This window comes from Ranitomeya variabilis, chromosome 6, assembly GCF_051348905.1.
Source record: "Ranitomeya variabilis isolate aRanVar5 chromosome 6, aRanVar5.hap1, whole genome shotgun sequence".
Lineage (NCBI taxonomy): Eukaryota > Metazoa > Chordata > Amphibia > Anura > Dendrobatidae > Ranitomeya > Ranitomeya variabilis.
Window position 1 is genome coordinate 564,516,474 of NC_135237.1, and position 72,089 is coordinate 564,588,562.

Genomic DNA, 72,089 nt, shown 5'->3' on the forward strand with positions numbered 1-72,089 from the left:
CTATGCTGCAGTCTTTCTTTTTTTTCTCTCTCCTTATAATCTTTGAATGGCTTTGTGTTCACCTGTTAATAATGGATCTTCAGAGTGTAACTGCAGGTTTGAATAATCTCACCACGAAAGTACAAAATTTGCAAGATTTTATTATTCATGCTCCGGTATCTGAGCCGAGAATTCCTTTGCCGGAATTCTTCTCAGGGAATAGATCTAGCTTTCAGAATTTTAGAAATAATTGTAAGCTATTTTTGTCCCTGAAATCTCGTTCTGCTGGAGACTCTGCACAGCAGGTTGGGATTGTGATTTCCTTGCTCCGCGGCGACCCTCAAGACTGGGCTTTTGCATTGGCACCAGGGGATCCTGCGTTGCGCAATGTGGATGCGTTTTTTTTGGCCTTGGGCTTGCTTTATGAGGAACCTCATTTGGAACTTCAGGCAGAAAAAACTTTGATGTCCCTATCGCAGGGGCAAGATGAAGCTGAAATTTACTGCCAAAGATTCCGTAAATGGTCTGTGCTTACTCAGTGGAATGAGTGTGCCTTGGCGGCTACTTTCAGAGAGGGTCTCTCTGATGCCATTAAGGATGTTATGGTGGGGTTCCCTGTGCCTGCGGGTCTGAATGAGTCCATGACAATGGCCATTCAGATCGATAGGCGTCTGCGGGAGCGCAAACCTGTGCACCATCTGGCGGTGTCCACTGAGAAGACGCCAGAAAGCATGCAGTGTGATAGAATTCTGTCCAGAAGCGAGCGGCAGAATTTTAGACGGAAAAATGGGTTGTGTTTCTATTGTGGGGATTCTACTCATGTTATATCAGCGTGCTCTAAGCGTACTAAAAAGCTTGATAAATCCGTTTCCATTGGCACTTTACAGTCTAAATTTATTTTGTCTGTGACCCTGATTTGCTCTTTGTCATCTATTACTACTGACGCCTATATCGACTCTGGCGCCGCTTTGAGTCTTATGGATTGGTCCTTTGCCAATCGTTGTGGGTATGATTTAGAGCCTTTGGAAACTCTTATTCCTCTGAAGGGGATTGACTCCACCCCATTGGCTAATAATAAACCACAATACTGGACACAAGTGACTATGTGTATTAATCCGGATCACCAGGAGACTATTCGTTTTCTAGTGCTGTATAATCTACATGAGGATTTGGTGCTGGGATTGCCATGGCTGCAGTCTCACAACCCAGTCCTTGACTGGAGAGCTATGTCTGTGTTGAGCTGGGGATGTAAGGGGACTCATGGGGACGTACCTTTGGTGTCCATTTCATCATCTATTCCCTCTGAAATCCCTGAGTTCCTGTCTGATTATCGTGACGTCTTTGAAGAATCCAAGCTTGGTTCGTTACCTCCGCACCGTGAGTGCGATTGTGCTATAGATTTAATTCCGGGTAGTAAATACCCAAAGGGTCGTTTATTTAATCTGTCTGTGCCTGAACATGCTGCTATGCGAGAATATATAAAGGAGTCCTTGGAAAAGGGACATATTCGTCCATCGTCATCTCCCTTAGGAGCCGGTTTTTTCTTTGTGTCAAAAAAAGACGGCTCTTTGAGACCATGTATTGATTATCGGCTTTTGAATAAAATCATGGTTAAATATCAATACCCATTGCCGTTGCTGACTGATTTGTTTGCTCGCATAAAGGGGGCCAAGTGGTTCTCTAAGATTGATCTCCGTGGGGCGTATAATTTGGTGCGGATCAGGCAGGGGGATGAGTGGAAAACCGCATTTAATACGCCCGAGGGCCACTTTGAGTATTTAGTGATGCCTTTTGGTCTTTCAAATGCTCCGTCAGTTTTCCAGTCCTTTATGCATGATATTTTTCGCGATTATTTGGATAAATTTATGATTGTGTATCTGGATGATATTCTGATTTTTTCGGATGACTGGGACTCTCATGTCCAGCAAGTCAGGAGGGTTTTCCAAGTTTTGCGGTCTAATTCTTTGTGTGTGAAGGGTTCTAAGTGTGTTTTTGGGGTTCAGAGAATTTCCTTTTTGGGATATATTTTTTCTCCCTCTTCCATTGAGATGGATCCTGTCAAGGTTCAAGCTATTTGTGATTGGACGCAGCCCTCTTCTCTTAAAAGTCTTCAGAAATTTTTGGGCTTTGCCAACTTTTATCGTCGATTTATTTCTGGTTTTTCGGATGTCGTTAAGCCATTGACCGATTTGACTAGACAGGGTGCTGATGTTGCTAATTGGTCCCCTGATGCTGTGGAGGCCTTTCAGGAGCTTAAGCGCCGTTTTTCTTCTGCCCCTGTGTTGCGTCAGCCTGATGTGACTCTTCCTTTTCAGGTTGAGGTCGACGCTTCTGAGATCGGAGCTGGGGCAGTGTTGTCGCAGAAAAGTTCTGACTGCGCCGTGATGAGGCCTTGTGCCTTCTTTTCCCGTAAATTTTCGCCCGCTGAGCGGAATTATGATGTTGGGAATCGGGAGCTTTTGGCCATGAAGTGGGCGTTTGAGGAGTGGCGCCATTGGCTCGAGGGGGCCAGACATCAGGTGGTGGTATTGACTGACCACAAAAATTTGATTTATCTTGAGACCGCCAGGCGCCTGAATCCTAGACAGGCGCGCTGGTCATTATTTTTTTCTCGGTTTAATTTTGTGGTATCGTACCTACCGGGTTCTAAGAATGTTAAGGCGGATGCCCTTTCTAGGAGTTTTGAGCCTGATTCACCTGGCAACTCTGACCCCACAGGTATTCTTAAGGAGGGAGTTATCTTGTCAGCTGTTTCTCCAGACCTGCGGCGGGCCTTGCAGGAGTTTCAGGCGGATAGACCGGATCGTTGTCCGCCTGATAGGCTGTTTGTTCCTGATGATTGGACCAGTAAAGTCATCTCTGAGGTGCATTCTTCTGCGTTGGCAGGTCATCCTGGAATTTTTGGTACCAGGGATTTGGTGGCAAGATCCTTCTGGTGGCCTTCCCTGTCACGAGATGTGCGAGGCTTTGTGCAGTCTTGTGACGTTTGTGCTCGGGCCAAGCCTTGTTGTTCTCGGGCTAGTGGATTATTGTTGCCCTTGCCTATTCCTAAGAGGCCTTGGACACACATCTCGATGGATTTTATTTCAGATCTGCCTGTTTCTCAGAAGATGTCTGTCATCTGGGTGGTGTGTGACCGTTTTTCTAAGATGGTTCATTTGGTTCCCCTGCCCAAATTGCCTTCTTCTTCCGAGTTGGTGCCCCTGTTTTTTCAAAATGTTGTTCGTTTGCATGGTATTCCTGAGAATATCGTTTCTGACAGAGGAACCCAATTTGTGTCTAGATTTTGGCGGGCATTTTGTGCTAGGATGGGCATAGATTTGTCTTTTTCGTCTGCTTTTCACCCTCAGACTAATGGCCAGACCGAGCGGACTAATCAGACCCTGGAGACATATCTGAGGTGTTTTGTGTCTGCTGACCAGGATGATTGGGTTGCTTTTTTGCCATTGGCGGAGTTCGCCCTCAATAATCGGGCCAGCTCTGCCACCTTGGTTTCCCCGTTTTTCTGTAATTCGGGGTTCCATCCTCGATTTTCCTCCGGTCAGATGGAATCCTCGGATTGTCCTGGAGTGGATGCGGTGGTGGAGAGATTGCATCATATCTGGGGGCAGGTGATGGACAATTTAAAGTTGTCCCAGGAGAAGACTCAGCTTTTTGCCAACCGTCACCGTCGTGTTGGTCCTCGGCTTTGTGTTGGAGATTTGGTGTGGTTGTCTTCTCGTTTTGTCCCTATGAGGGTCTCATCTCCTAAGTTTAAGCCTCGGTTCATCGGTCCGTATAAAATATTGGAGATTCTTAACCCTGTTTCCTTCCGTTTGGACCTCCCTGCATCCTTTTCTATTCATAACGTTTTTCATCGGTCGTTATTGCGCAGGTATGAGGCACCGGTTGTGCCTTCCGTTGAGCCTCCTGCTCCGGTGTTGGTTGAGGGTGAGTTGGAGTACGTTGTGGAAAAAATCCTAGACTCCCGTGTTTCCAGACGGAGACTCCAGTATCTGGTCAAGTGGAAGGGATACGGCCAGGAGGATAATTCTTGGGTCACTGCATCTGATGTTCATGCCTCTGATCTGGTTCGTGCCTTTCATAGGGCCCATCCTGATCGCCCTGGTGGTTCTGGTGAGGGTTCGGTGCCCCCTCCTTGAGGGGGGGGTACTGTTGTGAATTTGGATTCTGGGCTCCCCCGGTGGCTACTGGTGGAATTGAACTTGTGACATCATCTTCCCTGTTCACCTGTTCTGATTAGATCTGGGTGTCGCTATATAACCTGGCTTCTCTGTTAGATGCTTGCCGGTCAACAATGTTATCAGAAACCTCTCTGTGCTTGTTCCTGCTCCCAGACATCTACTAGATAAGTTGGACATTCGTCCATGTTTTGTTTTTTTATTTTGGTTCCAGTTCACAGCTGCAGTTTCGTTACTGTGTCTGGAAAGCTCTTGTTGATCAGGAATTGCCACTCTGGTATTATGAGTTAATGCCAGAGTCCTAAAGTAATTTCTGGATGTGTTTTGTTAGGGTTTTCTACTGACCATGAAAGTATGCTTTCTGTCTTCTGCTATCTAGAAAGCGGACCTCAAATTTGCTAAAACTATTTTCCTGCTGCGTTTGTTGTTTCATCTCATATCACCGCCAATATATGTGGGGGGCTTCTGTCTCCTTTTGGGCATTTCTCTAGAGGTGAGTCAGGTCTTATATTTCCCTCTGCTAGCATTATTTAGTTCTCCGGCCGGCGCTGGGCATATAGGGATAAAAAGTAGGACATGCTACCTGGCTACTTCTAGATGATGCGGTAGGTTTAGTTCATGGTCAGTACAGGTACATCTTCCAAGAGCTTGTTCCTATAGAGGCTTATGCTAGTTCTCTGGCCATGGAGATCATGACAGTTATGGCACATATCACAGTATACCCTATGATCCATAATGACCAAGTTACCACCCTTATCAGATGCCTTAATTACCAACTGATCATTCTTTTTAAGGGTTTCTAATGCTTCTCTTTCTCCTACAGTAAGATTATGCTCAATATTGGGGTCATATCTCTTAATTTTTCTTAGGTCCCTCTCTGCTAGTTGTAAGAATATATCAATATTGTTGGTTTCACCTAATGGTGGCATCTTGATACTCCTATTCTTCAACTTTGTGAAAGGGCCTTTCCCTGTATCCACCCCCTGTTCATTTTCCCTGAGGAGTCCTACCAAGGCTTGGAAGCTCTCTAGATCTTCCTCCTGGAGACCCTGTTGGAAACATTCCTCCTTGTTGTTATGAAGGAAGAACTTTTTCCATTTTAATTTCCTACAGAATAGGTTCAGGTCTTTAACCCATTCAAAACAATTGTAGGTGTTGGTCGGCACAAAGTTAAGGCCCCTTTTTAAAACGCCATATTCATCTCTCGTAAGGGTATGGGTGGACAGGTTGACAATTTGTCCCCTATCTAATTGGACTTGGGTCTCAGGAAGTAACCCGTTTTCATTCCTTGCTCTAAAAAAGAGGATGAAGATAAACCAGAGGAAATAGGTCCTGAATTCTCCCTTGTGGTGGGGAATGAGGTTTTTGATGGTCCACTTCCCCTACCACCATTTCTGCCTGAACCCCTCCCCCTTTTTCCACGTCCTCCTCATGGGTGTTGCCATCTGTGCTGTCTGAATGGCTGCCCGCCACTCGTGAATGTTCCTCTTCCTGATGTTTCTGTTCTCTCGGTATCTGAGGTATCAACGTCCGATGAGGACACCTCAGCCCTATCTCTCTGAAAATTAAATGCCTGATTGTCTGCAAAGTTTTTGAGGTCCTTTTGAAATTGTATCTGTTTTCTTTCTTTTAGTAGGGCCTGATACTTCTCCACGGAGGTCTGTAGGAGCCCCTCCCTTCGATTAAAGTCTGGATCAGATTTCAACTTCAGTACCTTTTCTATTAATCCATTCAGATTAATAGTGGCTTTGTCAAGTAGTTTTTTCTCTTCAGCAAGTAATAGCTGCATAAACCGTATTGATGAGTCAATTGACTCCTTGAGCCAAAGGTCTAGAAGTTCTGGTGATGCTGTTCTCGGGGAGGGGGTAATATTTATCCTCAGACCTCTGGGAATTATTCTGTTTTTAATATAATTTTCCAGAGTTCTGATCTCCCACCATGCTTTCAAAAATACTTTGTAGCCTATATATACCTATTTTGTTTTTAAGACACAGTGTACAGGACTCCCTAGACGCAGGTGTGGTCTATGTTTAGTCCATAGGGGACCTTTAGTTCACGATTGTGTGGGTAGAGGGGCCCTACCTTTGGTTAGGGCTGTACAGGGTCCCTAGGGAGAGCTGACGTGGAGCAGGGGCGCCATAACGTTATCCCATAGGGTGCCAACCCCCGCTGAAAGGCAGACCTCAACCTAGTTATTATACAGGGTATTCCAAGTTCCCCTCACTAGTTTTTCACAGTGTTTGTGTTGGTGTTTGGGGCAGCCACAGGTTGGTGGCTTTTTAAAGAGATATATTTAATACATTTTTGTTTTTTTGAGTAATTTATGCTGTAAAAGTAGCTTACAGACTTTCGAACTACGGGTTGGCTTTTCCCGGAGCAGCCTGCCTTACGTGGAGGTGTACTTACTTTGTAAAGTAATTTTGCATTGAGAGACCCCCTCTAACTCCTTCATGACATATGATGTACACGTACGTCACACTGGGCTGCAGGGATACGGAGCTTCATACAAGGAGTTTGCCGCCTTTGTTACACATGTAACAGTCAGAGTCTCCGATCACCACTGTTTAACCCCCAAGATGTCAGCGTCAGTCTCTGCCAGCGGCATCTAAAGAGTTTGTAAATCCTGGAAAGAGAAAAAATTAAAATATCAAATTTTTTTTTTCTTCTATCACAGCCAAGAAGAGCCAAGAAAACGTGATCAACATGTAAATAAAAAACTACAAAAACGAATTAATGGAAAAATAAAAAAGTTGTTGGTCTCAGAAAATAATAAAATAAATCATTTTTTAAATTAATTTTCTAAACCCAGTAACATATATCTAAAAAAAAGTTATAACTTTTGTATTGCCGTAATCGTATTGACCGGGAGAATCATGATGTCAGGCCATTTTTTTCTCTCGGAATGAACGTCGTAAAAATAAAGCCAAAAAAGAAAAGGCGGAATAGCATTTTTTCATCATTTCACCTGTATGTAATTTTTGGCATTATATTTTAACAAGAATTGTGACATTCCAAATTATAACTTCTGCAAAAAACAGATCATTGCACTGCTGTGTCGCTGGTAAAGTAGGGAAGGAAAGGAGGGGAAAAGAAAGAGCCAATAAATAAGACTTTTATGGGAATAGGTGGAATCAGGATTGCTGCTGTCACGCTGCTGCAATGCAGGTAGGTGCAGGCTCCATGAGATGGCCGTAGAGTGGAAGCAGGACTGCACCTATACAGAGCTGGCCTGCAGTGCAGCAGTGAGGCTACCACAGGTAGCAGCAGAATAGTCAAACAAGCCGGGTCAAATCCTAGACTGTAGCGCAGTACCAAAGGAATAAGCAAACTCACGGTCAGAGACAAGCCAGGTAGTCAGTAACGGTCAGGAGCGGATAAGACAAAAAACAACAGACAGAAACAGGTCAGGACACAAGCCAAGTCAAAACCAGGGAGTCTACACGCTAAAGGGAAACACTGAGTTAAGACAGGAATAGGGGAAAACAGAGACACGAGTTCATACCGCAAACGCAGCAGGACAAATCAGAGCAATCAGAGTCAGCTACAGCAGCCCTAGGCAAAAACTATAACTGACATCGCCTGCAGGAAACAGCAGAGAAAAATAGCAAACCTGAGACCAGACTGAGGCTGAGAAAGTTAACCCCTGGCATGACCAAACTGGAAAAAGAGGAAGACAACCCAGGTCTCGATCATGACAGCTGCTATCCATAGTGCTGAACATCCCCAGCAGCAAGAAGAAGAAGGAGTAATTTACATGAGATCATCCCCCCCTCAACAGATGGAGCCTATATCCTAGATTGCAATACATTTCTTCCCCAAAAACAACATTTACATCAAATTCTAATACTAATTTTCTGTGTGATTTCTGTAAAACCATTCGGAGGCTTTTTCACCCATGATGGAGACCATGTCACAAGGGAAACTAAAAAGTAAGTGACTCGGGGAACAAAACACTGAAATGTTTGGCCAAGAAACTCCTCAGGTCTCCGTCCCATTGAGAACCTGGTATCGATCCTCAAAAAACAACAACTGTGATAAACTCCGAGCTCTGATGAGTCAAGAACAGGCGGCCATCAGTCAGGATCTGCCCAGAAGCCGATATCTAGAATAAAGGGCAGCGCTGGGAATATTGAGGCTTGACAGAAACTTCATGTATTTGTTACTAAACGGCTAAAAACTTGGGGAATGTTTATAATTGTATCATAGAAACAGCAAAAAAAGAGCGAAGCAGCAAAATGTGTGAAAAACAAGATTTGTCAGTCTCAATACTTTTGGCCATGACTGAAAATCACAGAGAGCACCCCCGCCGATCTCACACAGACGTTAAACCAGTTGTTTCTTCCGTACATATTTACTTTATGCAAAGTTGTTCATCAGAAAACCAATTACTTAATGTCTGTTCATTGTTTATTTTTCATCTTTATCGCAAAGACGGGTAAACATTCCCTGCCGAGAATAATTCAGAGAGCTCGAAAATCAATGGGATTCCTGGATTGTGGGTTTATTATAATGAACATTGTGAAGGAAATGGAAACTTACTGAGACTGACAAAAACGTATTTATACATATAAACGGTATATATATCAGCAGTATTATACATAATAGTAGTTATATTCTTGTACATAGGGGCAGTATTATAGTAGCTATATTCTTGTACATAGGGGCAGTATTATAGTAGTTATATTCTTGTACATAGGGGCAGTATTATAGTAGTTATATTCTTGTACATAGGGGCAGTATTATAGTAGTTATATTCCTGTACATAGGAGCAGTATTATAGTAGTTATATTCTTGTACATAGGGGCAGTATTATAGTAGTTATATTCTTGTACATAGGAGCAGTATTATAGTAGTTATATTCTTGTACATAGGGGCAGTATTATAGTAGTTATATTCTTGTACATAGGAGCAGTATTATAGTAGTTATATTCTTGTACATAGGAGCAGTATTATAGTAGTTATATTCTTGTACATAGGAGCAGTATTATAGTAGTTATATTCTTGCACATAGGGGCAGTATTATAGTAGTTATATTCTTGTACATAGGGGCAGTATTATAGTAGTTATATTCTTGTACATAGGAGCAGTATTATAGTAGTTATATTCTTGTACATAGGAGCAGTATTGTAGTTGTTATATTCTTGTACATAGGAGCAGTATTATAGTAGTTATATTCTTGTACATAGGAGCAGTATTATAGTAGTTATATTCTTGCACATAGGGGCAGTATTATAGTAGTTATATTCTTGTACATAGGGGCAGTATTATAGTAGTTATATTCTTGTACATAGGGGCAATATTATAGTAGTTATATTCTTGTACACAGGGGCAGTATTATAGTAGTTATATTCTTGTACATAGGGGCAGTATTATAGTAGTTATATTCTTGTACATAGGAGCAGTATTATAGTAGTTATATTCTTGTACATAGGAGCAGTATTATAGTAGTTATATTCTTGTACATAGGAGCAGTATTGTAGTTGTTATATTCTTGTACATAGGAGCAGTATTATAGTAGTTATATTCTTGTACATAGGAGCAGTATTATAGTAGTTATATTCTTGTACATAGGAGCAGTATTATAGTAGTTATATTCTTGCACATAGGGGCAGTATTATAGTAGTTATATTCTTGTACATAGGGGCAGTATTATAGTAGTTATATTCTTGTACATAGGTGCAGTATTATAGTAGTTATATTCTTGTACATAGGGGCAGTATTATAGTAGTTATATTCTTGTACATAGGGGCAGTATTATAGTAGTTATATTCTTGTACATAGGGGCAGTATTATAGTAGTTATATTCTTGTACATAGGAGCAGTATTATAGTAGTTATATTCTTGCACATAGGAGCAGTATTATAGTAGTTATATTCTTGTACATAGGAGCAGTATTATAGTAGTTATATTTTTGTACATAGGGGCAGTATTATAGTAGTTGTATTCTTGTACATAGGAGCAGTATTATAGTAGTTATATTTTTGTACATAGGGGCAGTATTATAGTAGTTATATTCTTGTACATAGGAGCAGTATTATAGTAGTTATATTCTTGTACATAGGAGCAGTATTATAGTAGTTATATTCTTGTACATAGGGGCAGTATTATAGTAGTTATATTCTTGTACATAGGGGCAGTATTATAGTAGTTATATTCTTGTACATAAGAGCAGTATTATAGTAGTTATATTCTTGTATATGGGGCAGTATTATAGTAGTTATATTCTTGTACATAGGAGCAGTATTATAGTAGTTATATTCTTGTATATGGGGCAGTATTATAGTAGTTATATTCTTGTACATAGGGGCAGTATTATAGTAGTTATATTCTTGTACATAGGAGCAGTATTATAGTAGTTATATTCTTGTACATAGGAGCAGTATTATAGTAGTTATATTCTTGTACATAGGAGCAGTATTATAGTAGTTATATTCTTGTACATAGGAGCAGTATTATAGTAGTTATATTCTTGCACATAGGGGCAGTATTATAGTAGTTATATTCTTGTACATAGGGGCAGTATTATAGTAGTTATATTCTTGTACATAGGTGCAGTATTATAGTAGTTATATTCTTGTACATAGGGGCAGTATTATAGTAGTTATATTCTTGTACATAGGGGCAGTATTATAGTAGTTATATTCTTGTACATAGGGGCAGTATTATAGTAGTTATATTCTTGTACATAGGAGCAGTATTATAGTAGTTATATTCTTGTACATAGGGGCAGTATTATAGTAGTTATATTCTTGTACATAGGGGCAGTATTATAGTAGTTATATTCTTGTACATAGGGGCAGTATTATAGTAGTTATATTCTTGTACATAGGAGCAGTATTATAGTAGTTATATTCTTGCACATAGGAGCAGTATTATAGTAGTTATATTCTTGTACATAGGAGCAGTATTATAGTAGTTATATTTTTGTACATAGGGGCAGTATTATAGTAGTTGTATTCTTGTACATAGGAGCAGTATTATAGTAGTTATATTTTTGTACATAGGGGCAGTATTATAGTAGTTATATTCTTGTACATAGGAGCAGTATTATAGTAGTTATATTCTTGTACATAGGAGCAGTATTATAGTAGTTATATTCTTGTACATAGGGGCAGTATTATAGTAGTTATATTCTTGTACATAGGGGCAGTATTATAGTAGTTATATTCTTGTACATAAGAGCAGTATTATAGTAGTTATATTCTTGTATATGGGGCAGTATTATAGTAGTTATATTCTTGTACATAGGAGCAGTATTATAGTAGTTATATTCTTGTATATGGGGCAGTATTATAGTAGTTATATTCTTGTACATAGGGGCAGTATTATAGTAGTTATATTCTTGTACATAGGAGCAGTATTATAGTAGTTATATTCTTGTATATGGGGCAGTATTATAGTAGTTATATTCTTGTACATAGGGGCAGTATTATAGTAGTTATATTCTTGTACATAGGGGCAGTATTATAGTAGTTATATTCTTGTACATAGGGGCAGTATTATAGTAGTTATATTCTTGTACATAGGAGCAGTATTATAGTAGTTATATTCTTGCACATAGGAGCAGTATTATAGTAGTTATATTCTTGTACATAGGAGCAGTATTATAGTAGTTATATTTTTGTACATAGGGGCAGTATTATAGTAGTTGTATTCTTGTACATAGGAGCAGTATTATAGTACTTATATTCTTGTACATAGGAGCAGTATTATAGTAGTTATATTCTTGTACATAGGGGGCAGTATTATAGTAGTTATATTCTTGTACATAGGGGCAGTATTATAGTAGTTATATTTTTGTACATAGGGGCAGTATTATAGTAGTTATATTCTTGTACATAGGAGCAGTATTATAGTAGTTATATTCTTGTACATAGGAGCAGTATTATAGTAGTTATATTCTTGTACATAGGGGCAGTATTATAGTAGTTATATTCTTGTACATAGGGGCAGTATTATAGTAGTTATATTCTTGTACATAAGAGCAGTATTATAGTAGTTATATTCTTGTATATGGGGCAGTATTATAGTAGTTATATTCTTGTACATAGGAGCAGTATTATAGTAGTTATATTCTTGTATATGGGGCAGTATTATAGTAGTTATATTCTTGTACATAGGGGCAGTATTATAGTAGTTATATTCTTGTACATAGGAGCAGTATTATAGTAGTTATATTCTTGTATATGGGGCAGTATTATAGTAGTTATATTCTTGTACATAGGGGCAGTATTATAGTAGTTATATTCTTGTACATAGGGGTAGTATTATAGTAGTTATATTCTTGTACATAGGGGCAGTATTATAGTAGTTATATTCTTGTACATAGGAGCAGTATTATAGTAGTTATATTCTTGCACATAGGAGCAGTATTATAGTAGTTATATTCTTGTACATAGGAGCAGTATTATAGTAGTTATATTCTTGTACATAGGGGGCAGTATTATAGTCAGGGCCGTATTTGCCACTAGGCACTTGAGGGCACGTGCCTAGGGCGGGGACAGGCGGGGGGGGCGGCACCTGAACAAGTGTATTTTTTTTTTTTCGTTTTTTTTTTTTTTTGAATACTAGTTCTGTGGGTCCCTTCCTGAAGACAGGGGGCGGCAGAGCGGCAGCCAGAACACGTGGTGCTGGTGCCGACTCTCCCTACTCCCCCTGCTGAGACACAGTGACCTCACTGTCCCCCTGCTCACAGCCTCACTGGTGGTGCCGGCCGGAATGTGACTGCTGAGGTGGAGCGGCGGCGCCCTGTGTGCCGACCCTGGGTCCTGTCCTGGACTCACACATTACTGGCCAGGAGCTGGAGGACTCGCAGACAGTAGCGAGCGGGGTACATACACAGTAAGTAGTGTACTGTCTCTGTGACTGTCTCTGTAACGATCTCCCTCCTGGCTCCTGCCCGCGCGCTGCCTGCTGCACGGCTGTCTGTGACTCACCTCACGGTGCTCACTTCTTCCCTCACATTCCTCCTCAGCCTCATTTCTTCCTGTAGTGCCTGAGGCTCGAAAAGCCGTGCAAACACAGCAGCCCTGAATGGATGATATGTGTTTGATCTTTCCTCCCGGCAGACGGACTCAGAGAGTGAGTGGTGGGGGTGGGGTATAATACACCCTCACTCACTATCTGGGTCCTGGGAGCAAACATTGCCAGTGCTGGTGTGCAGAGCTGTGTGTGTGTGTGTGTGTGTGTGTGTGTGTGTGTGTGTGTGTGTGTGTGTAGCTCTGTGTGCGGAGCTCTGTGTGCGCAGAGCTGTCTGTGCGGAGCTCTGTGTGCGCGGAGCTGTCTGTGCGGAGCTCTGTGTGCGGAGCTCTGTGTGCGCGAAGCTGTCTGTGCGGAGCTCTGTGTGCGGAGCTCTGTGTGCGCGGAGCTGTCTGTGCGGAGCTCTGTGTGCGCAGAGCTGTCTGTGCGGAGCTCTGTGTGTGCGGAGCTCTGTGTGCGGAGCTCTGTGTGCGCAGAGCTGTCTGTGCGGAGCTCTGTGTGCACGGAGCTGTCTGTGCGGAGCTCTGTGTGCGCGAAGCTGTCTGTGCGGAGCTCTGTGTGCGTGAAGCTGTCTGTGCGGAGCTCTGTGTGCGGAGCTCTGTGTGCGCAGAGCTGTCTGTGCGGAGCTCTGTGTGCGCAGAGCTGTCTGTGTGTGCGGAGCTCTGTGTGCGTGGAGCTGTATGTGTGTGTCTGTGTGTGCGGAGCTCTGTGTGCGCAGAGCTGTGTGTGTGCGGAGCTCTGTGTGTGCGGAGCTCTGTGTGCGCGGAGCTGTATGTGTGTGTCTGTGTGCGGAGCTCTGTGTGTGCGGAGCTGTATGTGTGTCTGTGTGGTGCTGTATGTGTGTGTGTGTGCGGAGCTATGTGTGTGCGGAGCTCTGTGTGCGCAGAGCTGTATGTGTGTGTCTGTGTGTGCGGAGCTCTGTGTGTGCGGAGCTGTATGTGTGTCTGTGCGGTGCTGTATGTGTGTGTGTGTGCGGAGCTATGTGTGTGCGGAGCTCTGTGTGCGCGGAGCTGTATGTGTGTGTCTGTGTGTGCGGAGCTGTATGTATGTGTGTCTGCGGTGCTGTATGTGTGTGTGTGCGGAGCTGTATGTATGTGTGTGTCTGCGGTGCTGTATGTATGTGTGTGTGGTGCTGTATGTGTGTGTGCGGGCAGCAGAGCTGTATGTGTGTGTGTGCGGGCAGCAGAGCTTTATGTGTGTGTGGGCTGGCAGCGGAGCTGGCTGTGTGTCTGTGCGGTGCTGTATGTATTTGGGGCTGTATGTGTGTGTGCAAGCAGCGGAGCTGTATGTGTGTGTGGGGCTGTGTGTGTGTGGGGCTGTATGTATGTGTGTGTCTGTGTGGAGCTGTACGTGTGTACGGAGCTGTCAGTGCCAGTGTGTCGCCCCATCCCGGACCAACTTTTTACTATTGATGCTGCCTATGCAGCGTCAATAATAAAAAGATATAATGGTAAAAATAAGTAAAAAATTTAAAAATTGTGCTATTCTCACCTTCCGCCGTCCACCGATGCGCACGATGCTGCCGCCAGCTTCCGTTCCCAGTGATGCATTGCAAAATTACCCAGATGACTTGGCGGTCTCCGCTAAGTCATCTGGGTAATTTCGCAATGCATCACTGGGAACAGAAGCTGGCGGCAGCATCACGCGCATCGGGACAGCTTCGGTGGACGCCGGAGGGTGAGTATGTAACTTTTTTATTTTAATTATTTTTTTAACAGGGATATGGTGCCTATACTGCTATATATTACGTGGGCTGTTATATTCTACGTGGGCTGTGTTATATACTGCGTGGGCTGTGCTATACACTGCGTGGGCTGTGTTATATATTACATGGGCTGTGTTATATATTACGTGGGCTGTGTTAGATACTGTGTGGGCTGTGCTATATACTACGTGGCTCTTATATACTATGTGGCTGTGTTATATACTATATAATACAGCACTGAGGGGGTATAGAGCTGGAGTAACAGATCTAACAGATCTACTCCCTCATTTGCATATGTATGCAAACTGATTTCAGATGAATGGACTGAACATGTAAAAATATTGCTGGAATTGTCTTTGAAAGAGCTACATGGGCATATACATAGATTTGGACCCCTTACTGATTCCCTATGGGACTTGCGAACATGTGCAGCACTTGCGGTTTTACACTTACGATGAGACAAAAAAACACTGCTAGCAGCGTTTTTTTCCGTTGCTGCAAGTACCGCATTTATCGGATCGCGGCAAAACTGCAAGTGCGGCACATGTCCGCAAGTCCCACAGGGAATGAATGAGACCGAACGCAGTGTTGCCGTAAGTGATGCGTTACGTGGCAGATGCAGAAAAACTGCCCGATCGGCCATGAATGGTAAAAATCGCTGATGTGAAAGTAGCCCAAGTCACTGCCGACATTGTCTGCATTAGTCATACTGACCAGTGGGGGAGGCAGCACGAAAAGTGCCTAGGGCAGCAGAAACTCTAAATACGGCCCTGATTATAGTAGTTATATTCTTGTACATAGGGGCAGTATTATAATAGTTATATTCTTGTATATAGGAGCAGTATTATAGTAGTTATATTCTTGTACATAGGGGCAGTATTATAGTAGTTATATTCTTGTACATAGGGGCAGTATTATAGTAGTTATATTCTTGTACATAGGAGACAGTATTATAGTAGTTATATTGTTGTACATAGGAGCAGTATTATAGTAGTTATATTCTTGTACATAGGAGCAGTATTATAGTAGTAATATTCTTGTACATAGGGGCAGTATTATAGTAGTTATATTCTTGTATATAAGAGCAGTATTATAGTAGTTATATTCTTGTACATAGGGGCAGTATTATAGCAGTTATATTCTTGTACATAGGGGCAGTATTATAGTAGTTATATTCTTGTATATAGGAGCAGTATTATAGTAGTTATATTCTTGTACATAGGGGCAGTATTATAGTAGTTATATTCTTGTACATAAGAGCAGTATTATAGTAGTTATATTCTTGTATATGGGGCAGTATTATAGTAGTTATATTCTTGTACATAGGAGCAGTATTACAGTAGTTATATTCTTGTATATGGGGCAGTATTATAGTAGTTATATTCTTGTACATAGGGGCAGTATTATAGTAGTTATATTCTTGTACATAGGAGCAGTATTATAGTAGTTATATTCTTGTACATAGGAGCAGTATTATAGTAGTTATATTCTTGTACAAAGGGGCAGTATTATAGTAGTTATATTCTTGTACATAGGGGCAGTATTACAGTAGTTATATTCTTGTACATAGGAGCAGTATTACAGTAGTTATATTCTTGTACATAGAGGCAGTATTATAGTAGTTATATTCTTGTACATAGGGGGCAGTATTATAGTAGTTATATTCTTGTACATAGGGGCAGTATTATAGTAGTTATATTCTTGTACATAGGTGTAGTATTATAGTAGTTATATTCTTGTACATAGGGGCAGTATTATAGAAGTTATATTCTTGTACATAGGAGCAGTATTATAGTAGTTATATTCTTGTATATAGGAGCAGTATTATAGTAGTTATATTCTTGTACATAGGGGCAGTATTATAGTAGTTATATTTTTGTACATAGGAGCAGTATTATAGTAGTTATATTCTTGTACATAGGGGCAGTATTATAGTAGTTATTTTCCTGTACATAGGAGCAGTATTATAGTAGTTATATTCTTGTATATAGGAGCAGTATTATAGTAGTTATATTCTTGTACATAGGGGCAGTATTATAGTAGTTATATTTTTGTACATAGGGGCAGTATTATAGTAGTTATATTCTTGTACATAGGAGCAGTATTATAGTAGTTATATTCTTGTACATAGGAGCAGTATTATAGTAGTTATATTCTTGTACATAGGGGCAGTATTATAGTAGTTATATTCTTGTACATAGGGGCAGTATTATACTAGTTATATTCTTGTACACAATGGCGGTATTATAGTGCTTATGTTATTGTACAGTGGCAGTATAAAAGTAATTATATTCTTTATCTTAGCTGGCTTATTTCTTGCTATGATTTTTTATCTATAGTGCTATATAGGATTGTGGGTGTATTCTTTCGTCACCTGTTATACTTTCTCAGTGTTATCATTATTTTTCTGCTCCGTCTCATAGCCGTTATAAGACAATATAATTGAAATTCTAGCTACATACTGCACAAAATGCCAGCGCCAGATGTAAAAGGATTATTATATTGTATGTTATTAAGGGCAATGCTGAGAAAATCTGCCTCAACTATAAAATGATCATTGTATTAAAGGATTCAATTAAATAAACATTATTACTGTATAACAAGGGTCTAGGAATCGGATCGCTCTGATTTCTTATTCCAGGCAATGATGCAGATAATGATAGAGCAACAGAACGTTCCGAATACTAAGATGTAAAATTCCACCATACAAAAAAAGCAAAATGTGGGAGTCTGCGGCAAATTCATGTTCACTAATTTTTTTAGATTGTTAGTGACACGGGGTAAAGGTGACCATGCGGATTCACTGTCATTTCATTCTGTCGTTTAATTAAAATTCTATTACAAAACTATCCAAACTAGAGAACCAAAACCATCGCTTGGAAGGTAATGACGATCCTTGTGAAAATCCACAAAATAGTGCAAAATAGGTCGCTGGAAGGTAGAATGTCGCCTCACTAGATGTTTGCTACCTGGTAAATCATTATGAATTATACAGACCCCAAATCAGACCCTCAAAAATAATATACACCCTAAAATCTGATTTTCTAGATAAACAGTAGTCCAGACCAACAAAAGCTAATGGAGACCTCAAGTTAGACCACTTAGACTAGTAAAGACAACAAACCTGACCCATAATCTAATACAGACCCCTATCCAGACCCCTAATCTAATACAGACCCCAATCCAGACCCCTAATCTAATACAGACCCCAATCCAGACCCCTAATCTAATACAGACCCCAATCCAGACCCCTAATCTAATTCAGCCTTTAGTTTAGGAGTTACTATTCTAATTCAGTCCCCAAACCAGACACCTAAATTAATACCGACCACAGTTCAGACCTCTAAACTAATAAATACTCAAAACCAGACCCCTAATCTAACACCTACCATGACTTTAGACTGCTAAACTAATACATACTGCAAAACCAGCCCCCTTTATTAATACAGATCCTAAATTAGACCTCCTAAAAAAACCATACCCAAATTCAGACCACTAATCTAACGTAGACTCTAAAACTAATACAAACCCCAAACAATCCTCAAGAACTGACTGCCAAAATAAACGCTGACCCCCAAACTAGACCAATAAAACTAATACAGTCCCCAATCCAGACCCCTAATGTAAAACAGTCGATAAAATTAATAGATGCTAAACTTGACCCCTAAACTAATGTAGACTCCAAACCAGTCACCCAAATACTATGTTCCTCCTATGTAACTCAAACCAGAAACCAAAGCAGACCTCATTATGACCCATAAACCAATGTGGACTCTAGTCAAGAGACCCCCCTTGCCATTTGCGTTCCTCTTCACCCCCTGGTGCAGCCACAGATGTCCGGACACCAGCCCCGGATCAGGATGTTGTCTGCAGTGGTATCGGGGTATCACTACTACTAATGCACCATCATCCCTGGGTCATGTACTCCCATCAATGCCATCGCTTGCAGTTTCAGAGCCAAAGGCTCATTTGTGTAATGATTACGCGCCTTCGGGGACTTGGACATTTCCATATATCAATACAAATGGGATCATCCATTCCAAATATTCTGAACCAAGGTCCAGCTTACATTTTCACTCCATTATGAGTCAGGCTCTTAGAGTAATATCCAGTCAGCAAAACACATCTGAATTTCTGGCAAATTATAAATAAGGAGTAAACAAAATCGCAACATTACCCTATAATAAGACTAATGTTCTGCAGAAAAATGGAGGCACGTCCCTTCTATCCGATCTGAGGAGCAAACGCGCCCAAGTAATCACCTAAAACAGTCAAATTGAAACATGATCTGTTTATTTTGCAAATGCAAAATATGCACACACACTTTTTAACTAATACCAACATTAACATATAGACACACAAATCTTACACTGCATTATACTATTTAACAATGATATTGCAACAATAAGGGAAAGCCATGGAGTTATGGAGATTTGCAAATGATCAAAACATGGGAACACAATTTTCAGAACATCTCAATATCTCAAAGTCTGGAGGCTGAGCCACGTGCAGAAATCCGAGTTCTTCCAAGAAGGTTCTACCACTGCGTGCCGAATCATCAAGATCCACTGCGGGCAGCTCCTGTGTAATCGCCGACCACTGACGTCCCCGATGTGCTTGATGGAGACAAATCTGGAGATGCTGAAGCCTTGAGAGCATATTTAGTCTACAGTAGCATGTGTAGGCACACGGTCTGGCATTGGGTTGGAAAACAGCTCCAGGGAGACTTTTCTAGTATTACTCGTTCCATGACCAAATAAATGTAACTAGGAGCTGTTAGTGGGGTCTGGCTACCATGCATTATGCCACCCCACCTCATGAACCTGGGAGTAGGACTGATGTGACGACATTCGCTTTTTGTCCACGTGGGAACCAGAACAATTTCCAGCTATCATTGCATCCAGGATAAACCTCCATTCCAGCTTCCAGTCTTTACTTGGTGCCAACTCTATGAAGAAGCCTTCACGAGGGTACACCCCCTCCCCCATGATTATGGTGTATGGGTGGCATAATGTACAGTAGCTGGACCCCTGTAGTTTTTATTCCAGGTACATTAACAGCTCAGTGTTACATTGATTTGGTCTTGGAATCAGTGGTTCGGCCATTTCTTCAAGTGTCCCAGGAGCCATTTTTAAACTCTTCCACTTTTTCATGAGTAGTGGTGCCCAAAAATGGCTGTCAGTGAGGAGACAACTTGTAATCAGCTTATTGTCAACGGACACTCCCATCAATCCTGAGAATGAAAAGTTGCAGCGCTGTTCTGTGTATGGTGGGGTTCCCACCTGTGGGACCTTCACTGATTCGGAGAATTAATTGGCCTCAGCGTTTACTGTAGCATTTATAGTCATATAGTTGTGCTGGAGTTAGGTGTCCACCATTCTTAAACTGATGGCATATCCTTGTCACAATCTGGGTAAGTATAAAATCAAATGTGTCACTTTTATTGAAGACAAAAAGCTGAAAATTGTGGCACAGACCAGATTTGCACAGAAATGTGAAGCTTTTATCAGTTTTATGCCATTCTCGCCACCAAAAGTTGGTGAGGCTTAATTGAGAAGGCATCATGGTTAGCAGCACATTCACCATCTCTGCTACCCACCTGGTTGAGGTGTGCCCCTCTATTTCAGCTAAGGATCAGTCCTAGGCCCCCTCCTCTTCTCTTTGTATACCGCCCCTATTGGACAAACAATCAGTAGATTTGGGTTCCAGTAACATCTCTACGCTGATGACACCCAATTATACACTTCTTCTCCTGTTATCACGCCGACCTTCTTAGAAAACACCAGTGATTGTCTTACCGCTGTCTCTAATATCATGTCCTCCCTCTATCTTAAACTGAACCTGTCTAAAACTGAACTCCTCGTGTTCTCTCCCTCTACTAACCTACCTATGCCAGACATTGCCATTTCCGTGTGTGGTTCCACCATTACTCCCAAGCAACATGTCCGCTGCCTTGGGGTCATACTTGATTCCGAGCTTTCATTCACCCCCACATCTGATCACTGGCTCGCTCTTCTTATCTGCATCTCAAAAACATTTCTAGAATTCGCCCTTTTCTTACTTTTGACACTGCAAAAACTCTTACTGTTTCACTCATTCATTCTCGTCTGGACTATTGTAACTCTCTCTTAGTCGGCCTCCCTCTTACCAAACTCTCCCCGCTCCAATCTGTCCTGAATGCTGCAGCCAGGATCATATTCCTCACCAACCGTTACACCGATGTCTCTACCTTGTGCCAGTCATTACACTGGCTACCCATCCACTCCAGAATCCAGTGCAAAACTATTACCCTCATCCACAAAGCACTCCATGGCTCAGCACCACCCTACATCTCCTCTCTGGTCTCAGTCTACCACCCTACTCATGCTCTCCATTCTGCTAATGACCTGAGGTTAGCATAATCAGAACCTCCCACTCCCGTCTCCAAGACTTCACATGTGCTTCGCCAATTCTTTGGAATGCACTACCCAGGTTAACAAGATTAATCCCCAATCCCCACAGTTTTAAGCGTGCCCTAAAAATGCATTTGTGCAGACTGGCCTACCGCCGCAACGCATTAACCTAACTATCCCTGTGTGGCCCATTCAAAAAAAAAAAAACATAATCAGGTTCCTCACATCATGTTCTCATACACTTTATGCAGTTAATAGCCTCTGTGTCTGTACTGCTACATACTTAGGCTGTTAACTGGTTCATGCAGCTTTACATGAACACCCGAGCCTTACACTATGGCTGGTCCAAATAACTAAAGCAATTGTTACCATCCACCTCTCGTGTCTCCCCTTTTCCTCATAGTTTGTAAGCTTGTGAGCAGCAGGGCCCTCATTCCTCCTGGTATCTGTTTTGAACTGTGTTTTTGTTACGCTGTAATGTCTATTGTCTGTACAAGTCCCCTCTATAATTTGTAAAGCGCTGCGGAATATGTTGGCGCTATATAAATAAAATTATTATTATTATTCAGCACCATAGGTGCTGTGTGCTGAGCAATAATTTCAGGGAAGAACCCCTTTTTGTTAAAAGGGGGTCCAGATACACAACTACTTTTGGAGGTGGGTAGGAGCATAACTTCAAGGCAAATCATTGTTACCAACACTCCAGTCTGCTTGGACGTTTGTACATTTTCAGGACACGATCCCGGCAAACTTCTACCTATCCCAGTCCAAAACTTGGTCAGGGTTAACATAAAAAATCCAAAAAGTGGGCAGCCATGAGCAGTTATGGCCTCCCATTGAGAAAGATACACGTGAAACGCGCGTCGGGGCCGTGCTGGCTGGCTAACGTTGATCCTCCCTCATCATGGGTAAGTCATACCAATACTCTTTGTCTTGTTCCACTCTACACTTAAGGTTATTGTACTCTCCAGTACATGTGATATTTTGAGCTTAATTATAAAGGTGCATAGCACATTGTGTGTTGCTTCATTTGCTGGATCAACCCTTTTGCCCTCCATCATTATTCTTCCTTATTTTGACATATTTAAATATTGATGGTATTTATGTTTTGCGTATTGTTTCAATAAATGTTTTTTTTAATTCATTGGTGGTTTGTGGCTACTCCATTTTTCCATTATCAGTATTATGCTTGGAGTACTCCACCGCTTGATTATGCGATGTTGGTCTATTGTGCGGGAGGAAGCTATACCCTAGTCCTTTACCTCAATAATGTTTCTTTGCCTTATGAATTTTTTCTCATTGTAAATGTAGGTATGGGAGAGATTGCGGTTGCATTACGACCTTGAAGCCTGTGGCGGCACATAAGATACCTGGTAGTGGTCCAGTGGCATAATTGTCATTTGTCATTTCGATCAATGTTAGAGTTACCCAAGTATGAGAGTCACTTTCTGTAGCTGTTCCCCATGGATCTATGAGGGTCCTGTACCCCCAATATTGACAATATTGAGAGTGTTAACCAAACTGCATTAATATTTACACCATATAATGTACAAAGCCTCTTCAGGCGAGGGTTTCCATCACGCGATTGCCGGATCCCGGGAAGGCAAGGCATGTGTCCCTAGAGTTGTCTCAACCTCAGGTAAATTTCTCAGTTCATCTTTGGGAAATAACATTCCGCACACGGAGAGCGGCACCAACTCCCCGCCAGGAATACATTGCCATCTCGCTGGCTCTTAGTCAATATTATGTGAGTTTTCACCAGTGTTTGCCGACTGATAAAGAGAGAATGGATTTATAATGAGGAACAGCACGGTATGAACAAATGACGGAATTACTACGACTGCTCCACGACTCATTAAAAGGTGAATTTGTAATTGAAATTGCTTCTCCAGCTCTCAGCCTGGAGAATGATTACTGCCCCACACACAACTGCAGGACACGAGCCTTAACTCTTCCTCTCATGGACTTTATCTAATATTTCCTCCAGAGAAATAAGAGGGAAATGCAAAAAAAATAATGATCTGCTGCATTTCATGGATATCGGACAAGAAGAGAGTAGACTGAGGATCCAGGGGAATGGAGAAGAAACAGGCAACAGATGAGCCCCGAGCAATGCTGCTGAATATGGTCATAAAAATAGTAGACTGGATGATTTCCAGGCATTACTTCAGCAGAAAGGGTGTATATAATTTTGGAAGACATCTGTTTTATTGCACAAATGTATAAATAATATAGAAAAATGAAGCAAATTTACAAATTGACTTGATTGAAAGGTTTATTCATTTTGTATCTTTTGATTAGAATCTTGACTCCCACCTTCAGGACGGTGAAGGATAGTGTACCAACAGCCACAGCAATTACAGGGTAAACCTAAAATATGCTTTTTACTCAAAGGGAGTCAGGCGAGTGGAATGGGCAAAGCTTTGTGGTTGTGGAATTTGTGGTTGTACTTCAATACTGAAGCATATATCAGCAGTTACAAAATGTCTGCAACAATTTCTTAGCTTTCCAGTTACATTACAAGTAGGTGAAGTCTTGCTCTACGACCTCCAGATTACCCATAACTGTGGCTGAGAGCCCCATTGCTGGAAACAGGTAATTAAAGGAAATTATCTCATAGATAACAGACACCAATCCATTTCTCTTCTCTTGCAGAATAATGTGGAAGGCGACAGATTTATGGCCTTTGGATATGCCCTATGGCCATAGCCTCTTTGTTTACAACTACAAATAGACTGCAACTGCAAACAGACTGCTTTGCTTCCAATCCAAAAAAATGAATATTGGAGTTTTTATGAACAGCGGGGTCCTACAGTTATGAAAGTCACATTTTCAGAGTCTTGAAGTGGCGAATATAATGCATGGTCTCGCATCACTGGGAGGTGATGTTCAAATTAAATATCTGAAAGATGGATGATGCTATCCATGCCATGTTTCCTATACATATAAAGGTAAAAGTATGATAGGAAACATGACAGTAATATCTCCCGTCTGGGACCTCCAGGGGTGAAGATATTGTAGAATTTGGGAAACTGATAATTTTCTAAGACTGAGCCATATCCTATGGTTTTCTGAAGGCCAGCCCCGAAACGAGTCACTAGAGAGAGATATGTAACTTGTGTTAACAAAAGCAAATGTCAAATTATAATCTTTGTGAGTCTCCCCAAAAATGAAGAGCTCCACTTCATAAAAGCCAGAGCCAACCCTGCAACATCAGTTTTAGTACATTACTTCTGTTTATCCTTTTTATTTCATGCAATTGTATATTGCATTTTGTAACATGTTTTGTATATTTTTATAAACATTGCTGTGAAGAGCTGGCCATGAACTAAAGACTATTGGACCAATGAATGTAGAGCAGAGCCCATCGCTCTAAAGGACGCAGACTTTTTCCAGCATGGAGCATTGGTTACATCAATCTCGTTGTGTTTTATTAGAGATTTGCTTGCTCGTCAGCCATAGTTCTCCCAGTCACTAGTCTCGTTATGTGGATAGGGGTAGAAGACCCAGTGAAGCCATCACTGCAGGAGCTCTCACAAGCAGTCCCGGGTGATGGGTGAGTCTCAAAAAAATACCAATGCACAGTTAGCTGTGGGGGTTGTTTCCTGAGGCTGGGCTCAATTCCAGGAGGCAGCTTGGAGTACTTATTATGACACTAACAAGGGAATGGGGGGTTGTTGCCAGCTGGATGTGGATATACATGCTACCGTCGTTGTATACATCATCTGGAGAAGCATAGGCTATGACTGCAGACTATACTGGCGAGAGATATAAATGCTGTGGGCCAACCAAAACTTGGGAGATAGTGGGAAACGCATGATATGGGACAGTGTAGCTACTTGTCCATTGTTGGGATCTTGTGGACAGGGGGCATCTTTTTGTGGCCATCTACAACCCACGACCTCAGATCTTCACAAGTGCCAACCATTTTAGGATTAAATAAATAAAATGTAATAACTTTGTTCCTCATGCTCCATAAACCGTACCCCTGAAGCCACACGCTATCTGCTGGGTGTCCAGTTGGCCTGTATAAATGATTGGGGGTGGCAGCTAGTTTTTCGTGGGTTATTGGGAAGCTTGGCGGTGACCATATAGGAGTATATATATATATATATATATATATATATATATATATATATATACAGCTTGAAAAAGGTTTATTTGTCTGAACCGAAACATAGCTGTCATGAGCTAAATAAAAGCTCCTCTTTTTTCATTGATCACGGTGTGCTGCTCCTATTTTTTGGATTTCTACATACAAGGTTTGGTCTTTGCCTTTGGGAGCTTCTTGCACCCGGACTTCTTATGTTTGCCTTTTGTGCTGCTCTGTTTTTCTCTTTTATATATACAGTGGGTACGGAAAGTATTCAGATCCCTTTACATTTTTCACTCTTTGTTTCATTGCAGCCATTTGGTAAATTCACAAAAGTTCTTTTTTTTTTCTCATTAATGTACACTCTGCACCCCATCTTGACTGAAAAAAACAGAATTGTAGACATTTTTTTAAAATTTATTAAAAAGAAAAACTGAAATATCACATGGTCATAAGTCTTCAGCCCCTTTGCTCAGTATTGAGTAGAAGCACCTTTTGAGTTAGTACAGCCATGAGTAGTGTTGAGCATTCCGATACCGCAAGTATCGGGTATCGGCCGATACTTGCGGTATCGGAATTCCGATACCGAGATCCGATACTTGCCGCGTATCGGATACCGGAATCGGAAGTTCCCAGATTCAAAATGCACAAATTCAGCCAATGAGAATGATTCCAAGTGTGGGCACATCCTGTTTAGCATGGAGGGCATGAAACTACTGGCAAGGCTGTGATTGGCTGCTGAAATGATGTCATGATGCAGTTTAAAAGTCGCTGGCGCCATTTTGCGATCACTCTGCTGTGAATTCAGTTAGTGACAGGACGCTGTTTGCTGACTGAGGGCCAGTTTAGAGATAGCGATTTGCTTCTTTGTGCTTTCCAAAGGCTAATTTAGCAACCGCTGTGTTCACCTACTATTCACCTTGCTTTTGCCTTGTAGCGCTGTTTTCACAGCGATCTGCAAGGTCTGTGTGTGTGTGTGTGAGTGCAGCCCACTCTCTAGTCTGAGTGCAGCCACATAGGCCATCCATAGCTGGTTGTATTCAGTTCAGGGAGGGTGGTTCATTGCCTCATACTGTTCTTTTTTTTTTTTTTTTCCAAGTAGTGTAGTCTGCTGCTAAATTTTAACAAAAAATCCTATTAGTGTCTTTCCACCCGTCTCCAGCTAATTTGTGGAAAAACACTACATAGGATAACGTAGAGGAGGGTTTTTGGGCCTTGCAGCGCCGTTTACGGCTGTCTGCACGGTCTCCGTGTGACTGCAGCTCGCCCTGTAGTCTGTGAGCAGCCATAGCCTGGTTGTCTCCAGCTCAGGGTTGTTCACTGCGTCATACCGCAAAATCAATTTTCATTTTGTTTTAAGTAGTGCAGGCTGCTGCACATTTTTTCAAAAAATTCCTATTAGTGTCTTTCCACCCGTCTCCAGCTAACTTGTGGAAAAACACTACATAGGATAACGTAGAGGAGGGTTTTTGGGCCTTGCAGCGCCGTTTACGTCTGTCTGCACGGTCTCCGTGTGACTGCAGCTCGCCCTGTAGTCTGTGAGCAGCCATAGCCTGGTTGTCTCCAGCTCAGGGTTGTTCACTGCGTCATACCGCAAAATCAATTTTCATTTTGTTTTAAGTAGTGCAGGCTGCTGCACATTTTTTCAAAAAATTCCTATTAGTGTCTTTCCACCCATCTCCAGCTAATTTGTGGAAAAACACTACATAGGATAACGTAGAGGAGGGTTTTTGGGCCTTGTAGCGCCGTTTACGTCTGTCTGCACGGTCTCCGTGTGACTGCAGCTCTCTCTGTTGTCAGTTCAGCCCCCAAAAAATAAATAAATAATAAAGTTCACCAAACACACCAGTGACACCACTTTACATTTCTGTAGGCCACATTAGCTCATATTAAAGTCTAGTCCACACTTTAGAAAATTAGTGTTTCTTATACCTGTTAGGAGGAGTTGTTCAGGAATAAGCACACAAAGCCGTTAGTACTTTTCTGCTTATCTTTATCAGTCACCCAAGATGAAGAAGGCAGTGAGTAAGGCACGTGGGCGTGGGCGCGGAGCAGGGAGGGGACGTGGGGATTCTGTGCCCGCTGCGGGCACCGGTGACTCATCAGCACCCACTTTCACAAGGGAACAGTCATTCATGCGCAGCTTTGTCGCAGAGCGCCGTACACCGCTGCTGCGTGAAGACCAAATTGAAGCCGTTGTCGGATGGATGGCAGCTAATGCATCAACTTCAATTAGTGCCACATCCTCTCAGACACAGAGCACTGGAGAGCAGCCATCTGTCTCTTCACCACCTGCCAAATTGCCCAGGCAGACAGAGAGCCCAGGACAGGAGCCGTCTCTACTTCTGTTCTCTGAATCTCTTGGCTCAGAAACAGGGGGCCAGCCAAGCAGCATTGGAGAAATGGAAGAAGAGGCAGGGTGCAGTGATGCCCAACAGCTTTTTCTCTCTTCCTCTGAAGAGGCGGGTGGGCCAGTGGCTCCGGTCACCACATCGCAGGCCGCATCCGCTGATGATGACACTCAGGTGCCACTTACTGGTGCGTGCTCTGCTGCTGAGACTACCCAGGAGGAGCAGTTGGGGGCAGAGGGTAGTGTAGATGATGAGGTCCTTGACCCATCTTGGCGTGAGGGACAGGAAGGTGGTGGGAGCAGCTCTGAGGAAGAGATTCCCCATACGGCCCAAAGAGGGAGAGGGAGGGGGAAGACTGCGGATCCTGCAGCCTCCGCTTTGGCACCCGTTAGGAGCATGTCTCTTCCAAAAGCCAAAAAGGGCGCTCCCAAGACTTGCAGTGCCTGGGCCTTTTTTGACACAGTTGCAGATGACATTTGCTATGTCAAATGCAAGGTGTGTCATCAGAAAGTCAAAAGAGGTCGAAATGTCAGCAGCCTCAATACCTCCAACATGTGGAAACATGTGCGCAACAGGCACGCGGCGTTGTTAGAAAAACACACTGAAGAGCTAGGCCAACCAACAGCGGCAGCTACCACCTCTTCAGCTCGTGTTGCCTCTTCCTCCAGCTCACACGCAGCTGGTTCGGCTTCCTCCCAGGATCGCCGTGGAAGAACCTCTGGCCCTGTTGTCCAGAGACCCGCTGTAATTCCACCCGCAGCACCACTTTCCCAGTCATCCACACACTCCCAGCCCAGTCTACAGCCATCGGTAGTACAGGCATGGGAGAAAAGGCGGCCTTTCTCGTCAAACCACCCACGAGCACAGGCTCTGACTGCAGGCATTGCCAAACTTCTGTCACTGGAAATGCTGTCATTCAGGCTGGTGGAGACTGACAGCTTCCGTGACTTGATGTCATTGGCAGTCCCCCAGTACAATGTGCCCAGCCGCTTTTACTTCAGCAGGCAAGCCGTCCCTGCCCTGCACAAGCATGTGGAGGGACACATAAAACACGCGCTACTGAACGCCGTCAGTAGCAAGGTCCACCTCACCACCGATGCGTGGACCAGTCACCATGGACAGGGGCGATACCTTTCCCTCACTGCCCATTCAGTCCCTCCTCTGTTATTGGGGTTCAGTAACGTCAGCTGTTCCCCTGCTGTGTGTGTGGCAATCCCTCCTACCTCCTCCACCTCCTCCTCCTCCACCTGTCCCTGGGCTCCAACACCGCTAGTTGTTGCCTGGTAGTGCTGTACGCGCAGTCCCGACAGTCCCTCCTCTGTTATTGGGGTTCAGTAACGTCAGCTATTCCCCTGCTTTGTGTGTGGCAATCCCTCCTACCTCCTCCACCTCCTCCTCCTCCACCTGTCCCTGGGCTCCAACACCGCTAGTTGTTGCCTGGTAGTGCTGTACGCGCAGTCCCGACAGTCCCTCCTCTGTTATTGGGGTTCAGTAACGTCAGCTGTTCCCCTACTGTGTGTGTGGCAATCCCTCCTACCTCCTCCACCTGTCCCTGGGCTCCAACACCGCTAGTTGTTGCCTGGTAGTGCTGTACGCACAGTCAACAGTCCCTCCTCTGTTATTGGGGTTCAGTAACGTCAGCTGTTCCCCTGCTGTGTGTGTGGCAATCCCTCCTATCTCCTCCACCTCCTCCTCCTCCTGTCCCTGGGCTCCAACACCGCTAGTTGCCGTCCAGAAGTGCTGTCCGCACAGTCCCATCAGTCGCTCCTCTGTTATTGGGGTTCAGTAAAGCCTGCTGCTCCCCTGCTGTGTATACGGCAACGTGTCCTGCGACCGCCACGCAGGCACAACAAGTTAAATTTAAGGGAACCTGTCCCCCCCCCCCAGGCGTTTGTTACTGAAGGAGCCACCTTGTGCAGCAGTAATGATGCAAAGGGAAAAAGTGCCTCTTTTCGTGGTGCTCCTTGCACATGCTGAACCTAACACTTATGAAAAGTGTCCCCTCCTACCGTGATACCGTCCGGTAGGTGGAACTTTCCTTTGTGATGTAACGCAGCACAGCCGTCATTCTTACCCCCTTGGCGCCGTGCGCCGCCTCCTCAGCGTTGTTTGAATCAGTCCCGGAGCCTGCGCTGTTAGGTTAGCCCTTGGCCATGCACACATTTTGCGCTGCCCGTCTTCTGACATCATTTGGTGTCAGGCTGGCTGCGCCTGTGCAGCCGCGCTGGCCGAGATCCCGCCTCGTACTGTCTTCTGATTTAATCCCACTGGGGGCCTGAGATCCGTGGCCATGCGCAGTGCATATCCTCGCCTCTCACTCCCCTCCCTACGGCTTCTTCAGACTGTGCGGTGTCACGGCCGTGGCATGCTATTAGGGACCAGCTGACACCGCACAGTTTGAAGAAGCTGTAGGGAGATGAGTGAGAGGTGGAGGTTCAGATATGCACTGCGCATGTCCATGGATCTCAGGCCCCCAGTGGGATGAAATCAGAAGACAGTACGAGGCGGGATCTCGGCCAGCGCGGCCGCACAGGCGCAGCCAGCCTGACACCAAATGATGTCAGAAGACGGGCAGCGCAAAATGTGTGCATGGCCAAGGGCTAACCTAACAGCGCAGGCTCCGGGACTGATTCAAACAACGCTGAGGAGGCGGCGCATGGCGCCAAGGGGGTAAGAATGATGGCTGTGCTGCGTCACATCACAAAGGAAAGTTCCACCTACCGGACGGTATCACGGTAGGAGGGGACACTTTTCATAAGTGTTAGGTTCAGCATGTGCAAGGACCATAATTAAAAGAGCTAAGTTTACCTTTTCCAGCATTAGTGCTGTACACGATGGCTCTTTCAGCTACAAACGCCTGGGGGGGGGGTTAAAGTTTCCCTTTCAACTTGCTCCAGTGCAGGCTTCGGCCTACACTCTGCTCCCTCTCCTCCTCCTGCTGACCCTGGGCTCCAACACCGCCAGTTGGGGCCCGGTACTGCTAGCTGCACAGAGAAAAACACCAGCCAATGTGTCAGTGGGGTTCAGCACCGCCAGCTGTTCCCCTGCTGTGCAGCCGGCAACGTGTCCTGCGACCGCCACGCAGGCACAACAGACCCAAAGCTGCCGCCAGTGCAGGCTTCGGCCTACACTCCCCTCCCCCTGCTCCTCCTCCTGCTCCTCCTCCTGCTGACCCTGGGCTCTAACACCGCCAGTTGGGGCCCGGTACTGCTAGCTGCACAGAGAAAAACACCAGCCAATGTGTCAGTGGGGTCCAGCACCGCCAGCTGTTCCCCTGCTGTGTAGCCGGCATCGTGTCCTGCAAAAGCCACGCAGACACAAGAACTGAAATTGAAGGGAACCTGTCCCCCCTCCCCCAGGCGTTTGTACGTTTTACAGCCACCTCGTACAGCAGTAATGCTGCATGTGTGCAAGGTGGCTCATAAACGTATTCTCCTCGCACATGTGGAACTGAAAACACGTCTGAAATGTGTCCTCTGTGTGACCATTTAACCGTCCCGGTGGTGTGACTTTCCTTTGTAATGACACGCTGCAACCCCCTTGGTAGCGCTGCCCGTCTTCTGGCATCATTGTTTGGCTGCCTGCGCCTCTGCGGCCGCCCTGACCCACACAACGCCCCTCGGTGTCTTATTTATTGGGACTGCGAGGGTGTGATTGATGGGCATGAGCAGTGCATATCTTCGCCTGTTGTCACTCATCTCCTTCCGCCTTCTTCAGACTGTGCGGCTTCATGGCCGTGGCATGCGATAAGGGATCAGCTGACGCCGCACAGTCTGAAGCGGGTGTAAGGACCCGAGTGTGAGAGGCGAACATATGTGCTGCGCCAGGCCATGAATCCCAGACCCGCAGTGTTTTAACAATGTTAAGACACTGCGGGGCTGGGATTCATGGTCATCGCGAACCGCACCGGCCGACATTAAATGAGGTCAGAAGATGGGCAGCGCTAACAGCGCTAGGCCAGGGGATAACACGACAGCGCAGACTCCTGTACAGCAAATAACAATGCTCAGGAGGCTGCACCCAGCACCAAGGTGGGATTCTTGACATCTGTGCTGCGTCTCATTACGAAGGGAACTCGCGCCTCCAACACAGTTTGACTGTATAAAGGGCTAAATGTTATACGTGTTTCATTCAGCGTGTGCAAGGAGAAAAATTAAAAGAGCAACCTTTGACTTGTGCGGCACTACTGCTGCATAAGCTGTGGCTCTTCTAGTTTGTAACCCCTGAGGGGGGGTTAAAGGTTTACTTTAAAATTGGTTCAATTAGGCTTCGGCCTACACTCTGCTCCCCCTGCAGAGCCCGGGCTCCAACACCGCCAGTTGGGGCCCGGTACTGCTAGCTGCACAGAGAAAAACACCAGCCAAAGTGTCAGTGGGGTTCAGCACCGCCAGCTGTTCCCCTGCTGTGTAGCCGGCAACGTGTCCTGCGACCGCCACGCAGGCACAACAGACCCAAAGCTGCCGCCAGTGCAGGCTTCGGCCTACACTCCCCTCCCCCTGCTCCTCCTCCTGCTCCTCCTCCTGCTGACCCTGGGCTCTAACACCTCCAGTTGGGGCCCGGTACTGCTAGCTGCACAGAGAAAAACACCAGCCAATGTGTCAGTGGGGTCCAGCACCGCCAGCTGTTCCCCTGCTGTGTAGCCGGCAACGTGTCCTGCAAAAGCCACGCAGACACAAGAACTGAAATTGAAGGGTACCTGTCCCCCCTCCCCCAGGTGTTTCTATGTTTTACAGCCACCTTGTACAGCAGTAATACTGCATGTGTGCAAGGTGGCTCGGAAACTTATTCTCCTTGCCCATGGGGAACTGAACACGTCTAAAATGAGTCCTCTGAGACCATTAAAACGTCCCTCAGGTGTGATTTTCCTTTGTATTGACACGCAACAAGCTCCTTGGTAGCGCTGCCCGTCTTCTGGCCTCATTGTTTGGCTGGCTGCGCCTCTGCCGCTGCCTTGCCCCACACAACGCCCCTCGGTGTCTTATTTATTGGGACTGCGAGGGTGTGATTGATGGGCTTGATCGGTGCATTTCTTCGCCTGTCCCTCATCTCCTTCCGCCTTCTTCGGACTGTGCGGCTTCATGGCCGTGGTATGCGATAAGGGATCAGCTGACGCCGCATAGTCTGAAGCAGGTGTAAGAACCCAAGCGAGAGGCGAACATATGTACTGCACCAGGCCATGAATCCCAGCCCCGCAGTGTTTTAACAATGTTAAGACACTGCGGGGCTGGGATTCATGGTCATCGCGAACCACAACGGCCGACATTAAATGATGTCAGAAGATGGGCAGCGCTAACAGCGCAAGGCCAAGGGATAACACGACAGCGCAGACTCCTGTACAGCAAATAACAACGCTCAGGAGGCTGCACCCAGCACCAAGGTGGGATTCTTGACATCTGTGCTGCGTCTCATTACGAAGGGAACTCACGCCTCCAACACAGTTTGACTGTATAAAGGGCTAAATGTTATACGTGTTTCATTCGGCGTGTGCAAGGAGAAAAATTAAAAGAGCAACCTTTGACTTGTGCGGCACTACTGCTGCATAAGCTGTGGCTCTTCTAGTTTGTAACCCCTGAGGGGGGTTAAAGGTTACCTTTGAAATCGGTTCAATTAGGCTTCGGCCTACACTCTGCTCCACCGGCAGAGCCCGGGCTCCAACAACGCTAGTTGCTGTCCGGAAGTGCTGGCTGCACAGAGCCAAACACCTCACCAATGTGTCAGTGGGGTTCAGCACCGCCAGCTGTTCCCCTGCTGTGTAGCCGGCAACGTGTCCTGCGACCACCACGCAGGCACAACAGACCCAAAGCTGCCGCCAGTGCAGGCTTCGGCCTACACTCCCCTCCCCCTGCTCCTCCTTCTGCTGACCCTGGGCTCTAACACCGCCAGTTGGGGCTCTAGGAAGACAAGCTTGAATAGGTCCCCATCCTGGTTCCAGTACCGTCAGCTGGTTCCGGGCAGAGCCTTTGGCTTAGGTGCCTCCCTCTGGGTATCCGAGTTCCACCAACGTCAGGTGGTCCTTGGTAGTGCTTTCAGGCACGGGTACCTCCTGCTTAGTAACCGGGTTCCAGTAATGTCAGCTGGTCCTCGGTAGTTCCATTGGCTCTTGGACCTTCGGCTACCCATCCGGGTTCCAGTACCGTCAGCTGGTTCTCGGCAGTGTCTTTTGCTCTTGTACCTTCTGCTCCCCATCCTGGTTCCAGTAGCGTCAGCTGGTTCCGGGCAGAGCCTTTGGCTTAGGTGCCTCCCTCTGGGTATCCGAGTTCCACCAACGTCAGGTGGTCCTTGGTAGTGCTTTCAGGCACGGGTACCTCCTGCTTAGTAACCGGGTTCCAGTAACGTCAGCTGGTCCTCGGTAGTTCCATTGGCTCTTGGACCTTCGGCTACCCATCCGGGTTCCAGTACCGTCAGCTGGTTCTCGGCAGTGTCTTTTGCTCTTGTACCTTCTGCTCCCCATCCTGGTTCCAGTACCGTCAGCTGGTTCCGGGCAGAGCCTTTGGCTTAGGTGCCTCCCTCTGGGTATCCGAGTTCCACCAACGTCAGGTGGTCCTTGGTAGTGCTTTCAGGCACGGGTACCTCCTGCTTAGTAACCGGGTTCCAGTAACGTCAGCTGGTCCACGGTAGTTCCATTGGCTCTTGGACCTTCGGGTAGCCATCCGAGTTCCAGATCCATCAGCTGTTTCTCGGCATTTTCTCAGCCTTCTTGTACCTTCTGCTACATTTCCAAGTTCAAGACCCTAAAGACGATGACCCGGAAGACGACCCCGATGACGACGACCCCGATGACGACGACCCCGGAGACGACGACCCTGGAGACGACGACGACATGGGAGACCGAGAAGCAGAAGAACAAGAGGCTGCAGAACAAAGAGCAGAAGAACATTAAGCATAAGACTAAATATCAGAGCAAAAGATATTATCTAAATTATAAGCAGAAGAAGACTAAGCAGTGTATGGGGGTGAGTCCGTTCCTCCTCGTGGTGCCCCTGGATAAAGCCTGATGCTGCAGGCCAAACTGAACGCGGACAAATGTAACTCTTTTGTGACAGGCAGAACGGAAGGTGTAATCTTCAAACTTTTATAGATAACAACTACGGGAATGCCTGTCACAAATAAGAATATGATGAAGAAGTTGAATATGAAAAAGATAATAGTTAAATAAAAAGAATATGAACAATGTAAAAAAAAAAAATTAGAGGTAGAAGAAGATGAATAAGGTGAAGATAGTTGATGTCAAAGAAGCTGATGATGAGGATAATGAAGAAGAAAGTGTGGGAGAAGTAAAAAAGAAGGTGAAGGACGTGGAAGTAGTGAAACATCAATATCTGACAAAATAAAATAAAAAAATAGTCAAAATCTTTCTAACGCCGACCGTCATAAAAAAAACCAAAAAAACCTGCTATTCTATTTGTTTGGGCTAAACCTCTGTGCCTTTAATGTCTCCGCCACGTCCCCCAATACATCCTACATTATTCTTAGTTGTTTTCCTTCATGTAGAATGAACCTACAAGGAAAGAAAGGGTTTATTTTAATTCCGATATTTTCGTCCCATTGACTTGCATTGGGATCGGGTATCGGTATCGGTATCGGATTAGATCCGATACTTTGACGGTATCGGCCGATACTTTCCGATACCGATACTTTCCGATATCGGAAGGTATCGCTCAACACTAGCCATGAGTCTTCTTGGGAATGTTGCAACAAGTTTTTCTCCCCTGGAAATGGGGATCCTCTGCCATTCTTCCTTGCAGATCCTCTCCAGTACTGACAGGTTGGATGGTGAACGTTGGTGGATGCCATTTTCAGGTCTCTCCAGAGATGATCAATTGGGTTTAGGTCAGGGCTCTGGCTGGGCCAGTCAAGAATGGTCACAGAGTTGTTCTGAATACACTCCTGTGTTATTTTAGCTGTGTGCTTAGGGTCATTGTCTTGTTGGAAGGTGAACCTTCGGCCAAGACTGAGGTCCAGAGCACTCTGGAAGAGGTTTTCATCCAGGATATCTCTGTACTTGGTCGCATTCATGTTTCCTTCAATGGCAACCATTCGTCCCATTCCTGCAACTGAAAAACTCCCCCATAGCATGATGCTGCCACCACCATGCTTCACTGTTGGGATTGTATTGGGCAGGTGATGAGCAGTGCCTGGTTTTCTCCACACATACTGCTTAGAATTATCACCAAAAAGGTCTATATTTGTCTCATCAGACCAGAGAATCTTATTTCTCATAGTCTGGGAGACCTTCATGTGTTTTTTAGCAAACTCTATGCGGCTTTCATATGTCCTGCACTGAGGAGAGGCTTCCGTCGGGCCACTCTGCCATAAAGGCCCGACTGGTGGAGGGCTGCAGTGACTTTGAGGAACTTTCTCCCATCTCCCTACTGCATCTATGGATGCAGTCACAGTGATCTTGGGGTTCTTCTTTACCTCTCTCACCAAGGCTCTTCTCCCACGATTGCTCAGTTTGGCTGGACGGCCGGGTCTAGGAAGACTTCTGGTGGTCCCAAACTTCTTCCATTTAAGGATTATGGAGGCCACTGTGCTCTTAGGAACCTTGAGTACTGCAGAAATTCTGTTGTAACCTTGGCCAGATCTGTGCCTTGCCACAATTCTGTCTCTGAGCTCCTTGGCCAGTTCCTTTGACCTCATGATTCTCATTTGGTCTGACATGCACTGTGAGCTGTGAGGTCTTATATAGACAGGTGTGTGCCTTTCCAAATCAAGTCCTATCAGTTTAATACACACAGCTGGACTCCAATGAAGGAGTAGAACCATCTCAAGGAGGATCACAACGAAATGGACAGCATGTGACTTAAATATGAGTGTCTGAACAAAGGGGCTGAAGACTTATGACCATGTGATATTTCAGTTTTTCTTTTTTAATAAACTTGCAAAAATGTCTACATTTCTGTTTTTTTCAGTTAAGATGGGGTGCAGAGTGTACATTAATGAGAAAAAATGAACTTTTTTGAATTTACCAAATGGCTGCAATGAAACAAAGAGTGAAAAATTTAAAGGGGTCTGAATACTTTCTGTACTCACTGTATATATATATATATATATATATATATATATAGTGGGGAAAAAAAGTATTTAGTCAGCCACCAATTGTACAAATTATCCCACTTAAAAAGATGAGAGAGGCCTGTAATTGACATCATGGGTAGACCACAACTCTGAGAGTCAAAATTAGTAAACAAATCCAGAAAATCACCTTGTCTGATTTGGTAAGATTTATTTTGCCTTGCGAGAAATACGCACCGGTGTCCTATAGAAAAGCCGGCAATTCAGTGTGGTGTACAGTAAAATCAAACTGACAGAATAGAATAGAATAGATAAAATAAATGTCTGCACAAGGTATAGGTATATATATATATATATATATATATATATATATATATATATATATATATATATATATATACTGTATGTCATTGACACACACACATATATATAAATATATTTAATACAGAGCTAGATTGCATAAAGCCGGAAATTCAATTGCCGGCTTTTGCTATCTCCTTACCAAACCCGACCGGATATGAGACATGGTTACATAACAGTAAACCATTTCATATCTGGTATATTTTTACATGTTCCTCACTAATAATGTTAGTAGTTTGTGTGTGCAAAATTTGGGAGCTCTAGGTGTTAAAATAAATCACGGAAAAAACTGGCGTGGGCTCCGGCGCAATTTTCTCCGCCAGAGGGAAAGCCAGTGACTGAGGGCAGATATTAATAGCCTAGAGAGGGTCCATGGTTATTGCCCCCCTGGCTAAAACATCTGCCCCCAGCCACCAAAGAAAAGGCGCATCTGTGAGATGCGCCTATTCTGGCACTTAGCCTCTCTCTTCCCACTCCCGTGTAGCGGTGGGATATGGGATAATAAGGGGTTAATGTCACCTTGCTAATGTAAGGTGACATTAAGCCTGGTTAATAATGGATAGGAGTATTTTTGACCCATGGATCCATTATATGTCCGTTTTGCAAGCTGGTGAGAAAATCTCGCCATACGGATGACACACGGATACTTTTTGGAGAAAAATACGGATCACTGTTCAGGAACTTTTCTGCGTATCTCGGCAGTAAAAAGCGGACCGTATTTTTATACGTTAAGTCTGACCCCGGCCTTACACTGTCAATTTTGCAAGTTTTCCCACCTACAAAAAATGGAGAAGTCTGTAATATTTATCATAGAGATAGAATCTAAAAATAAAATTCAGAAAATCACATTGTGTCATCTTTAACCCCTTTACCGCCAAGGGTGGTTTGCACATTAATGACCAGGCCAATTTTTACAATTCTGACCACTGTCCCTTTATGAGTTTATAACTCTGGAACGCTTCAACGGATCCCGGTGATTCTGACACGGTTTTCTCGTGACATATTGTACTTCATGATAGTGGTAAAATTTCTTTCATATTACCTGCGTTTATTTGTGAAAAAAATGGAAATTTGGCAAAAATTTTGAAAATATTGCAATTTTCCAACTTTGAATTCTTTTGCAATTAAATCACAGAGATATATCACACAAAATACTTAATACGTAACATTTCCCACATGTCTACTTTACATCAGCACAATTTTGGGACCAAAATTTTTTTTTGTTAGGGAGTTATAAGGGTTAAAAGTTGACCAGCAATTTCTCATTTTTACAACACCATTTTTTTTTTAGGGACCACATCTTATTTGAAGTCATTTTGAGGGGTCTATATGATAGAAAATAACCAAGTGTGACACCATTCTAAAAACTGCACCCCTCACGGTGCTCAAAACCACATTCAAGCAGTTTATTAACCCTTCAGGTGTTTCACAGGAATTTTTGGAATGTTTAAATAAAAATGAACATTTAACTTTTTTTCACAAAAAATTTATTTCAGCTCCAATTTGTTTTATTTTACCAAGGGTTTCAGGATAACATGGACCCCAAATGTTTTTGGACAATTTGTCCTGAGTGCGCCGATACCCCATATGTGGGGGTAAACCACTGTTTGGGCGCATGGCAGAGCTCAGAAGCGAAGGAGCGCCATTTGACTTTTCAATGCAAAATTGACTGGAATTGAGATGGGACGCCATGTTGCGTTTGGAGAGCCCCTGATGTGCCTAAACATTGAAACCCCTACAAAAGTGACACCATTTTGGAAAGTAGACCCCCTAAGGAACTTATCTAGATGTGTGGTGAGCCCTTTGACCCATTAAGTGCTTCACAGAAATTTATAAAAAATCATATTGTTTCACAAAAATGATCTTTTCGCCCCCAATTTTTTATTTTCCCAAGGGTAAGAGAAGAAATTGGACCCCAAAAGTTGTTGTCCAATTTGTCCTGAGTACGCTGATACCCCATATGTGGGGGTAAACCACTGTTTGGGCGCATGGGAGAGCTCGGACGGGAAGGAGCGCTGTTTGACTTTTCAATGCAAAATTGACAGGAATTGAGATGGGACGCCATGTTGTGTTTGGAGAGCCACTGATGTGCCTAAACATTGAAACTCCCCACAAGTGACACCATTTTGGAAAGTAGACCCCCTAAGGAACTCATCTAGATGTGTTGTGAGAGCTTTGAACCCCCAAGTGTTTCACTACAGTTTATAACGCAGAGCTGTGAAAATAAAAATTCTTTTTTTTTCCACAAAAATTATTTTTTAGCCCCCAGTTTTGTATTTTTCCAAGGGTAACAGTTGAAATTGGATCCCAAAAGTTTTTGTTGTCCAATTTGTCATGAGTACGCTGATACCCCAGATGTTTGGGGGAACCACTGTTTGAGTGCATGGCAGAGCTCGGAAGGGAAGGAGCGTCATTTGGAATGTAGACTTAGGTGGATTGGTCTGCAGGCATCACATTGCGTTTGCAGAGCCCCTAATGTACCTAAACAGTAGAAACCCCCCACAAATGACCTCATATTGGAAACTAGAGCCCCCAAGGAACTTATCTAGATGTGTTGTGAGAACTTTGAACCCTCAAGTGTTTCACTACAGTTTATAACGCAGAGCCGTGAAAATAAAAAATCCTTTTTTTTTACACAAAAATTATTTTTTAGCCCCCAGTTTTATATTTTCCCAAGGGTAACAGGAGAAATTGGACCCCAAAAGTTGTTGTCCAATGTGTACTGAGTACGCTGATACCCCATATATTGGGGTAAACCCCTGTTTGGGCGCACGGGAGAGCTCGGAAGGGAAGGAGCACTGTTTTACTTTTTCAACGCAGAATTGGCTGGAATTGAGATTGGATGCCATGTCGCGTTTGGAGAGCCCCTGATGTGCCTAAACAGTGGAAACCCCCCAATTATAACTGAAACCCTAATCCAAACACATCCCTAACCCTAATCCCAACGGTAACCCTAACCAGACCCTTAACCCTGACACACCCTAACTCTAATCCCAACCCTATTCCCAATCGTAAATGTAATCCAAACCCTAACTTTAGCCCCAACCCTAACCTTAACTTTAGCCCCAACCCTTACTGTAGCCTTAACCGTAGCCCCAACCCTACCCCTAGCCCTACCCCTAGCCCTAACCCTAGCCCTAACCCTAGCCCTAACCCTAGCCCTAACTCTAACCCTAATGGGCAAATGGAAATAAATAAATTTTTTTAATTTTTCCCTAACTAAGGGGGTGATGAAGGGGGGTTTGATTTACTTTTATAGCCGTTTTTTTTAGCTGATTTTTATGATTGGCAGCCGTCACACACTGAAAGACGCTTTTTATTGCAAAAAATATTTTTTGTGTTACCACATTTTGAGAGCTATAATTTTTCCATATTTTGGTCCACAGAGTCATGTGAGGTCTTGTTTTTGGCCGGACGAGTTGACGTTTTTATTGGTACCATTTTCGGGCACTTGACATTTTTGATCGCTTTTTATTCCGATTTTTGTGAGGCAGAATGACCAAAAACCAGCTATTCATGAATTTCTTTTGGGGGAGGCGTTTATACCGTTCCATGTTTGGTAAAATGGATAAAGCAGTTTTATTCTTCGGGTCAGTACGATTACAGCGATATCTCATTTATATCATTTTTTTATGTTTTGGCGCTTTTATACGATAAAAACTATTTTATAGAGAAAATAATTATTTTTGCATCACTTTATTCTGAGGACTATAACTTTTTAATTTTTTCTTTGATGATGCTGTATGGCGGCTCGTTTTTTGTGGGACAAGATGTCGTTTTCAGCGGTACCATGGTTATTTATATCCGTCTTTTTGATCGTGTGTTATTCCACTTTTTGTTTGGCGGTATGATAATAAAGCGTTGTTTTTTGCCTCATTTTTCTTTTTTTTTATGGTGTTCACTGAAGGGGTTAAATAGTGGGACAGTTTTATAGGTCGGGTCTTTACGGACGTGGCAATACTATATATGTGTACTTTTATTGTTTTTTTTTATTTAGATAAACAAATGTATTTTTAGGAACAATATATATATATTTTTTTGGGGGGGGAATTTTTTTTTTTACACATATGAATATTTTTTTTTTACTCTGTAACATTGCCCCAGGGGGGGCATGATGTTATAGTGTAAGATCGCCGATCTGACACTTTGCTGTGCACTGTGTCAGATCGGCGATCTGACGTGCATAGCTCCTGGAGGCTCTGAGCAGGTGCAGTGAAGCCACCTCCCTGCAGGACCCGGATGCAGAAGCCATTTTGGATCCGGGCCTGCTGCAGCGAGGAGGAAGTAAGAGACCCTCGGAGCAACGCGATCACATCGCGTTGCTCCAGGGGTCTCAGGGAAGCACGCAGGGAGCCCCCTCCCTGCGCGATGCTTCCCTATACCGCCGGCACACTGCGATCATGTTTGATCGCAGTGTGCTGGGGGTTAATGTGCCGGGGCGGTCCGTGACCGCTCCTGGCACATAGTGCCGGATGTCAGCTGCGATAGTCAGCTGACACCCGGCCGCGATCGCCCGCGCACCTCCGTGAGCGCGGCCGATCACATATGATGTATTATCCCGTTGGTGGTCATACGGGCCCACCCCACCTCGACGGGATAGTACGTCTAATGTCAGAAAGGGGTTAATTAATGAACCCCTGCACGACCAGAGGTATTTCCATTTTTGAGTTTTCGTTTTTTGCTCCCTGACTTCACAGAGCCATAATTTTTAAATTGTTTTGTCAATATGGCCATGTGAGGGCTTGTTTTTTGCAGGACAAGTTTTACTTTTGAAGAACTCCATTGATTTTACCTTACCTTGTACTGGATAACAGGGAAAAAAAATTTTAATGCAGTGAAATTGCAAAAAAAAAAAGTGCAATTCCACAATTGTTTTTGTTTTGTTTGTTTTTTTTGCTAGGTTCACTAAATGCTAAATCTGGCCAGTCATTATGATTCTCCAGGTCATTTTGAGTTCATAGACACCAAATATCTCTAGGTTCTGTTTTATTTAAGTAGTGAAAAAAAAGTTTGCAAAAAAAAATTGGCTCCATTTTCCGAGACCCGTAGCGTCTCCATTTTTCGGGATCTTGGGTTGAGTGAGGGCTTAGTTTTTCTGAGCCGAGCTGACATTTTTATTGACTCCATTTTCATGTAGATACAATGTTTAGATCGACCGTTATTGCATTTTATTGCAATCTTGAAGCAACCAAAAAAAAAGGAGTTCTGGCGCTTTTGATTTTTTGATTTTTTTCTCGTTACGCCTTTTACCGATCGGATTAGTTCTTGTTATATACTGATAGATCGGGCGATTCTGAACGCGGCAATATCAAATAGGTGCATTTTGGATTTTTTTATTGTTTTATTTTGAATGGGGTGAATTAAGGGTGAATTGAACTTTTATATTTTATAAATATTTTTTCAAATATATTTTTTTTACTTTTTAATAGCTTTAAGAGAGATTAGAAGCTGCGATCATCCAATCACCTGTGCTACACAGAGCAGGGCTGCAGCCTAGCTATGTGTAGATAAAAAGCTCACCTGCAATGAGGTGCTCATAGCAATCCGGTAATGACAACCACACGGTCTCCTGCAGACCTCGGGGTGTCATGCCAACCCATTGGGTCATGCGACAATGGCGCTGATGAGTGGGGTTTGTGACGCGCTTCCGGCGCGGCCATGTTAAATGCCGTTGTTGGAGATTGACAGGTGCATTTAACATGTTAACACCCGCGGCTGTTAGGGGCACATGTCTGCTGAGAAAATCAGCTGATGCAAATGCTTCTCACAAAATTAGAATATTATCAAAAAGTCACTTTATTTCAGTTCTTCAATACAATGGGTTTTCATTGGCTGTAAGCCATAATCATCAACATTAACAGAAATAAACAAGTGAAATAGATCACTCTGTGTGTAATGACTCTATAGAATATACAAGATTCACTTTTTGTATTGAAGAACTGAAATAAATTAACTTTTTGACCATAGTCTAATTTTGTGAGATCCACCTGTATATCCTGGAGAACATGTGGGCTCATGGTCGGGGGAAACATCATACTTTGGGGAGCTTTTCTACAAAGAGGACAGGACGACTGCACTGTGTTGAGGGGAGGATGGATGGGGTCATGTAGCGCTAGATTTCCACAAACAAATTCCTTCCCTCAGTAAGAGCATTGAAGATGGGTCATGGCTGGGTCTTCCAGCATGACAATGACCCAAAACACACAGCCAGGACAGCTAAGGAGCGGCTCCGTAAGAAGCATTTCAAGGTCCTGGAGTGGCCTAGCCAGTCTCCAGATCTGACCCAATTAGAAAATATGTGGAAGGAGCTGAAACTCAATATTACCCAGCGACAGCCCCGAAACCTGAAAGATCTGGAGATCTGTATGGAGGAGGGGGCCAAAATCCCTGCTGCAGTGTGCACAAACCTGGTCAGTGTAAAATACTAATATATGAATGATAAAAATAATATAGATTACTTAACGTATACAGAGTCTAACTAGCGAGCAGAGACTCTGGGTAGTTTGTGACTGAGATATTTTGAGGATCTTGCTAGATACATCTGTTCTCTGCACGTCATAGCTATAGGACTCTTGTCAGAACTGTCAAAATGTTGCTATAAGGAGATAAATGGTTCTTGCAAAGGTCACAAGCAATATGTTTAAACATTTTAAATGAGGTAATGTACAGAACTAATATGCATATTCTGAAAGTTACCATCGTTCTTCTAATATGGTAGAAGCTATGAACATAGCGGTAGATCACCATATGTGGTTGTGAGATAGAAACCAATGTAAGTCTATGGGTGAAAATAGTATATAAAGCAGACCCGACTCCTGTTCAGACAGATCTCTCATTACTTGGAGAATCTCCAACACATGGACCACATCATTCCTCAAGGAGACCATATGTAAGATCAATGAAGGCTTGATTTCTCTTTTATAATTTAATACTTAATTTTGCGTGCTGTGAACTTACAAACTTACTTTTCTTCATTTTTGTAATCATTTTTTGATTGAACATTAAACAAGATTTGCTTTATCCACACAATTCAGTATTGCTTTCCTTTCTATCCTCACCGTGATCTTACTGAAAAAGTAAGGAAGTGTTATTTTTTTTCTAACAGTCAGGAACTACAGGAAACATCTGACCTCTGTAATCGAAAACAAAGGTTTCTATCAAATATTAAGTTCTGTTTCTCTATTGTATCAAATACTTATTTCATGCAAATTAATTATGTAATAATCATATAATGTGATTTTCTCGATTATAATTTTAGATTTTGTCTCACAGGTGAAGTGCACCTACGGTAGAAATTACAGACCTCTCCATTCTTTCTAGGTGGGAAAACTTGCAAAATCTGCAGTGGATCGGATGTGAATATACTATATGTTTTCTGTGATCTCCCTAATATCCAGCATAGTAGTGGATGGAGCCGCGGCCTCATGCGTAAATCATCAGCCAATGGCGTAATTGTCCTGATGATTGGAGGCGGTGGAGTGCTGGATCCAGAACAGCTGGCAATGGAGGGGAGATTTCTGCAGGATTTCTCCGCAGTTTCATGACAAACTACAGCAGCACATGAATATTAGATCCGACTACACATAGCTTGTTTGTAGTCTGTAACCATGGAGACTGATCTCTCTGCATGTAGTAGCTTTTTTCCAGACAATTGGCTAAGTTGATTTTTTGGGGTGAATTGGAGCAAAAAGAATTGACACTCCTTTTAAAGGTCAAGAAAATTAATTCTCTACGGCTTCTTTCTTATTCCTACATTTGAATTCGTCCTATAAGTTACAGTTTCTCTTTTTAAGGACACAATCAAACATTTAGCAAATGTGTATGGGTAAATGTACAATAGGATATATGGGTACCATGAGTTAACTGCAGATCTTTGGTGTCAAAGAAGCTGAACCTGATGATCATCCACTGGATTTGTGGAAATCGGAGTGACTCTTTTATATGTCTCTGTGGGATCAAGTATTGGAGAATAGCTGTTATTTTGCAGCCATTTGATATGGCGCTGCCGAGCTGCTCTTTCTCTGTATCGTTTCCTGGGCAGATCCTGCAACATTTTATCCTAATTACATTAACTGCAGTGAATGGATTCCCCTCATTCGGTAACCATAGACCTTCCTCTTCCATTTAAGATGCTTTAGAGCTTTTGTTTGCATTCATTTCAATTCCCGAACAAAGAAAGAGCTTTTTTTTTGCCTCACACAGGAGCACACCCCTCGGGGCCGGACGGAACCCCCCATTTAATTAAAGCTTTTTGCGCCTTTTGTGTTGTGCTGCCTTTCGAATATTTCTCTTTTTTTATATCTGTGCAAAATGTTCCTTTTCTTCCACCCACATGGGCTGAGTCACACATTTCTATATCCAGCGACACAGGACACAATAAGCATCTTTTTCCAGCATTTAGTCAAGTGATGTCGGCGAAAGAGAAATTTCAAAGATAAAATGTAACATTATGTTCCCAGGAGCGAAGAAAAAAAACAACAAAAACAACCACTAAGGTAGAACCACACTGTGGTCACATATGCACCAATCCTGTGAAAAGCATGGGGCACCAATAAGCACTCGGTGTTTGCACCATTCTAAAAGACACTTAGAAAGATAACACAAAAAAAACATAAAAAACATCTTAAAAAATCCACACACCTTTGGTAATAAATTTAATCCCAAGTGCACGAAGTCTGTTTGGGTGCACGGAGTTAGGGAGCATCCATATGGAGGTCACCTTGATGTTGTAGTATGACTTTTACACTTTTTACACTTTTGATCAATGATTTGGTTTTTAACATGTATATTAATAATGCACTTCATGTATTCAATCATCGCAGTGTGTATGTCAGGACTCTGAACATTTTTTATTACCTTTTGTGCATTACTGCCCTTTTCCAAGATGGCGTCTTTGGTCTCATGTGCACTGTGTCTTCCTGCTATAAAACTGCACCCCAGCCTTCAGTCTGTGCTAGAGTATTCTGCCATGCATCCAGCTCCTGACCTCTGGTGACTCCCTGGCTATATACCTGCTCCTGTGAACCTGTGGGGTTATCCTGCTACTCTGCTCTGAGTTCCTGCTGCATACACCAGTTTCCAGTAATCCTCCTTCATCTGCTGCTCGTGTTTACTTCCATCTGCATTTGCTGGACATGTAAGCTGTTGCTGCTCTGCTTAAACCTGAGATTATCACCCAGGCCTTCCTGGTTGAGATAAGACATTGCTTGAACTGCCTTATAAGCATATCTATCGGTGTTTGGACTAAATCAAGGACTTATTCGTGTCAAGAATAACTGTGCTTCATAGACTTTCTGCGTGATTCCATTTTCCTCTGAAGTTTCCTATAGACTGCTAAGCTGCATTTAATATTTACACCAAGTGTTGTGGACTTGAGTTTCTCTCTGCACCTGTTTGAATCACCGTGTGATAATATAGACTTTACCACTTATAAAACCGTGTCCTGTAGTTGTCTTGTTCCACGCAAAGAGTCTCCTGAGTTATCCCCTATAATTAATACAGTGTATGTTACAGCTCTGTAGCAGGATATCATGGGGCTAAAGGCTCCTTTCCTATCCCTCAAACTATGTGGCAGCCTAGTCTACGCCTGCTTCCAGATTATTTTGGATGGTGAAGAGTCTGAAGACGCTGGGGACCACATGCCTTGCTGAGCTGTTATAGCAGCCCAGATCTGTCCCTTCCCCACCCAGAGAAGTGGGGAGTTATAGTGTATACGAATACAAAATCCAGACAAACAAGGGTAGACATATATAAATAAACACCGTGTGCACTGTTGTGAATTTGCTTTTTGCTCCCTCTAGTGGTTACTAGTTTTTTGACTCTGGTTTTTCTGTCTTTCCTTTTATCCGCACCTGGGTCGTTAGTTAGGGGTGTTGCTATATAAGCTCCCTGAACCTTCAGTTCAATGCCTGGCAACGTAGTTATCAGAGCTAGTCTGCTGTGCTTTTGTCTACTGATCCTGGTTCCAGTTATATCAGCTAAGTCTGCCTTTTGCTTTTTGCTATTTGTTTTGGTTATGTATTTTTGTCCAGCTTGTTCCTAATCTATATCCTGACCTTTGCTGGAAGCTCTAGGGGGCTGGTGTTCTCCCCCCGGACCGTTAGACGGTTCGGGGGTTCTTGAATTTCCAGTGTGGATTTTGATAGGGTTTTTGTTGACCATATAAGTTACCTTTCTTTATTCTGCTATCAGTAAGCGGGCCTCTCTGTGCTAAACCTGGTTCATTTCTGTGTTTGTCATTTCCTCTTACCTCACCGTCATTATTTGTGGGGGGCTTCTATCCAGCTTTGGGGTCCCCTTCTCTGGAGGCAAGAAAGGTCTTTGTTTTCCTCTACTAGGGGTAGCTAGATTCTCCGGCTGGCGCGTGTCATCTAGAATCAACGTAGGAATGATCCCCGGCTACTTCTAGTGTTGGCGTTAGGAGTAGATATATGGTCAACCCAGTTACCACTGCCCTATGAGCTGGATTTTTGTATTCTGCAGACTTCCACGTTCCTCTGAGACCCTCGCCATTGGGGTCATAACAGTTTGCCAGGCCCGTATTAAATGTTTAATGCATTGCAGAAGAGGGATTATAAGAAAGAAGATTCTGAGTTTTTTTTCTCTCCTTCCCCTTTACCTCAGAGTGGCTATGCTTGCTGCAGACATGAATGTCCAGACCTTGATTACAAGTGTGGACCAGCTGGCTACTCGTGTGCAGGGCATACAAGACTATGTTATCAGAAATCCTAGGTCAGAACCTAAAATACCGATTCCTGAACTGTTTTCCGGAGACAGGTTTAAGTTTAGGAATTTCGTGAATAATTGTAAATTGTTTTTGTCCCTGAGACCCTGTTCATCAGGAGATTCTGCTCAGCAAGTAAAGATTGTTATTTCGTTCTTACGGGGCGACCCTCAGGATTGGGCTTTTTCGCTGGCGCCAGGAGATCCGGCATTGGCTGATCTTGATGCGTTTTTTCTGGCGCTCGGTTTACTTTATGAGGAACCCAATCTTGAGATTCAGGCAGAAAAGGCCTTGCTGTCTATGTCTCAGGGGCAGGACGAGGCTGAAGTGTATTGCCAAAAATTTCGGAAATGGTCCGTGCTGACACATTGGAACGAGTGTGCACTGGCCGCTAATTTTAGAAATGGCCTATCTGAAGCCATTAAGAATGTTATGGTGGGTTTTCCCATTCCCACAGGTCTGAATGATACTATGGCACTGGCTATTCAAATTGACCGGCGGTTGCGGGAGCGCAAAACCGCAAATTCCCTCATGGTGTTGTCTGAACAGACACCTAATTCGGTGCAATGTGATAGAAAAACCGCAAATTCCCTCATGGTGTTGTCTGAACAGACACCTGATTTAATGCAATGTGATAGAATCCTGACTAGAAATGAGCGGAAAATTCATAGACGCCGGAATGGCTTGTGCTACTACTGTGGTGATTCTACACATGTTATCTCAGCATGCTCTAAACGTATAGCTAAGGTTGTTAGTCCTGTCACCGTTGGTAATTTGCAACCTAAATTTATTCTGTCTGTAACTTTGATTTGCTCACTGTCATCTTATCCTGTCATGGCGTTTGTAGATTCAGGTGCTGCCCTGAGTCTCATGGATCTCTCATTTGCTAAGCGCTGTGGATTTACTCTTGAACCATTAGAAAATCCTATTCCTCTTAGGGGTATTGATGCTACACCATTGGCAGCAAATAAACCGCAGTATTGGACTCAGGTTACCATGTGCATGACTCCTGAACACCGCGAGGTGATACGTTTCCTGGTTTTACATAAAATGCATGATTTGGTCGTTTTAGGGCTGCCATGGTTACAGACCCATAATCCAGTCCTGGACTGGAAGGCTATGTCAGTCTCAAGTTGGGGCTGTCGTGGTATTCATGAGGATTCCCTGCCTGTGTCTATTGCTTCTTCTACGCCTTCGGAAGTTCCGGAGTATTTGTCTGATTATCAGGATGTCTTCAGTGAGTCTGAGTCCAGTGCACTGCCTCCTCATAGGGACTGTGACTGTGCTATAGATTTGATCCCAGGCAGTAAATTTCCTAAGGGAAGACTGTTTAATCTGTCGGTACCTGAACATACCGCTATGCGTTCATATATCAAGGAGTCTCTGGAAAAAGGACATATTCGTCCGTCTTCTTCCCCTCTTGGTGCGGGATTCTTTTTTGTGGCAAAAAAGGACGGATCTTTGAGACCTTGTATTGATTATCGGCTTTTAAATAAGATCACTGTCAAATTTCAGTATCCTTTACCGCTGTTGTCTGACTTGTTTGCCCGGATTAAAGGTGCCAAGTGGTTCACCAAGATAGACCTTCGTGGTGCGTACAACCTTGTGCGCATTAAGCAAGGTGATGAATGGAAAACCGCATTCAATACGCCCGAAGGTCATTTTGAGTACTTGGTGATGCCTTTTGGGCTCTCCAATGCGCCTTCAGTTTTTCAGTCCTTTATGCATGACATTTTCCGGAAGTATCTGGATAAATTTTTGATTGTTTATCTGGATGATATTTTGGTTTTTTCTGATAATTGGGATTCGCATGTGGAGCAGGTCAGGTTGGTCTTTAAAATTTTGCGTGAAAATTCTTTGTTTGTCAAGGGCTCAAAGTGTCTCTTTGGTGTACAGAAGGTTCCCTTTTTGGGGTTCATTTTTTCCCCTTCTGCTGTGGAGATGGACCCAGTCAAGGTCCGAGCTATTCTTGATTGGACTCAGCCCTCGTCAGTTAAGAGTCTTCAGAAGTTCTTGGGCTTCGCTAACTTCTACCGTCGTTTTATCGCTAATTTTTCTAGCATTGTGAAACCTTTGACGGATATGACCAAGAAGGGCTCCGATGTAGCTAACTGGGCTCCTGCTGCCGTGGAGGCTTTCCAGGAGTTGAAACGCCGGTTTACTTCGGCGCCTGTTTTGTGCCAGCCTGACGTCTCACTTCCCTTTCAGGTTGAGGTGGATGCTTCGGAGATTGGGGCAGGGGCCGTTTTGTCGCAGAGAGGCCCTGGTTGCTCTGTTATGAAACCTTGTGCCTTTTTCTCTAGGAAGTTTTCGCCTGCCGAGCGAAATTATGATGTGGGCAATCGGGAGTTGTTGGCCATGAAATGGGCATTTGAGGAGTGGCGTCATTGGCTCGAGGGTGCTAAGCATCGTGTGGTGGTCTTGACTGATCACAAAAATCTGATGTATCTCGAGTCTGCTAAACGCCTTAATCCGAGACAGGCCCGCTGGTCATTGTTTTTCTCCCGCTTTGATTTTGTTGTCTCGTATTTACCAGGTTCAAAGAATGTGAAGGCCGATGCTCTTTCTAGGAGCTTTGTGCCTGATGCTCCTGGAGTCGCTGATCCTGTTGGTATTCTTAAAGATGGAGTTATCTTGTCAGCTATTTCTCCGGATCTGCGACGTGTGTTGCAGAGATTTCAGGCTGATAGGCCTGAGTCTTGTCCACCTGACAGACTGTTTGTTCCGGATAAGTGGACCAGCAGAGTCATTTCCGAGGTTCATTCCTCGGTGTTGGCAGGTCACCCGGGAATTTTTGGCACCAGAGATCTGGTGGCCAGGTCCTTTTGGTGGCCTTCCTTGTCAAGAGATGTGCGGTCATTTGTGCAGTCCTGTGGGACTTGTGCTCGAGCTAAGCCTTGCTGTTCTCGTGCCAGCGGTTTGCTCTTGCCCTTGCCTGTCCCGAAGAGACCTTGGACACATATCTCCATGGATTTCATTTCTGATCTTCCGCTATCTCAGGGCATGTCCGTTATCTGGGTGATATGTGATCGCTTCTCCAAGATGGTCCATTTGGTTCCTTTGCCTAAGCTGCCTTCCTCTTCCGATCTGGTTCCTGTGTTTTTCCAGAACGTGGTTCGTTTGCACGGCATCCCTGAGAATATTGTGTCAGACAGAGGATCCCAGTTCGTTTCCAGGTTCTGGCGATCCTTTTGTAGTAGGATGGGCATTGATTTGTCGTTTTCGTCTGCTTTCCATCCTCAGACTAATGGACAGACGGAGCGAACCAATCAGACTTTGGAGGCTTATTTGAGGTGTTTTGTCTCTGCTGATCAGGACGATTGGGTGACATTCTTGCCGTTGGCTGAGTTTGCCCTTAATAATCGGGCTAGTTCCGCCACCTTGGTTTCGCCTTTTTTCTGCAACTCTGGTTTCCATCCTCGCTTTTCTTCGGGTCATGTGGAGCCTTCTGACTGTCCTGGGGTGGATTCTGTGGTGGATAGGTTGCAGCAGATCTGGAATCATGTGGTGGACAACTTGAAGTTGTCACAGGAGAAGGCTCAGCGCTTTGCCAACCGCCGCCGCGGTGTGGGTCCCCGACTACGCGTTGGGGATTTGGTGTGGCTTTCTTCCCGCTTTGTTCCTATGAAGGTCTCCTCTCCCAAATTTAAACCTCGTTTTATTGGGCCTTACAAGATATTGGAAATCCTTAATCCTGTATCTTTTCGTCTGGATCTTCCTGTGTCGTTTGCTATTCACAATGTATTTCATAGGTCCTTGTTGCGGCGGTACATTGTGCCTGTAGTTCCTTCTGCTGAGCCTCCTGCTCCGGTGTTGGTTGAGGGCGAGTTGGAGTACGTGGTGGAGAAGATCTTGGATTCTCGCCTCTCCAGGCGGAGGCTTCAGTACCTGGTCAAGTGGAAGGGCTATGGTCAGGAGGATAATTCCTGGGTGGTCGCCTCTGATGTTCATGCGGCCGATTTAGTTCGTGCCTTTCATGCCGCTCATCCTGATCGCCCTGGTGGTCGTGGTGAGGGTTCGGTGACCCCTCACTAAGGGGGGGGTACTGTTGTGAATTTGCTTTTTGCTCCCTCTAGTGGTTACTAGTTTTTTGACTCTGGTTTTTCTGTCTTTCCTTTTATCCGCACCTGGGTCGTTAGTTAGGGGTGTTGCTATATAAGCTCCCTGGACCTTCAGTTCAATGCCTGGCAACGTAGTTATCAGAGCTAGTCTGCTGTGCTTTTGTCTACTGATCCTGGTTCCAGTTATATCAGCTAAGTCTGCCTTTTGCTTTTTGCTATTTGTTTTGGTTTTGTATTTTTGTCCAGCTTGTTCCTAATCTATATCCTGACCTTTGCTGGAAGCTCTAGGGGGCTGGTGTTCTCCCCCCGGACCGTTAGACGGTTCGGGGGTTCTTGAATTTCCAGTGTGGATTTTGATAGGGTTTTTGTTGACCATATAAGTTACCTTTCTTTATTCTGCTATCAGTAAGCGGGCCTCTCTGTGCTAAACCTGGTTCATTTCTGTGTTTGTCATTTCCTCTTACCTCACCGTCATTATTTGTGGGGGGCTTCTATCCAGCTTTGGGGTCCCCTTCTCTGGAGGCAAGAAAGGTCTTTGTTTTCCTCTACTAGGGGTAGCTAGATTCTCCGGCTGGCGCGTGTCATCTAGAATCAACGTAGGAATGATCCCCGGCTACTTCTAGTGTTGGCGTTAGGAGTAGATATATGGTCAACCCAGTTACCACTGCCCTATGAGCTGGATTTTTGTATTCTGCAGACTTCCACGTTCCTCTGAGACCCTCGCCATTGGGGTCATAACAGTGCACTGCTATGTATTGGTGCAGAGACTAGGTTCCCAAGCCGTATAGTAAATTGTAAAAAAGTCTCGCACTCAACTTAAATCTGATAGATTTATTGGTACTAAGGTAGCACTGGAAACGTTTCAGCTCTTATCGAGCTTTCATCAGTCACATGCTGTGCCTTATAGTGTGTCAGACGTGTCCTTATTTAGAATGCAGATCATGCATGATGCAGTCAATGACTGCTACTAACGATTGTAGAGGTGATTCAATATATGAGACAAGATGCTTCAGAGCTTATATGCGTCATAGGTATAGTAGACCCAGTGTTAGACAGTTTCTTACATAGGCACTAGAGGAGAATGCACCAGTTGCTTGTGAGTGCATATAGTGCTATTTGCATATATCGTGTCAGAGCTTAAAAGGTCATACCTGGGGAAGGGAAGCCGCCTGGATATATATATATATTTATAGGGGCTGATAAAGGAGCCGCCAGGGTGCGTGTATCCATCTCTCGGACGCGGTATCCACCGCTTGTCTCAAGCCGCGTCCGAGAGGTGGATACACGCACCCTGGTGGCTCCTTTATCAGCCCCTATAAATATATATATATCCAGGCGGCTTCCCTTCCCCAGGTATGACCTTTTAAGCTCTGACACGATATATGCAAATATAAATGACCCCGCACCGTTACCTGCCGTGCCATGCCGTGGGGAGCACCCATTCCATTGAAGACCTCGTCTCCTGTAATAAAACACAAATAAATATATGCCGTAATCCATGTCTGGGGATAAGCAGTTTTCAATCTGGACAGTACCAAGTTGTGACCGTCAACGCTGAGAACCAGGAATGAGCTGTCTCAAGCACAATCTCAGTGACTAGCGGTGACGTCATCAAGGTTCCCAATGGTTACTGAGGATGCATTCCCAGCCGGGCCCCTGAACTGCAGTGAACTCAGTGAGATCACCGCTAGCACAGTGAGAAAAATTCTCACAGGAAAGAGATGAGTTCACAAAGAGAAATTTCTCATTTCTCCCCGTGAACTCTCTGAGTTCAGCGCTGCACTAGGGGGAGCTCCCTGTATTCAGAGATACATGATAAGTTTCTGTCTGCAGTTTCCACTATGGGGAGCTCCCTGTATACAGAGATACAGTGAGTACAGAAAGTATTCAGACCCCTTTACATTTTCACTCTTTGTTTCATTACCGCCATTTGGTAAATTCAAAAAAGTTCATTTTTTCTCATTAATGTAGACTCTGCACCCTATCTTGACTGAAAAAAAAACAGAAATGTAGAAATTTTTGCAAATGTAATAAAAAAAGAAAAACTGAAATATCACATGGTCATAAGTATTCAGACCCTTTGCTCAGACACTCTTATTTAACTCACATGCTGTCCATTTCCTTGTGATTCTCCTTGAGATGGTTCTACTCCTTCATTGGAGTCCAGCTGTGTTTAATTAAACTGATAGGACTTGATTTGGAAAGGCGCACACCTGTCTATATAAGACCTCACAGCTCACAGTGCATGTCAGACCAGATGAGGATCATGAGGTCAAAGGAACTGGCCAAGGAGCTCAGAGACAGAATTGTGACAAGGCACAGATCTGGCCAAGGTTACAACAAAGTTCCACAAAGTCAACTATCACTGCAGGCCTCCACCAGTCGGGCCTTTATGGCAGAGTTGCCGGATGGAAGCCTCTCCTCAGTGCAAGATATATGAAAGCCTACATAGAGTTTTCTAAAAAAACACATGAAGGACTCCCAGACTATGAGAAATAAGATTCTCTGGTCTGATGAGATGAAGATAGACCTTTTTGGTGATAATTCTAAGAGGTATGTGTGGAGACAACCAGGCACTGCTCATCACCTGCCCAATACAATCCCAACAGTGAAACATGGTGGTGGCAGCATCATGCTATGGGGGTGTTTTTCAGCTACAGGGACAGGATGACTGGTTGCCATTGAAGGAAACATGAATACGGCCAAGTACAGAGATATCCTGAATGAAAACCTCTTCCAGAATGACCTGGACCTCAGACTTGGCCGAATGATCACCTTCCAACAAGACAATGACCCTAAGCACACAGCTAAAATAACAAAGGAGTGGCTTCTGAACAACTCTGTGACCATTCCTGACTGGCCCAGCCAGAGCCCTGACCTAAACTCAATTGAGTATCTCTGGAGAGACCTGAAAATGGAGTCCACCAACATTCACCATCCAACCTGACGGAACTGGAGAGGATCTGCAAGGAACAATGGCAGAAGACCCCCAAATCCAGGGGTGAAAAACTTGTTGCATCATTCCCAAGAAGACTCAAGGCTGTACTATCTCAAAGGGTGCTTCTACTCACTACTGAGCAAAGGGGCTGAATACTTATGACCATGGGATATTTCAGTTTATCATTTTTAATAAATTTGCAAAAATTTCTACATTTCTTTTTTTTCAGTCTAGATGGGCTGCAGAGTGTACATTAATGAGAAAAAAAATGAACTTTTCTTGAATTTACCAAATGCCTGCAATGAAACAAAGAGTGAAAAATGTAAATGGGTCTGAATACTTTCCGTACCTACTGTACAGGATAACATTTTGTCTGCAGCCACAGATTAGCTGCTATGATGTCTCACATACACAAAATACACAGACATGAGGGATTCCAGCTCTCCTGTCTTTATGTAGCACATGTTTAGAATCCGCAGCAGCATGGAGGACATTGTACAGCAGTACTGAGCAGTATAGCTGTGAATCAAACTTTTGGCTGAGATAAAATACTTAGGGTAATTTTCCAGTAAACGCTGCAGGTTGGACGCTGCAAACTTCTGCCGCTTCCTACCTGCGGCATCAAGATGTTAAAGCATAGTAGATGGGATTTGAAGAGATCCCATATCCACTATGTGTGCACCGACGCCCGCGGATAACCTGCGGAGATGGACATGCGGTGTGTCTTTCCAGACCGCAGTATGGCAATTTAACTTGCGGAGACGCAAACCTCCGCAAGATAAATGTCACCTGTACAATATATTGGGACGCGGTGATTCCGCATGGTTCAATGAACACAGAGGATTCCCCTGCGTTCAATAGCCGACAGCGCCTTGGACACACCGGACATGTGCTGCATCCAAAGCATTGCCAATTACTGACCGTGTGCACCCGGCCTTACTATAAATTAGCAGCAACATTTTTCCTCGTGCCTCTGTCCTGCTGTTACTCTGCACATTTAACTATCCGTAAATTTCAATAGTCGGCTGTAATCAGATAGCTATGTGAGCTGGTCACCAAATCTAGTTTTGACAGATAGATTTTTAGCTTTTTTTTCAGAAGGTGAGAGATGTTGTGGGAGGGAGACGTGGTCATAAATGGAGTATGATGGAAATTTCTCTGGTAAGATATATTACAAAGTTTCCTATATTTGCTTGAACTATTGATTTTTGTAAAGTTTGTTGAAGTAATAGCGACTGTGTGAGGCCATCTGAGGAAATCACTAGTATCACTACTTGACCTGAAAACCATCAAAATGCTGGGTGGAATGTCCTCGCGTCAAATTCAACTAATGTGCTGCTAAGATGAGCAGTTAAACATTCTGAAGATGTCCAAAATGGCAAGTTCAAAGAAGCATTCATTGGAATAGTGGGGGAGTCTTACATTTTTTAAAGTTCAATGATAATTATGATCTTCATGACAAAAGGGTATACGTGACTCATGTGAGCCCAAGTGATAAACTTCCTTAACCCTTATTAAAATAAAATCCCAACCATAACCCACCTTATATAATATAAACAACCCCAATAAAACACTCGAAGCCTTAATTGGATTTTAAAATGGCCACAGCAGCCTTTTATTAACATAAATTATAACAATTTTAACAATAAACGACCAATAAAGGAGGGTGGTCCTCGAAGCCCAAAATTATAAACTTTAAATATCCCAATCCCACTTTTTGGCCACCCAGGCTAAGTCTTATCCCCAGCCCCTATGCACCAGCTCAGGGATAGCTAACAACCAACCTGGTCACACCAAAAGACCCATCTAAGGGTCCCTTGAATACCATTCCAACGGGATATCCACACCCCGCCTACTTCAATTCACCCAGGGGGAGTCCAGGACCACTCAAGATCCCCCCCATTAATCCGCCATTTTCCACTTCCTCCGACTTCGAGGACCTCCCCAATGCCACCAACATAAATGGACTGACACCTTAGCCATTTATGTCCCTCCACACCTTTAAGCCCCTTTCTATGCCATCGTGAATGGCCAAACACCACATATCCATACTCACCGCGTTCAAGTGAACTCCATCAGCTCTCCAAAAACCGCCTTTGCCCAACTCCAATTCCACATGTCTCACCACTAATGCTCCATTCCGAGCCATAAATCGAGACATCGCCCTGTTTATTTTGATCCTTTCCCTGTTTATTCCTTCAATAGATCATACCTTACGTGGGATGATGTCTGACCAAATTACTAGGACCTTTGGAAATATCGACCACAACCTCAACATATCAAGTTTAATGTCCCTGATCAGCTTCCTACAGGGACAGTTTCCCAAATCATTCCCACCTAGGTGAAAAACGACCACCTCCAGCACCCTGTCCAGCCGAACAAAACAGTTAAATTCAGGCAACAGTTGTTTCCAAACCATTCCCCTTGTACCGATCCAACGTAGTGTCACTGACACTCTAGGAAAACCCAACTGCCGCCTGTCCGGACGAACCGCTGCTCTCAAAGCTGCCCAGAACACGAGCGAGTGTCCCATTATCCAAACGAGCATCCGATTGATCACTGAAACAAAACAAAATTGACAGTCCATATCAGAGAAAAACCCCGACACAATGCCAACTAATATCATTACACTAACTCCGGACGAACGTACGAGCGAAACCTCTCCGATTCCCAACGCCCAATCCTCTTGACAATCTCCTCACCCAAACCCATTCTGGCCGCCTCCGTTGCTGCCCCAATTCTAAAGGAATGTCCGCAATAGTCTACCTCCCGCTTCTAAACAACGCCTAAATACCGTGATAAACTGAAAACGTGACAACAAAGAGCCATCCTCATGAACTAACAGTGGTTCATTCAAAACACCGCCCCTATCCATGTAATTCCTAACACAAAACACACGACATAATGGTGAACGATCCACTCTAAACAACACCACTTTGCACCCTTTTCCAAACACATCGGTTTTGGAAGAGCGAATGAATACAACCACCCTGTCGCTACAAACATCCACGTCCTCTTTTAGCACAATTCCTTTTTTACACCTGGAAGGACTGATCAACTCTCCCAACCGAAAGACTCCAAATAAGGCAAGTGAAAAAGGCCACTTTAAACAAATCCACCTCCCAATCTGAAAAACATACCCCAGATAACTGATATCCAATAGTTAATAATACTTCATAAGAAACGGGGCGTCTGCCATCTAACGCCTTAAAACTTTTTTTTCAGCTCCTTACCACTTGACGCACCACAAAGGATTTTGTTATATCATTGGGACCACTGACCTTGAAACCAAAAGACAGTCCCGCTAAAAACTTGTTCAACCTTGATACTGACCACCCTGTTTCCCAATAATGACCAATGACCAACAATAAGCTACATTCATCATCCAACTACTCCTCCATCGACGCCTTTCACGACTCCCACAAACGCCAAGCCTGACCATACTGAGCCCACGATCTGTCCGACAGCGACCTAGAAAATAAACCCCTTACAGCCCGCAAGGCAGGTTCCATAACTCCACTGGACATTCCAGGCCCGATGCATGCACTTGTGGTGCCAACTCCCGGAAACGATGCCACTGAAAACGAGAAAGAACGTCAACAATAGGGTTAGGCACAACCGTACTGACCTCGGACACGATCCATAAATTAAATTTAAGACCCAAGAAGACTAAGCATCGTAAAACTTTCACCACAGCTGACAATGCATTTATGGCGGATACCACCCCCACATGTTCACAAGGAAAACAAATCTTTTTGTTCTTTACTTCTTCTCCCCATAACGACAGCACAACAACCCTTGGAAGCAACTGTAGCAATAGCCGATTTTTCGTTAAACCCTGCTATCTCCACTCCCGAGGCCATTCTGCCGCCATCCAGTTTTTTTGAAAAAACAAACCAAAACCACGTTCCTCGACTACGCCAACCAATAGACCCAAATCTTCAGCATTTACTGTTGGCTGTATCCAAAGAGATCTGCCGTTGTACCCATCCAGACAAACTGACCACACCTTCAGGTCCTCTCATAATTCCTTCTTTAATCTGATAAAGTGCATGGGGGATTTTATTCCCGCCGTCGCCAATGATAGCCGCCAACGACAAAAAGCTCGCTCCATCGGCATAATCCTACATGCAAAATTCAGTTTACATAACAATGATTGAAAACTACGTAAGGTTATTGTCTTTGAATCACTCGCCTTAGCCACCTCTTCCTTCAAATCTACAATCTTGTCGGCAGGTAGTCTGCATTCCATCGCCATGGTGTCAATTTCAATTCCCAGAAAACTCAACACAGAGATTGGTCCCGCTGTCTTTTCTTCAGCTAATGGAACCCCAAAATGTTTGGCCACGCTTACCATTGTGTGTAACAATATTGGACAATCAGCTGCCTGTGCAGGGCCAACAAACAAAAAATCATCCAAGTAATGCACACATGAATTCAAACCAGACACGTCCTTGGCAACCCATTCCAGAAAAGAGCTAAACGTCTCAAAATAAGCACATGAAATCGAACAGCCCATAGGAAGGCAACGATCAACGTAAAAACCACCGTCCCAAAAACAACCCAACAAATGCATGCTCTCAGGGTGAATCGGCAGTAAACGGAAAGCCGCCTCGATGTCCGTTTTGGCAAACTTAGCTCCTCTGCCGCACAGACGAACCAAATCCATGGCTGCGTCAAAAGACATGTACAGTACTGAACACAATTGGGGATCGATCCCATCGTTTACCGAGGTGCCCCTAGGAAAAGACAAATGATGGATCAATCTGTACTTATTGGGTTCTTTCTTCGGGACCACACCTAGTGGCGACACCCTTAAATTAACAAGAGGAGGCGTTACAAATGGCCCAACCATACTGCCCAATGCTATTTCTTTGCTAAGTTTTTCAGAGACCACTTCGGGGAATTGTAATGTCGAAATTCTTTTTGGATAAATGATCCTTCTGCTCAACAATTGGGATTCCAAAACCTTCCTTAAAGCCGCTACTCAATAAAGCTGCTGCTCCTACATCGGGATATCTACTTAGAAAGCCCTCCACCGTGTTCCAAGGCACCGGACTCACCACTTTTTTCAGCTGAATCGATTCCTTTCTGTCTATTTCCTTTAACTCCTTCACCCCCAAGGGTGGTTTGCACGTTAATGACCGGGCCAATTTTTACAATTCTGACCACTGTCCCTTTAGGAGGTTATAACTCTGGAACGCTTCAACGGATCTTGGCGATTCTGACATTGTTTTCTCGTGACATATTGTACTTCATGATAGTGGTAAAATTTCTTTGATATTACCTGCGTTTATTTGCAAAAAAAATGGAAATTTGGCGAAAATTTTGAAAATTTTGCAATTTTCCAAATTTGAATTTTTATGCCCTTAAATCACAGAGATATGTCACACAAAATACTTAATAAGTAACATTTCCCACATGTCTACTTTACATCAGCACAATTTTGGAACCAAAATTTTTTTTTGTTGGGGAGTTATAAGGGTTAAAAGTTGACCAGCAATTTCTCATTTTTACAACACCATTTTTTTTTTAGGGACCACATCTCATTTGAAGTCATTTTGAGGGGTCTATATGATAGAAAATACCCAAGTGTGACACCATTCTAAAAACTGCACCCCTCAAGGTGCTCAAAACCATATTCAAGAAGTTTATTAACCCTTCTGGTGCTTCACAGGAATTTTTGGAATGTTTAAATAAAAATGAACATTTAACTTTTTTTCACAAAAAATTTACTTCAGCTCCAATTTGTTTTATTTTACCAAGGGTAAGAGAAGAAATTGGACCCCAAAAGTTGTTGTACAATTTGTCCTGAGTACGCTGATACCCCATATGTGGGGATAAACCACTGTTTGGGCGCATGGGAGACCTCGGAAAGGAAGGAGCGCCATTTGACTTTTCAATGCAAAATTGACAGGAATTGAGATGGAACGTCATGTTGCGTTTGGAGAGCCACTGATGTGCCTAAACATTGAAACCCCCCCACAAGTGACACCATTTTGGAAAGTAGACCCCCTAAGGAACTTATCTAGAGGTGTGGTGAGCACTTTGACCCACCAAGTGCTTCACAGAAGTTTATAATGCAGAACCGTAAAAATAAAAAATCATATTTTTTCACAAAAATTATCTTTTCACCCCCAATTTTTTATTTTCCCAAGTGTAAGAGAAGAAATTGGACCCCAAAAGTTGTTGTACAATTTTTCCTGAGTACGCTGATACCCCATATGTGGGGGTAAACCACTGTTTGGGCGCATGGGAGAGCTCGGAAAGGAAGTAGCACCGTTTGACTTTTCAATGCAAAATTGACAGGAATTGAGATGGGACGCCATGTTGCGTTTGGAGAGCCACTGATGTGCCTAAACATTGAAACCCCCCACAAGTGACACCATTTTGGAAAGTAGACCCCCTAAGGAACTTATCTAGATGTGTTTTGAGCGCTTTGACCCACCAAGGGCTTCACAGAAGTTAATAATGCAGAGCCGTAAAAATAAAACAAAAATTTTTTCCCACAAAAATTATTTTTTAGCCCCCAGTTTTGTATTTTCCCGAGGGTAACAGGAGAAATTGGACCCCAAAAGTTGTTGTCCAATTTGTCCTGAGTGCGCTGATACCCCATATGTGGGGGGGAACCACCGTTTGGACGCATGGAAGGGCTCGGAAGTGAAGGAGCGCCATTTGGAATGCAGACTTAGATGGAATGGTCTGCAGGCGTCACATTGCGTTTGCAGAGCCCCTAATGTACCTAAACAGTAGAAACCCCCCACAAGTGACACCATGTTGGAAAGTAGACCCCCTAAGGAACTTATCTAGATGTGTGGTGAGCACTTTGACCCACCAAGGGCTTCACAGAAGTTTATAATGCAGAGCCATAAAAATAAAAATAAAAAATTTTCCCACAAAAATTATTTTTTAGCCCCCAGTTTTGTATTTTCCCGAGGGTAACAGGAGAAATTGGACCCCAAAAGTTGTTGTCCAATTTGTCCTGAGTGCGCTGATGCCCCATATGTGGGGGGGAACCACCGTTTGGACGCATGGAAGGGCTCGGAAGTGAAGGAGCGCCATTTGGAATGCAGACTTAGATGGAATGGTCTGCAGGCGTCACATTGCGTTTGCAGAGCCCCTAATGTACCTAAACAGTAGAAACCCCCCACAAGTGACACCATGTTGGAAAGTAGACCCCCTAAGGAACTTATCTAGATGTGTGGTGAGCACTTTGACCCACCAAGGGCTTCACAGAAGTTTATAATGCAGAGCCGTAAAAATAAAACTAAAATTTTTTCCCACATAAAATATTTTTCAGCCCCCGGTTTTGTATTTTCCCGAGGGTAACAGGAGAAATTGGACCCCAAAAGTTGTTGTCCAATTTGTCCTGAGTGCGCTGATACCCCATATGTGGGGGGAACCACCGTTTGGATGCATGGGAGGGCTCGGAAGGGAAGGAGCGCCATTTGGAATGCAGACTTAAATGGAATGGTCTGCAGGCGTCACATTGCGTTTGCAGAGCCCCTAATGTACCTAAACAGTAGAAGCCCCACACAAGTGACCCCATTTTGGAAACTAGACCCCCCAAGGAACTTATCTAGATGTGTTGTAAGAACTTTGAACCCCCAAGTGTTTCACTACAGTTTATAACGCAGAGCCGTGAAAATAAAAAATCTTTGTTTTTCCCACAAAAATTATTTTTTAGCCCCCAGTTTTGTATTTTCCCAGGGGTAACAGGAGAAATTGGACCCCAAAGGTTGTTGTCCTATTTGTCCTGAGTACGCTGATACCCCATATGTTGGGGTAAACCCCTGTTTGGGCACACGGGAGAGCTCGGAAGGGAAGGAGCACTGTTTTACTTTTTCAACGCAGAATTGGCTGGAATTGAGATCGGACGCCATGTCCCGTTTGGAGAGCCCCTGATGTGCCGAAACAGTGGAAACCCCCCAATTATAACTGAAACCCTAATCCAAACACACCCCTAACCCTAATCCCAACAGTAACCCTAACCACACCTCTAACCCTGACACACCCCTAACCCTAATCCCAACCCTATTCCCCTGACACACCCCTAACCCTAATCCCAACCCTATTCCCAACCGTAAATGTAATCCAAACCCTAACCGTAACTTTAGCCCCAACCCTAACCCTAACTTTAGCCCCAACCCTAACTGTAGCCTTAACCCTAGTCCCAACCCTAGCCCTAATGGGAAAATGGAAATAAATACTTTTTTTTTATTTTTCCCTAACTAAGGGGGTGATGAAGGGGTGTTTGATTTACTTTTATAGCGGGTTTTTTAGCGGATTTTTATGATTGGCAGCCGTCACACACTGAAAGACGCTTTTTATTGCAAAAAGTATTTTTTGCGTTACCACATTTTGAGAGCTATAAATTTTCCATATTTTGGTCCACAGAGTCATGTGAGGTCTTGTTTTTTGCGGGACGAGTTGACGTTTTTATTGGTAACATTTTTGGGCACATCACATTTTTTGATCGCTTTTTATTCCGATTTTTGTGAGGCAGAATGACCAAAAACCAGCTATTCATGAATTTCTTTTGAGGGAGGCGTTTATACCAATCCGCGTTTGGTAAAATTGATAAAGCAGTTTTATTCTTCGGGTCAGTACGATTACAGCGATACCTCATTTATCTCATTTTTTTATGTTTTGGCGCTTTTATACGATAAAAACTATTTTATGGAAAAAATAATTATTTTTGCATCGCTTTATTCTCAGGACTATAACTTTTTTATTTTTTTGCTGATCATGCTGTGTGGCGGCTCGTTATTTGCGGGACAAGATGACGCTTTCAGCGGTACCATGGTTATTTATATCTGTCTTTTTGATCGCGTGTTATTCCACTTTTTGTTTGGCGGTATGATAATAAAGCGTTGTTTTTTGCCCCGTTTTCTTTTTTTTTTCTTACGGTGTTTACTGAAGGGGTTAACTAGTGGGCCAGTTTTATAGGTCGGGTCGTTACGGACGCGGCGATACTAAATATGTGCACTTTTATTGTTTTTTTTTTTATATTTAGATAAAGAAATGTATTTATGGGAATAATATTTTTTTTTTTTTTCATTATTTTGGAATATTTTTTTTTATTTTTTTTTACACATTTGGAAAAATTTTTTTTTACTTTTTTACTTTGCCCCGGGGGGGACAATACAGATCGGTGATCTGCCAGTTTTCATAGCACTCTGACAGATCACCGATCTGAGAGAAGTGCAGGCTGCTTCACAGTGCCTGCTCTGAGCAGGCTTCTGTGAAGCCACCTCCCTCCCTGCAGGACCCGGATCCGCGGCCATCTTGGATCCGGGTCTGGACCAGGCAGGGAGGGAGGTAAGACCCTCGCAGCAACGCGATCACATCGCGTTGCTCCGGGGGTCTCAGGGAAGCCCGCAGGGAGCCCCCTCCCTGCGCGATGCTTCCCTGCACCGCCGGCACATCGCGATCATATTTGATCGCGGTGTGCCGGGGGTTAATGTGCCGGGGGCGGTCCGTGACCGCTCCTGGCACATAGTGCCGGATGTCAGCTGCGATATGCAGCCGACACCCGGCCGCGATCGGCCGCGCTCCCCCCGTGAGCGCGGCCGATCGCATATGACGTACTATCCCGTCGGTGGTCATACGGGCCCACCCCACCTCGACGGGATAGTACGTCAAATGTCGGGAAGGGGTTAAATCATTTTGCTGCACCGTGGGCACCCCCGCAGGCTGAACATTCATGTTTAAATTTGCACTTGCTTCCAAATTCGCAGGACCCATCATTGAAGGAAAAACACAGTCCTTACTGAATTGCCACCGAATGCCCCGACTGCCCTGAACTCCCGGTGCCCCCATGAAACGGCTAAACGTTTGAACTTAACCTAGACGGAACCATTACCTTCATCCACAACGCTATATCTTTATGATCCCAGTGAATATGGGGTCGGATCGCTTTACGTTGACGAAACTGTTTATCATAACGTAACCATCCCTGCCCCCCGTACACCCTATACGCTTCACCTATTGCATCCTGATAACAAAACAACCCTGAACAGTTTTCGGGAGCCTTCTCCCCAATAGTGCTAGCTAAAATAGCAAAAGCCTGCAACCAATTTGTAAAGGTCCTCGGTATTAAGCGATACCTCCTCTTCTCATCGTCCTCCTTTTTTTAATCATCCCTCATAGCTCTATCCAGATTAAACCGTTCAAGAGGCAATAACGAAAATATCTCAACGTATTCACCCTTTCATATTTTCTCCCTCACCTCTTGTTTTAAATGTGCCCCCAGAGAACCCTCAAAACATACATACACTTCACCCCTAGCTAAATCATCCCGATGTATCGTGTCCTCCTTTTCTTTCTCCCCTGTCGAAACCGTGGCTAAACCTGTAGACCCTAAACCATCAGTTGGTGTAACTGCTCTAGAAGCCCCGTCGCTGACCACCGAATAGTCAGTTGCGCTCACACTTAAACCTGGGTTGCCATGCGCAAAAACTTCAGGTAAATCCCCAGACCCTGAAATTACCTCAGAATTCCCTAACCATGCCGTTGATGGTAATGCCCCCCTGTGCGACCCCGACCCCCCCAATCCTGCTAACTCACCCAGTCCCCTAAGTATCAAACCCATACCCCCACCAACTCCCCCTGAAAAAAACCCACATTCCTAATATCAGGAGAAGATAAGCAAGGGTTAAAGAATAAAGGATGATTACTCTCACCTAGCTGCCTGGGTGCTGTGAACCCAGCAGCCAAAGATCCGGAATCCTGTTGAAGATGTCCTACTCCTGCCCCAGATCGGTCCGCTGCAGAATCCGGAGCTCTTGTGATATCATGCTCCCCGGACCGCCTGCCACCGTCAGACGCGGACGTGACTGACTGTGCCGTGACCCCAGGAGCTAATGCAGGTGGTGTCCAGGTAGTAAGGTCAGCCGCCCGCTGCCCGTAAGAAGCATCATGGCTTGTCACCTGGAATATGCCTCCAGGGCTAGATGCAGAAGCCATCGCCTATTGTCCACAAACCCCTGACAGCACCCGCCCGGTGGTCTGTGACTGCCGTGCTCGGCTTCCGCATGAGGCACTGAGCGCTACCTCGGGCAGCGCGCTGATGACAAGGCCAGCCTGCTGCTGCCCGCGATCATCCCGGCACTGAGGGGCCGGTGTATAGGGTCCCCGTCTCCTGGGCTCACGCGCTGTCCCCCAGAGAGCAGGCCCGGCCGCCATGCTGACGCCTGCCTCTCCTGCTCCTGCTCTCCCTCGCTGCGTCCGAGAAGTTGAAGGGGAAGCTGGCTCCTCCCCTCATTGGAGGTCCCGCCACTTCTGTCGATTCCTCCCGACATTGCGACTCGTGCTGGAAGGCCCGTAGCCTGTGTCACTTACCAGAGGGTCCCTGGAGGGGCTCCTAATTCGGAGACGGACCCGGGGATTAACGTCGGGGCTCAAGCGCACCGGAGGCCTGGTTCTCCGTGGCCGGTGCCCACTTGGAGGTACCTGAGAAGCTCCAGCCGTTGTCCCCTGCAGCAGGCTGGACACCGATGCTTGAAACTAGTCGGTACTTTGCGAGCCTGCTGCATCTCCCAAGTGCTGAAGCAATGCCTCAACATCCATCAGGTAAGTATCCCACAGCTTCCTTAACTCTTCAGGTGGGTACTTATAAAGGTTGTCCCTGTCAGGAGAGTGCGCCTTCTTATACTGTCCCTCCCCCTTATTGCCAAAAACAACCCCACCTCCTTCACGAATTCAAAGTTAAGCATTCCTCTTCCCGCTCTTAATATTAACCCCTTCCTCACCGCCCCAACTCAAAAACAAGAAACCCCAGTTAGCTCACTACTACCCACCTTAACCCCGTCATGTCGGCCTCCCCTTAGGGCCCGTGGGCTGCTGTATGGCCTCTCTAGATCAGCAAATGTGGAGACTACTTGGGTAAGTGGTGGAAAGTCTTCAAGCAAGTTTACTAAGAAAGTCCATTCAAGTGAAGAAAGCACCTGAATGAATGTGAAAATGTCTTTTAGGCTGGATCCACAGATCCATGTGTAATGGTCAGATCTCTGACCATGATGCAAAGATCAGCAGTGAGTCTCCTGATCCAAACAGAGGCTGGACAGACATCTGTCTGAGATGGTTTAGTAAATCCTGCATTGAGTAGGGGGTTGGACATGATGACCATGGATGTCCCTTCCAACTCTATCATTCTAGGATTCTATAAACTCAGCATCCTCGTAGGTGTATAGGCCAGTCCATGCATCGCAGTCCGTGCTCAGACACACGGATCAGATAATCCAGCTTTAGTTGCCGAGAACGGATAGGTCATCTGGTGGAAGCTATGGATATAATTATTTTGATAGAAATACAATGTGTGGATTATTTTCCAAAATTGTCATCATCCCTTTTTGCAAATTTTGAAATGTGCAAATGTTGAGGAACCTCTTGATAGAGACAGCGTTAGGGACAGGCAGACCAGGCAGCTGCCTACGGCCCCGCTCCTCCAGGGTCCCCCAGCCCATGGCCACTGTGGGGCCTGTGAGTAAGAGGGGCCTGTGTTGCCCCCTCCCCCGTACTTAAAATTGAAAGCAGTGATGGAAGAGAGAGCATCAGCTGATGCGCCCTCTTCCATCACTCCCGCTCTGCTTGTGACTCAGCGGGTGCACAATGTTGTCACCTCATCGTACGCCCTGCTGTGTCGGCAGTGGAGCTGATAAGACAGGAGCAGAGCCTTGAGCGTGAGGAGGCGATGTGAGTATTGTAGATATGTACTGTGTATGTGTGTATGTATGTCTATGTATATATGTATGTGTATGTATGTGTATACGTGTGGCCTGTATTATTCTGTGTGTGTGGGCTGCATTATACTATGTGTGTGGGGGCTTCATTATACTGTGTGTGTGTGGGGGCTATATTATACCGTGTGTGGGGGGGGCTGCATTATACTGTGTGGTGGGCTGCATTATACTGTGTGTGGGCTGCATTATATTGTGTGTGGGGGGGCTGCATTATACTGTGTGTGGGCTGCATTATACTATGTGTGTGTGGGCTCCATTATACTATGTGTGTGGGGGCTTCATTATACTGTGTGTGGGGGCTACATTATACCTTGTGTGTGGGGGCTGCATTATACTGTGAGGGGGCTGCATTATATTGTGGGTGGGGGGCTTCATTATACTGTGTGGGGGGGCTGCATTATACTGTGCATGTGGGGGGCTGCATTATACTGTAAGTAGGAGGCTGCATTATACTGTGAGTGGGGGGCTGCATTATACTATGTGTGTGGGGGCTGCATTATACTGTGTGGGGGGCTGCATTCTATATGTATAGGGTCTGCATTATTCTGTGTGTGGGGGTCTGCATTATACTTTGTGGGGGGCTGCATTACACTGAGAGTGGGGGGCTGCATTATACTGTGTATGGGGGCTGCACTATACTATGTGTGGGAAGCTGCACTATACTGTGGGGGGCTGCACTATACTGTATGTGTGTGGGGGGCTGCACTATACTGTGTGTGGGGGCTGCACTATGCCATGTGTGGGGAGGCTGCATTATACTGTGTGTAGAGGGCTGCATTATACTGTGGGGGCAGCCCTATACTGTGGGGGGCTGCACTATACTGTGTGTGTCTGCATTATAGAGTGTGTGTAGGGGGTCTGCATTATACTCTGAGGGGGGCTGCATTATACTGTGTGTGTGGGGCTGCATTATACTATGTGTGGGGGCTGCATTATACTGTGTGGGGGCTGCATTCTATATGTGTAGGGTCTGCATTATACTGTGTGTGGGGGTCTGCATTATACTTTGTGGGCTGCTGCATTATACTGAGAGTGGGGGGCTGCATTATACTGTGTATGGTGGGCTGCACTATACTATGTGTGGGTAGCTGCACTAAACTGTGGGGGGCTGCACTATACTGCATGTGTGGGGGGGCTGCATTATACTATGTGTGGGGGCTGCACTATGCCATGTGTGGGGAGGCTGCATTATACTGTGTGTGGAGAGCTGCATTATACTGTGGGGGGCTGCCCTATACTGTGGGGGGCTGCACAATACTGTGTGTGTGGGGGCTGCATTATACTGTGTAGGGGCTGCATTATACTGTGTGTGTCTGCATTATAGAGTGTGTGTAGGGGGTCTGCATTATAATCTGAGGGGGGCTGCATTATACTGTGTGTGTGGGGCTGCATTATACTATGTGTGGGGGCTGCATTATACTGTGTGGGGGCTGCATTCTATATGTGTAGGGTCTGCATTATACTGTGTGTGGGGGTCTGCATTATACTTTGTGGGCTGCTGCATTATACTGAGAGTGGGGGGCTGCATTATACTGTGTATGGTGGGCTGCACTATACTATGTGTGGGTAGCTGCACTAAACTGTGGGGGGCTGCACTATACTGCATGTGTGGGGGGGCTGCATTATACTATGTGTGGGGGCTGCACTATGCCATGTGTGGGGAGGCTGCATTATACTGTGTGTGGAGAGCTGCATTATACTGTGGGGGGCTGCCCTATACTGTGGGGGGCTGCACAATACTGTGTGTGTGGGGGCTGCATTATACTGTGTAGGGGCTGCATTATACTGTGTATGTGTGGGGGGCTGCATTATACTGTGTGTCTCTGCACTATACTGTATGTGTCTGCGTTATAGAGTGTGTGTGTAGGGGGGCTGCATTATACTCTGAGAGGGGCTGCATTATACTCTGAGGGGGCTGCATTATACTGTGTATGTGTGGGGGGCTGCATTATACTGTGTGTCTCTGCACTATACTGTATGTGTCTGCTTTATAGAGTGTGTGTAGGGGGGCTGCATCATACTCTGAGGGGGGCTGCATTATACTCTAAGGGGGCTGCATTATACTGTGTGTGTGTGGGGCTGCAGTATACTCTATGACGGATGCTGCAGTGTACTCTGTGAGAGGGCTGCAGTATACTCTGAGGGTGGGCTGAAGTATACTGCAAGGGGGACTACATTATACCCTATCAAGGACCATGGGGAGTGCATTATACTGTATAGGACCAGCATTATACTGTATCAAGGACTATCTATCCCCATCATTTTTCCTCAGCTGGTGTAAAGAAATTCGGGATCAAGCGTCGAACGACTTCAATATTGTTGATCACACTCGTTTAACGGCCTGAACTCAGCCCATGTAAATACAACAAATAAATGTTTCTGTGTAATGGTGCAAGATGTGAGCATTTGGGGTCCCACTTTAAACTTTTGCCCAGGGCCCCACATTGTCTAAAACCGGCCCTGCCTCTTGAAGTTGAAAGATAGTATTCTGCCATCAGAGGATATGGTCAGAGTGGTCACCAGAATATCGGCCAGCTGCTGGAACAATTATGAGTCTATTAAAGATCAGGACTCAAATGAAAAAAAAAGAAAAATCCAGCACTCGAAATAAATCGATAAAAACTTAATTTCCGGATAACAACTGATAAAATCATCCCCATTACCTAACGCTTTTCAAACCAGAGATTTTAATCTCAGCTCTCTGAGCTATCACTCTATGATTAAGAATGTTGGCTGGAAACTCGTAAGCTAATGGAGATGATGTTATCAGTTGTCGCCTGGAAATAAAGCTGCCTGTTCTTACCATGATTCTTACCAGACCATGTCGAGCACTGGATTTTCTTTCCACTGTTGGAGAAGTCGGCTGCCTCATACTGCCGTGTCCAGAACCCGGAGTGAACTCTGCATGTTGAGATGACCAGAAGGGTTCTGTCTGTCCAACAGGGCTGCATACTGATACACATGAAAAAAGTGGAAAATCCAGCAATCGCTAAATTCATTAAAGCATCACATTTATTTATCGATAAAGACATGAAAAAGTAAAATTTAAAACACGTTAGCGCAATCGTCAACGCGTTTCAAGCTACATTGGCTCTTAACCATGACTAAGAGTTTCTCTAGCTCGAAATGCGTCAACCGTTGCGCTAACATGTTTTATAAATTTTACTTTTTCATGTCTTTATCAACAAATAAATGATGCTTTAATGAATTTTGCGATTTTCCAGTTTTTCCACGGTTCACTTGCTCAGGAAACCAGCCTGAAGCTTTCATTCCTGGCATTTCTCAACCCGGTGAGCTGATGATTGCTTCATTGTGTTTTCTATACTGATACACAATCAGGCTTCATACTTGTAAACCACTGATGGATTTAAAGGGGTTGTTCCATTTGGAACATCCATGGCATATAGAGATGGGTGAAAACATTGGCAGGTTCCTTGTCCTACAGCAATGTCATGGGTCCAGGAGCCACATGAACTGCCTGATACCTGTCAGAAGCCCTCCTCTGATTTGATGTCATAGTTGCGCCGTGACGCCTGCATGATCTTATACTGGACATAGTAATCCGAAGAGGCACTGGCAATTCCAGTTGATTGGACTCGGTTCTGACGGACATTAGACCAGAGTACTGAAAATCAACTAGCTCATCTCCAAGGGCATATGCTGCCCCTGGCAAAAATTATGGAATCACCGGCCTTGGAGGATGTTCATTCAGTTGTTTCATTTTGTAGAAAAAAAGCAGATCACAGACATGGCACAAAACTAAAGTCATTTCAAATGGCAACTTTCTGGCTTTAAGAAACGCTAAAAGAAATCAAGAGCAAAACATGTGGTAGTCAGTCATGGTTACTTTTTTAACCAAGCATAGGGGAAAAATTATGGAATCACTCAATTCTGAGGAAAATATTACAGAATCACCCTGTAAATTTTCACACCCAAAAATAACACCTGCATCAAATTAGATCTGCTCGTTAGTCTGCATCTAAATAGGAGTGATCACACCCTGGAGAGCTGTTACACCAAGTGGACTGACATGAATCATGGCTCCAACACGAAAGATGTCAATTGAAACAAAGGAGAGGATTATCAAACTCTTAAAAGATGGTAAATCATCACAAAATGTTGCAAATGATGTTGGTTGTTCACAGCCAGCTATTTCCATCCAAATAGCAATTTAAGGGCTTGTTTTTTTGCGGGATGAGTTATACTTTTGAATGACTCCATCCATTTCATCATGTAACATACTGGAAAGCAGGGGAAAGTGCAGCAAAATAGCAAAAAAAAAGAGCAGCTTTCCAAAAGTTTTTGTATTTTTTTATTTATACCGTTAATGTTATGGTAAAAATGACCTGGTAATATGATTCTCCAGGTCAGTATGATTAAAACGATACCAAACATGTATAGTTTTTGTTTTATTTAAGAAGTGGAAAAAAAAATACAGAAATATGTAAAGAAAAATAAATACATTTTTGCTCTGAGAGCTGTTAAGTTTACACTTTTCGGGTTATGGGGTTCTGTGAGTTCGTGTTTTTTGCTCCCCGAGCCGATGTTTTTATTGATACTAATTTGAGG